Raw genomic sequence first — 72089 nt, 5'->3', positions numbered from 1 at the left:
GTAATGTCGCTTATGGCCAGGCAAAAATCTGAAACAGAACAATCAATTCTTTAGATCTCACTTCTAGACAACAAACAGGACTACTGACTCACCTTCTACAAGACATAAATAAAATAAGCTTCAGCTATCAAGAGAATCACTTACCCCAGCATAAAAGCCCTGAGTTCTTCCACAGCCATAGAATACTGTTCCTGCTTTAGCAACTCAAACACAACTCAAGAGTTGTTGAGTAGAAGCATAAAGGTCAGAACTGAACTAGGCAAATGCAGCAACCTCAACATAAGGGGCCCATTTTGACAGGGTGCCTGCACCTACTTCACAAACCTGGTGTGGGCAGATCTGACATAGGACACACAAAACTCTATGTTAATGGTAGGACAGCTATCTTTGTAGAACAATTCTGTTTCCAAGAAGATCTGTCCATCATTGACAGAAATAACATTCATTGGAATGTAACCAGACACATCAACAGCTTGTGCTTCTGGTAAAGAAGGCAAGAAGCCACCAACAAAAGAATCCTTCATTATGTTTGCTCTCTCCAGGAGGTGGGAGTGTAGATCTAACACCTCACCAGGCTGGGTCTCACGAGTAGTAGAGTGGTCTGCGCATCAGCGGAGGCACCTGACAATAAGCAATAGCCTGTTTATAGGTAATTCATTCATGAACAGTCAAAGTATGTTTGCCATTGTCCCTAAAATACTGGCCTCCACCCCGCCACAGGATGGTAAGAATAAGCAATCAGGTACTGATGTGGGGCTGTTTAGAAGGAGAAGCTGAAACCACATTAGTCTATTCATGTTCTCCATGGCCTCCACATCTGTTAAGTGTCTTTACCAACTGACCAGTGTCAACGATGGATCTCTTTTGACCAACAGTAGTGCAGATATATAATAGTACAGCTTCCTCTTTCCATCGGAAGAAAGTGAAAGTTGCTCAGTCATATCTGACTCTTTAAGACCCATGGACTGTGGCCCAACAGGCTCCCCTATCCGTGGAGTTCACCAGGCAAGAATACTGTAGTGGGTTGCCATTCCCTTCTCCAGGGGGTCTTCCCAACCCAGGGATCAAACCTGGGTCTCCCACACTGCAGGCGGATTCTGTACCATCTGAGCCAAGCTGTCCTCCATTCTTGGAGAGTGTAATCTTAGAGCCAGTCCCTCTGAAATGCCAGTCTTCTGAAGACAAGTGTTAGAGGCATGGAGGTTCCTTTTAGCAATAAAGGATGATCTCAAATTTTGAACATCAGCCTGGCCTGCCGAGGGAGGGTGTGCAAGCCACACAGCCCAAGGATGTGTGCAAACAGCATCTTTGCAGCTCTCCTTGGATGCTTCCTCTGCAGCTGCTATCTCTAGACTGACTCCCAAACAAACATTGACCAGAAGAAATCATACTAATATTTTAAGATAGTATATAAGGATTATGAGATAATTATACAAGACAAAATATATTTGTAAGAAAAATCCTTATTATAAAGTCATAACAAAAATAAATAAAAGTATAATTCAGTATAAACATAAAATAATTCTTATATAATTTTTTAACTTTTTATTATGAAATTTTAAAACATACACAAAAGTAGGAAATGGTATTCTAAGATTCAACCATTGTTCACATTCTGTCATATCAACTTTATGAGCACATATCCCAAAGATAACACTAGCAAAAAAAATTTTAATTGATTTTTTAATTGAGGTAAATTGACATACAGCATTACATGTCAGGTGTACAACATAATGATTTGATATTTGTGTACACTGTGAAATGATCACCACAATAAGTATAGTTAACATGCATCACCAGAGTTATAGAATGTTTTTCTTCTGACGTGAGCTTTGATGTTTCATTACTCTCAGCAATGTTCAAACATGCAATATAGTATCATTAAATATAGTTGCCATACTATACATTACATCCTGACTTATTTATCTTATAAATGGAAATTTGTAGCTTTTAACTCCCTTTATCCATTGTGCCCACCCTGCAATCCCCACCTCTAGCAACCAACAGTCCGTTCTGTCTACAAACTTGGTTTCTGTCTTTTAGATTCCACATGTAAGTGAGATCTTAACAAGCAAATTTGCTTTAAAACATACATACAAAGGTATTTCCTTCAGCACTATTTGTTACAACATTTATTAAAAGAGGATTGGTGGCATGAATAGCCACTATGAAGTTCTGTGCAATATTGGGAAAAAAAACAGAAGACTTCTTGAACACTACTATGACGTGATCTCCAGAAAATATTTTTAAATGTATAAACTATGTCACAGACAATGGGTATAAAATGCCCAGAAATAACTGAAGAGCAAAGCAAAAACTAAATGAAAAGCAACAACATTACAAACCACACTAGATATTATTATTATCAACAACTTTAAGCCAATAAACTTGAAAATTTAAATGGACAAGAAAAAAAAAAAATAGAGAAAAGCCAACTTACTAAAACTCACACAAACAGAAAAAGTAAATCTAAATAACTCTATACCTATTAAAGAAAATAAACCCATAATTAAAGACCTTCCCCCAAAGAAATCTCCAAGCCGTATCACTTCACTGGTGACTTCTAAATTAACAAAGAAATAACATCAATCTTATAATGCTCTTAGAGAGAATACTTTTCAACTTGTCTTATGACACCAGAATAAACTCAGCACCAAAACTGAAGGACTTACAAGGACAGAAAATTACAGATTAATTTTTTCATAAATCTATTGATTTAAAAATCCCTAAAACAAAATAGTAGCAACTGAATCCAATAACTTATAAAAGATATAATACATTACAAACTTGAATGCAATGTTGGCTTAATATTTGAAAATCAATCACTGCATTTCGCCATATTAAAAGAATAAAGAAAAACACAAACTGACAGGAATATAAAATAGAAAATAAACACTGGTACCCGAGTTGTACAGTAAATCTAAAACAAATGTGTATATATAGATATAGATAGATAGATATAGATAGATATATACACACACATATAAAATTTTTCCCAGGGATATAGGTAGCAACTCAGTTCAGAATACTGTCAAAGAGTTACTCTCTCCTCTTGGCTAGGCCTTATTCTGTTTATAAGCAGCAATGAGATAAGTTTGGGGACATCAACAGACAGAAATGGGTCAAAGCGTCCCTTTATTCTCTGTTTTCAAGACAATGCTTTATCATCCCTTTGCTGGTAGAATTTACTTTTTTCCAGTGTATGCATGAGCAGTTCAGGAACCCCACTCACACGATTTTACCAGTTTGCTCCTAATCTATAACTAAGTTCTCTGGGCACAGTGAAGTAAATGTCCTCAAAGGAATGAAGTATTATGACTGTTCTATTACCTACCCTGAGCATGGGGAAGTATGGAGATATCCAATCACACCACTACCAGAGAGAATGCAAAAGGCACAAGCACTTTGAAAAAATATTGCATTTCTTAATATACTTGCTATACGATCCAGTACAACAGAATGGTTCCAAATAGGAAAAGGAGTACGTCAAGGCTGCTTATTTAACTTATATGCAGAGTACATCATGAGAAACGCTGGGCTGGAAGAAGCACAAGCTGGAAGCAAGATTGCCGGGAGAAATATCAATAACCTGAGATATGCAGATGACACCACCCTTATGGCAGAAAGTGAAGAGGAGCTAAAAAGCCTCTTGATGAAAGTGAAAGTGGAGAGTGAAAAAGTTGGCTTAAAGCTCAACATTCAGAAAACAAAGATCATGGCATCTGGTCCAATCACTTCATGGCAAACAGATGGGGAAACAGTGGAAACAGTGTCAGACTTTATTTTTTGGGCTCCAAAATCACTGCAGATGGTGACTGCAGCCATGAAATTAAAAGACGCTTACTCCTTGGAAGAAAAGTTATGACCAACCTAGATAGCATATTCAAAAGCAGAGACATTACTTTGCCAACAAACGTCCTTCTGGTCAAGGCTATGGTTTTTGCTGTGGTCATGTATGGATGTGAGAGTTGGACTGTGAAGAAAGCTGAGCACCGAAGAACTGATGCTTTTGAACTGTGGTGCTGGAGAAAACTCTTGAGAGTCCCTTGGACTGCAAGGAGATCCAACCAGTCCATTCTGAAGGAGATCAGCCCTGGGATTTCTTTGGAGGGAATGACACTGAAGCTGAAGCTCCAGTACTTTGGCCACCTCATGCAAAGAGTTGACTCACTGGAAAAGACTCTGATGCTGGGAGGGATTGGGGGCAGGAGGAGAAGGGGACGACAGAAGATGAGATGGCTGGACGGCATCACCAACTCAATGGACGTGAGTCTGAGTGAACGCCGGGAGTTGGTGATGGACAGGGAGGCCTGGCGTGCTGCGATTCATGGGGCTGCAAAGAGTCGGACACGACTGAGCAACTGAACTGAACTGAACTGAATGCTACTCCTAGGTATTTATCCAAAAGAAATGAAAATTTATGTTCACAAAAAAGAATGTTCACAGCAGTTTTATCATAATAGTCCAAAACTAGAAATAGCCCAAATGTTTACCAACAGAAGAGAATGTAATCTGTGTTATATTCATACAATGAAATACTACTCTACATTAAACAAATTACTGACACATGTAACAACATAAATGAAAATCAAAAACACTTTTCATGACGACTGAAAGCAGCCAAACTGGTTCCACTTATATGAAATTCTAGAACGGGCAAAAGTAATCTATGGTGGAAAAAACTGCATTGGGGTAGGGGGGGTTGGGATTTAACTAGGAACAGTATAAGGGGTCTTTCAGGTGTGATTTTAGTGTCATATATTAACAGTTAACAGGCTAATGCATTTGTCAAAACTCAGCTAAAGTGTGTTAAAATTTGTGCATTTTACTTTATATAAATTTTACATCAAGAGGAAATTTTAAACACTGAGCTCCAGTTAATGACACAAATAGTAAAACATTTAGCAAAAAGTGGGTGAAAACTGTAATTTGCTTCAGTGAACATAAAAAAAGAAAATGACATAATGGGTGGATATAGCAGACTATAACAAAAAAAACCTAACAGTAGAATCTGGATGGTGGACATATTCTTTCAACCTTGCTGTATGCCGAAAAGTTTTGTAATAAAAGACTGAAAATAAATTTAAAGCTCTGTTGCCTTCTCTGAAATAGGTTCACTGAGAAAGCTTTCCTCAGGTAGACACAGAGCAAGTAAGCATAATTTGAAGAAAGAGAGAAACTTGTTACAGGACTTTGAAAAACACAAATCTTCATTCCTTTAAAGCAGTGTATATAATTTGTCTTCACAATACCTTTGAAAGGACAGTCTTTTGTTGTTTTTGGTCACTAAGTTGTGTCTGACTCCTTGCAACCTCCTGGAATATAGAACGCCAGGCTTCCCTGACCTTCACTATCTTCCTGAGTTTGCTCAAATTCATGTCCATTGAGTAGGTGATGCCATCTAACCATCTCATCCTCTACTGCCCCCTTCACCTCCTGCCCTCATTCTTTCCCAGCATCAGGGTCTTTTCTAAAGAGTCAGTTCTTTGAATCAGGTGGCCCAAGTATGGAGCTTCAGCATCAGTCCTTCCAGTGAATATTCACAGTTTACTTCCTTTAGGATCTCCTTGCAGTCTAAGGGACTCTCAGAGTCTTCTCCAGCACTACAATTTGAAAGCATAAAATCTTTGGTGCTCAGCCTTCTCTATGGTCCACCTCTCACATCTATATACACCAGAAAAACCATAGCTTTGACTATATGCGCCATTGTCAGTGAAGTGATGCCTCTGTTTTTTAATAAGGTGTCTAGGTTTGTCATAGCTTTTCTTCCAAGGAGCAAGCATATTTTAATTTCATGGCTGCAGTCACCATCTGCAGTGATTTTGGAACCGAAGAAAATAGAATCTGTCACTGCCTCCACTTTTTCCCCCTTCTATTTGCCATGAAGTGATGGGATCAGATGCCATTATCTTCACTTTTTGAAAGTTAAGTTTCAAGCTAGCTTTTTCACTCTCCTCTTTCACCTTCATCAAGAGCTCTTTCTCTTCACTTTGTGCCATTAGAGTGGTATCATCTGCATATCTGAGGTTGCTGGTATTTCTCTTGGCAATCTTCATTCCAGATTGTGATTATCCAGCCTGGCATTTCGCATGATGTACTTTCCATATAAGTTAAATAAGCAGAGTGACAAAATATAGCCAAGAAGGGTAATGTCAAAGAATGTTCAAACTACTGCACAGTACTTAGTGTGACTTAAAAACATTAGTTGATCCTCATATTTTGACAGTGCCATGTTTCCTATAAAGAATGAGATATGATTAATTGCACAGTAAGGGTTAAGTCTATAAAGAAAAATTTAATCAAGGAGCTCCCAGAACATAACTTAAATTTATTAGTAAAGTAGGTGTATTTTAGTTTCTTCAACCAATCTGAAGGGAGATAAGAGTTCTACCTGGCTTGTCTGGTATAGAATTTTGTTACTCTCCTTGCTGCTGGTTCAGTTCAGTTCAGTTCAGTCGCTCAGTCATGTCCAAATTTTTGCGACCCCAGAGACTGAAGCACTCCAGGCCTCCCTGTCCATAACCAACTCCCGAGTTTACTCGAACTCATGTCCATTGATTCGGTGATGCCATCCAACCATCTCATCCTCTGTTGTCCCCTTCTCCTACCTTCTATCTTTCCCAGCATCAGGTTCTTTTCAAATGAGTCAGTTCTTCACATGAGGTGGCCAATGCATTGGAGTTTCACCTTCAACATCAGTCCTTCCAATGAATATTCAGGACTGATCTCCTTTAGGATGGACTGGTTGCATCTCCTTGCAGTCCAAGGGACTCTCAAGAGTCTTCTCCAACACCACAGTTCAAAAGCATCAATTTCTTGATGCTAAGCTTTTTTATAACCCAACTCTCACATCCATACACGACCACTGGAAAAACCATAGCCTTGACTAGATGGACCTTTGTCGGCAAAGTAATGTCCCTGCTTTTTAATATGCTGCCTAGTTTGCTCATTACTTTTCTTCTGAGGAGTAAGTGTCTTTTCATTTCATGGCTGCAGTCACAATCTGCAGTGATTCTGGAGCCCAAAATAAAAGTCTGTCACTGTTTCCCCATCTATTTGCCATGAAGTGACGGGACCAGAAGGTATGATCTTACTTTTCTGAATGTTGAGTTTTAGGCCAACTTTTTCACTCTCCTCTTTCACTTTCATCAAGAGGCTCTTTAGTTCTTCTTTGCTTTCTGCCATAAGGGTGGTGTCATCTGCATATCTAAGGTTATTGATATTTCTTCCAGCAATCTTGATTCCAGCTTGTGCTTCATCCAGCCCAGTGTTCCTCATGATTTATTCTGCATATAAGCTAAACAAGCAGGGTGACAATATATAGCTTTGACTGACTCCTTTCCCGATTTGGAACCAGTCTGTTGTTCAATGTCCAGTTCCAACTGTTACTTCCTAACCTGTATACAGGTTTCTCAAGAGGCAGGTCAGGTGGTCTGGTATTCCCATCTCTTTCAGAATTTTCCACAGTTTATTGTGATCCACACAGTCAAAGGCTTTGGCATAATCAATAAAGCAGAAATAGATGTTTTTCTGGAACTCTCTTGCTTTTTCGATGATCAAGTGGATGTTGGCAATTTGATCTCTGGTACTTCTGCCTTCTCTAAAACCAGCTTGAACATCTGGAATTTCACAGTTCACATACTGTTGAAATCTGGCTTGGAGAATTTTGAGCTTTACTAGCATGTGAGATGAGTGCAATTGTGCGGTAGTTTGAGCATTCTTTGGCATTGCCTTTCTTTGGAATTGGAATGAAAACTGACCTTTTCCAGTCCTGTGGCCATTGATGAGTTTACCACATTTGCTGGCATATTGAGTGCAGCACTTTCACAGCATCATCTTTCAGGATTTGAAACAGCTCAACTGGAATTCCATCACCTCCACTAGCTTTGTTCGTAGTGATGCTTTCTAAGGCCCACTTGACTTCATATTCCAGGATGTCTGGCTCTAGGTGAGTGATCACACCATTGTGATTATCTGGGTAGTGAAGATCTTTTTTGTATAGTTCTTTTGTGTATTCTTGCCACCTCTTCTTAATATCTTCTTCTTCTGTTAGGTCCCTACCGTTTCTGTCCTTTATTGAGCCTATCTTTGCATGAAATGTTCCCTTGGTATCTCTAATTTTCTTGAAGAGATCTGTAGTCTTTCCCATTCTATTGTTTTCCTCTATCTCTTTGCACTGATCACTTAGGAAGGCTTTCTTATCTATCCTTGCTTTTCTTTGGAACTCTGCATTCTAATGGGTATATCCTTCCTTTTCTCTTTTGCTTTTCGCTTCTCTTCTTCTCACAGCTATTTGTAAGGCCTCCTCAGACAGCCATTTTGCTTTTTTGCATTTCTTTTTCTTGGGGATGGTCTTGGTCCCTCTCCTGTACAATCTCATGAATCTCCATCCATAGTTCATGAGGTACTCTATCAGATCTAATCCCTTGAATCTATTTCTCACTTCCACTGTGCAATCGTAAGGGATTTGATTTAGGTCATACCTGAATGGTCTAGTGGTTTTCCCTACTTTCTTCAATTTAAGTCTGAATTTGGCAATAAGGAGTTCATGATCTGAGCCACAGTCAGCTCCCAGTCTTGTTTTGCTGACTGTATAGAGCTTCTCCATCTTTCGCTGCAAAGAATATAATCAATCTGATTACGGTATTGACCATTTGGTGATGTCCATGTGTAGAGTCTTCTCTTGTGTTGTTGGAAGAGGGTGTTTGCTATGACCAGTGCGTTCTCTTGGCAAAACTCGATTAGCCTTTGCCCTGCTTCATTCTGTACTCCAAGGCCAAATTTGCCTGTTACTCAGGTGTTTCTTGACTTCCTGCTTTTGCATTCCAGTCCCCTATAATGAAAAGGACATCTTTTTGGGGTGTTAGTTCTATAAAGTCTTGTAGGTCCTCATAGAAACGTTCAACTTCAGCTTCTTCAGCATTACAGGTCAGGGTATAGACTCGGATTACCGTGATATTGAATGGTTTGCCTTGGAAACAGAGATCATTCTGTCAGTTTTGATATTGCATCCAAGTACTGCATTTCGGACTCTTTTGTTGACTATGATGGCTACTCCCATTTCTTCTAAGGGATTCTTGCCCACAGTAGTAGATATAATGGTCATCTGAGTTAAATTCACCCATTCCAGTCGACTTTAGTTCGCTGATTCCTAAAATGTCGACATTTACTCTTGCCATCTCCTGTTTGACCACTTCCAATTTGCCTTGATTCATGGACCTAACATTCCAGGTTCCTACACAATATTGCTCTTTACAGCATTGGACTTTGCTTCTATCAACAGGCACGTCCACAACTGGCTGTTGTTTTTGCTTTGGCTCCGTCTCTTCATTCTTTCTGGAGTTATTTCTCCACTGATCTCCAGTAGCATATTGGGCACCTACCAACCTGGGGAGTTCATCTTTCAGTGTCATATCTTTTTGCCCCTTTTCATACTGTTCATGGGGTTCTCAAGGCAAGAATACTGAAGTGGATTGCCATTCCCTTCTCCAGTAGACCACATTTGCTGCTAGTAGCAAATTATTAGAATTCTGTACATTATTTTTCTTCTTAAATAAAGAAAAATGAAAACAGCTCTGCCAAAAGTCATACCATGAATGTAGTAGAAGTTAAGAAACACTTTTTTTCAACTTCAAAAATCTAAAATATTTTTAACAGAATATTTTGAAAAATCAACTTCAAAATAGCATTTATTTTTAATATTAAAATACATAATGCCTTTTAACTGGGATTAAAAGTGTGATCATGTCCTATTTAAGTTATATCCATCTATCATAACATATTCATATGTACATTAAATACCATTTAAAGATAAAAACATTTGTCTTCAAATCCCTAGAAAACAACTGAGAGAAGACCATAGAGAATGAGGAAAACATGAAAAATCATTCCTATTTACTCATATTACTATCCTTGAAACATACACTGGCATCTCACAGGTTTCATCTACTACAAGGAGTTATTTTCCAGAAAACTTCTTAGTTCCTTACACAAATGGACATGGGTCACATCACTTCTGTTTTGTGATATGTCTCAATTCTTGGAGTTAGCAAAGTTTTTGTTCTTTTTATTTTTCTATATATATATAACTAATAAAAATGAAATGTAGAAAGATACAACTCAACAGTATAAAACACACTATACTTAGTAATAAATATAACAAAACACATACAAAACCTCTGCAAGGGAACTTATAAAAGTTTACTGAGAAACATTAAAGAAAATCTTAAGAAATTTTTAAGAGTTACCAAATTATGGAAAGAAAGACTCAATTAAAGATTTCAGTTCCTTCCAAATTAATTTCTAGTTTGATCTTATTCTGAAAGCTTTTGTTTTTAAGCTGCAAATCATTACACATTAAACTGAAATAACAGGACTTCTTCCCTGGTGGCTGAGTGGTAAAGAATTTGCCTGCCAAAGCAGGAGACAGTGAGTTTGATCCCTGGTGAGGGAAGATCTCATATGTAATACAGCAACTAAACCCATGGGCCACAACTACTGGCCTGTGCTCTAGAGCCCAGGAGCGCAACTACTGAAGTCTATGTGCCCGGGAACCCCTGCTCCACAAGAGAAGTCACTACAGTGAGAAGCCCGCGCACTTCAACGAAGAGTAGCCCTGCTCACCACGACAGAAAAGCCAGAACAGCAATTTAGACCCTGTACAGCCAAAAATGATAAAATTTTTAAAAATAATATACAAATTCATTTGTTAATTCATTTAGTAAACATTTACTATGTACCAGCTACTGTGCTGGGAGCTAGGAACCTGACAATCTCTGAATATACAGAAAAGCCTCCTATTTTAGAATGGTAGTGAGAGAAGGTCTCTCTGTAGAAGTGACTTTCAGTTAAGACTTAAAGAAAGAGAAGCCACTCATGACAGCTGGGAGAAGAGAATCCAGAGGGAACAGTGTGAATGAAGGACTAAACGCATGAAGCAGGGACCACAAGTGATAACAGGATTCCAAAGAAAGAGGCAATCTCTTGAGGGTGGGAATGGAAAGCCTGGAATACAAAGTAGGTAAAACCTGACAAGGATATTGGAAAAAAAAAATTGTACTCAAACCAGAGAGAGTAAGGGGAAGGATTTCCAAGAAAGCAAATAGAAAAGAACAAATCAGGACTACATGATATAAAATAGGGTAGTCAAAGCCTGACAGCAGAATTGTTTTGTAGTTGTGACTACTTTAGGACTGGGCTTCATCTGCTTGGAATCCCAATGGGACATTGTAAGATAGCAACGGGTCCCAGCTGTGCCTATTATCATGGGACGTTATTTCACGAAGCCAGCACTCATGCCTTATCATCAGCAAGAAATACTAGTTATCCTGGCTTTGCACAGGCAAACAATACTTTCCATCTGGCCTTCTGGGTTGCGAAGAGATCAGTTCTCTCCACCTTGGCATCAGTATATGTGAAGGGAAGACTCCCTGGAGAAAGGTGTAAAAAGTAGAGCTTATGCCCTCCCCAAGTTCATTATTTCCCTGATAAAGTTAACTGAGTCCTAATCAACAGGAAGAAAAACGTTCTCCTTTTAGAGCTGTGCCCTTGGCTTCCTTTTTAGCCTCAGGAAAAGTTTCTTTCTAGAAACAGAAGGCAGAGTGGCCACTTTTGCAGTCTCTGGGCCCCTCAGCTAACACACTGTGTCAAAAGTCACTTGTTTTAATCAAAGAAAGAGCAACCTTTCTTCTGCTTTAACCATGGTTATCTAGCACTGTATTTAAACTTAGCATTGTTTTTAGCACATGGTATTTAGGGGAAAAGATAAGAATAATTAAGCCACGTAAAGAGAAAGTTATTTTTACTTGAAACTATCAATATTCATAGCAACTTCCTGGAAGAGTTTATTTCCAAACACCATTTAGTTATTTCCCAAGGCAGAAAAAGCAGCGGCCTATAAAGAGAGAATAAACTACATAAATATGTCAATCCTCCAACCCCCAAACTTCTGACTGCCTTTCTCCTCCAAGTGTGTCTTTGCCTGGAAGCTAAAAGAAGGGCATTTTTAGCTAAAATGTACTGTTACAGTTCACAACAAACATTCTTTACATTCATTCTACTTTTAAATACGAGTTCAGGGGAAGGCCAGAGAACCCTTTTATTTATACAGGATGAGTATTAATGAAAATGCTAAAAAGAGGAATTCTATGAAAAATTTTCCTCACTTCTCCATGGAGAGATCAATTCCAGGCTGGTAATCAGTGCAAGGACCATGTACAGTGAGCAGAAATCATCCAGAGACAGAAAACAGGTGGACTCAGAGCTTTTGCAATTTAAAGTACTCTCAATAGCTTCCTACATGGCTCAGTGGTAAAGAATCCACCTGCCAATGCAGGAGGATGCGGTTCAATCTCTGGGTCAAGAAGATCCCCTGGAGAATAAAACGGCAACCCACTCCAGTATTCTTGCCTGGGAAATCCAGGCAAATTCTTCTGTGGAGCCTGGCAGGCTACAGTGCTTGAGGTCGCAGAGTCGGACACGACCGAGCATGCCCACACACACACTAGATACTGATGGAGAACTGCCCTAAATTCCATGCTGGACACACAGAAAATGGCCCTAACAGGAAGACTGAGCAGATTCTATTCACCCTAGAGAATATGCACCAAGTTGATTCCTCCCTTCTCTTTAGCCCAAGATGTGATGTAACAGCCGCTATTGTGACAGGCTTGTTCATAAGCTCCCAAACACTATGGCGTGTGTTCATCTCCCAGTATCCACAAATCCAGCTATTCTGGGCCATCAGCCTTGGTCGGGGCTACCACCAATGCCTGGGAGCCCAGTACCTACTGTGTGACGCCTCTTCAGACTCTATGTGCTTTGTTGACCCAGGCGTCTGGGGACAAAGTGAGGAGATCTCTCCTGGATCACAATAGAAAAGTCCATAGGTCCAGGGGACAAGATAAGGAGAGGAAGGGAGAATGCTTGAGCTTACTGAGGCCAAGATTTGCAGAACACCTGATAAGGCACAGTGACCAAGAGCACAGACCCTATAAACCAACCCTTCTAGGTTTCAATCTCTGCTGAACAGCATAAGAGATCTGCAACCAGAGCCCTCATATCCAGCTTCTCCATACCTTAGTCCATTACCTACAAAACAGGGATTAACAAAACCTATCTCACAAAGCTGTTTTGAAGATTAAAACAGGACATTGTACATGATGGCATACTGCAGGGCTCAGCCCTTAGTAGATGCTCAGTAAGTGTTACTGTAATGATATCATCACATGAGGGAAATTATTAAAAATAAATTATCCAAATCCTTCCTGCTCTAACTCCTTCCTCCCAGAACACACTGTGGTTTTGAATAGTTCTAATACACAAGGTGTAGAACCTCTTTCAGGAGGCAGAGGCCAGTGGCCCTTCTTACCTGGCAGAGACCCCCTTTCTGGGCTCTCCTGCTTCAATTATCCACTCAAGGCTTCTGGTCTGAGACTCCCAATTCCAATCTCAAGAAAACACTCAAAAGGGAATTTTTTTTCCTCCTTTCAAACTCATGAAGATGAAAAAGCAAACAAAAAGCACATTTATCTTAAAATTGAACATAATCTGTTATAGGTAAATTTCCAAACACCAAATGTTTCCTCTCCTCAAACTTTGCTATTATACCTCACATCACCTTCCCGTTTAAAAAGAATCCTCAGAACCAGTTTACTTCTTTGTCTGAAAAAAAATCAGTATTAACTATTAATGTCTAATTGATATGAGATAGTAAAGAAAGAGTGGGTGGATGACTGAATTAAACACTCTGAGAAAACTAAATGAAAAATGATTTATTTAAATGAATGATAATGCTAATCAACACTCAAAAAGAAGCAACATGAAGTAACATTTGACCTAATAAAGACTTACTGGAAGCCCTAATCTCATTCTGGAAAGATGTCTGAAAGATACAGTAATAAAAAAACACATACATATATATATATGAATGTATATACACACGTGGGATAGCTCCTCTAGGCCCTCCTGCGCCTGCTCAGCCACCGCTTCCTGGACGTAGGGCTGCTCCTCCCCGGCCGCCGCCCCTGGCCTGGGATGCCAGGTGGCTCCTCCAGGCCGCCCCTGGCCTCGGACGCGAGGTAGCTTCTCTCAGCCGCTGTCCCTGGCCTCGAACGCGGGGTAGCTCCTCTCGGCCGTTCCTGCGCCATTGCAGCCTGGCACTCTCGGCCGCTGCCCCTGACCTCAGAAGTGGGATAACTCCTCTTGGCCGCTGCCCTTCGGGCATGGGGTCCTCCCAGCTTCTGTCCCTGACCTCGGATTTGAGCTATTTCAAATCCTGAAAGATGATGCTGTCAAAGTGCTGCACTCGATATACCAGCAAATGTGGAAAACTCAGCAGTGGCCACAGGACTGGAAAAGCTCAGTTTTCATTCCAATCCCAAAGAAAGGCAATACCAAAGAATGCTCAAACTACTGCACAATTGCACTCATCTCACATGCTAGTAAAGTAACGCTCAAAATTCTCGAAGCCAGGCTTCAGCAATATGTGAACCGTGAACTTCCAGATGTTCAAGCTGGTTTTAGAAAAGGCAGAGGAACCAGAGATCAAATTGCCAACATCCGCTGGATCATGGAAAAAGCAAGAGTTCCAGAAAAACATCTATTTCTGCTTTATTGACTATGCCAAAGTCTTTGACTGTGTGGATCACAATAAACTGTGGAAATTCTGAAAGAGATGGGAATACCAGACCACCTGACCTGCCTCTTGAGAAATCTGTATGCAGGTCAGGAAGCAACAGTTAGAACTAGACATGGAAAAACAGACTGGTTCCAAATAGGAAAAGGAGTACATCAAGGCTGTATATGGTCACCCTGCTTATTTAACTTATATGCAGAGTACATCATGAGAAATGCTGGACTGGAAGAAGCACAAGCTGGAATCAAGACTGCCGGGAGAAATATCAATAACCTCAGATATGCAGATGATACTACCCTTATGGCCGAAAGTGAAGAGGAACTAAAAAGCCTCTTGATGAAGGGGAAAGAGGAGAGTGAAAAAGTTGGCTTAAAGCTCAACATTCAGAAAACGAAGATCATGGCATCTGGTCCCATCACTTCATGGAAATAGATGGGGAAACAGTGGAAACCGTGTCAGACTTTATTTTGGGGGGCTCCAAAATCACTGCAGATGGTGATTGCAGCCATGAAATTAAAAGACGCTTACTCCTTGGAAGAAAAGTTATGATCAACCTAGATAGCATATTCAAAGCAGAGACATTACTTTGTCAAAAAAGCTCCGTCTAGTCAAGGCTATGGTTTTTGCTGTGGTCATGTATGGATGTGAGAGTTGGACTGTGAAGAAGGCTGAGCACTGAAGAATTGATGCTTTTGAACTGTGGTGTTGGAGAAGACTCTTGAGAGTCCCTTGGACTGCAAGGAGATCCAACCAGTCCATTCTGAAGGAGATCAGCCCTGGGATTTCTTTGGAAGGAATGATGCTAAAGCTGAAACTCCAGTGCTTTGGCTACCTCATGCAAAGAGTTGACTCACTGGAAAAGTCTCTGATGCTGGGAGGGATTGGGGGCAGGAGGAGAAGGGGATGACAGAGGATGAGATGGCTGGATGGCATCACAGACTCGATGGACGTGAGTCTGAATGAACTCCGGGAGTTGGTGATGGACAGGGAGGCCTGGCATGCTGCAATTCATGGGGTCGCAAAGAGTCGGACATGACTGAGTGACTGAAGTGAACTGAACACACACACGCGTGCTCACACACACACACACGTGCGCTGGAATATTACTCAGACATTAAAAAGAAAGACATAATGCCATTTGCATTATGGCAACATGGATGGACCTGAAGATTATCATACAAACTGAAGTAAGTCAGACAAAGGCAAAGATCGTATGATATTGCTTATATACAGAATCTAAAAAAATGATACAAATGAACTTATTTACAAAACAGAAATATACTCACAGACTTACAGCATAAGCTTATGGTTAACAGGAGGGAGGGGTAGAGGGGGAGGAATATATTGGGAGTTTGGGATTGACATGTACACACTGCTATGTTTAAAATAGATAATCAACAAGGACCTACTGTACAACACAGGGAACTCTGCTTGGTATTCTGTAATAACATAATGAAGAAAGAATTTTAAAAAGAACAGACACATATATAACTGAAACCCTTTGCTGGATACCTGAAACTAACACAACACTGTTAATCAACTATGCTCCAGAATAAAATTAAAATTAAAAAAAAGACTCAACAGTAAACTTCAACTTGAGGGAACAAATCTAGGAACCACGTCCAATCACAAACCTCAGAATTCGTTCCCATCAATCCCCAACTTCAGACTCTTCTAATCTGAACGAGGCAATCTTTCATTTTTTTCTTTTGAATTGATGGAACAAAACCCAAAATTATCTAAAATTCCTTTTAGTCACTTACCATTTATTAAAAGAACAATCACCATTAAAGAAGAAAACTTATAACACTTTAAAGTACAAATAATACATTTTATTTCATCCCTGTAAACAAAAACAAAAAATGTACACATCTAATGAGAGACTGAACAACTATTCCAAACTTCACCTGGAAATGGTATGTAAATACTTTCTTCACATAAGGCAGGGTACAGGGAAGAGTTTGCAAAGATACCTTCAAGAAGTATTTTCTCATACTTACTTTAATAAACCAGTATAATTATTGCTACCACATCTGGTAGCACATTGTAATAATGAACAATACAATTTCCAAAACTAAATGCAATACTGTCTAAATCTAGAAGCTAGCTCCACTTAGAGAATAAATACTATGAAACATAGGGCACCATATGGCAATTAAATTTGCAACAAGGAAAATTTAAATAAAGGTGTACTTTGCTCTATACTAGAATTTACCCAAGATTGAGCTCTCTTGTGCTATATATAGAATAGCTGTTTTCCTGAAACGATAGTCCATCTTCATAATTTAAATTACATTTTAAATGCTCTTATTTTTAAGTGGTCACTATATAAAATGAATATCTACTGTGTATCATACAAATCCAACATTTCATAAAGAGTATATATTCTATATACTATAATGTTAACATTTTCCAAACAATTTAATGCAACACAAATACTTTTATTATATACATCTTGCTAAAGTCCTTAAGAGTTCCAGTCTCACAAATATCTCAGTATCCCCCTCCCTTGTCAATACAATAAAAGCAAAAATTACCCAAATATGGAAATAATGTGCTTTCTTGACAGCATAATCACTCGAAGTGTTATATTTTTAAATTAACGTTCATCTATATGAAAAATCATGAATATTTAATCTCATCATAAAAATATCTTTTATTCTTCAGAATACAAGTATATAAGAAAATGTTACATACGAGATTGGAGATTACTATTTTAATGTTATTTAATTGCCCCAATGTTTAGAATATTTTACAAACAGTGGCTACTACCCATTTCAAGATTATACTCTTACAAATGTAATTTTTTTTAATATACAATAACCTTCAGTTATTCTGAAGGGATAGTGCAAATGAAGACATTCTTTGGGTCATCATTTCAAAACACTATTTTCAACATTATACTTCCTTTCTCTCTGTTCATAATCTGAATAACAAAATATAGTAAGTACTGGAAGTAACCACATTTTCTAATAGTATTAGTCCAACAGTTACATCTATCCATAACAAATGACAAAACGACTCAATAACAATATTCCTCATTTGTCTAAAAAATATGTTATATATTTAAATAAATATTTTGTAGAAATGAATCCGTCTTTCAGTGTTTTTGTTTCAACTTGGTCTCAAACACAAAGGTTTATACAAAGATCACCTACCTGCTTACTACATCAACCATGTTACCAAATTCCCTTTAAGGCTATAGTACAGCATTGAAGAGATGTGCCTGAAAGCAAACTAATAACTTTTTAAATTATATACAGAATTAAAGTTCCATGAATCCAGCATATTCCTTGAAAATGCGTAGAGCTTTTATTGTAAAGTATTACTCTATGCTAGCCAGTGATTTTCTGCCATAGGAGATAATCCATGGTGAATGTAGCAGCACCAGGTGATCTTCAACTGCTATCTAATGCTGCCTGATGCTTTTATCCTTTTATTTGTGGTCAGTGGCACTGGATTCCCACTAGTACCACTGGTAGTGCTAGCTGCTGAGCCATTCACAACAATATAGTCGACTTTGTTCTCCAGCTTTACCAAACGTTGTAAAATGTCATCCAAAAGGACAGCAATTGTTCTTCTTAGATCCGCTAGGGGGAAGAAAAATGAGAATAAATCATAATAAACAGTGATAGAGCACTTAATATTTGTGCTTTCATAGTTTGACAGGAAACATGAACAATTATTGAATCATCTGAAATATACTAGAGAGAAAGCACTCAAACCGCAAACAGGAAAAGCCCCAGTATTTTAATCTATAGTATCACATACAGAGTTTCTTATAGGAATAATGTCAGTTATAAATGTGGGGAAACTCACTTTTCTAATGCAATAAAACAGATTTAAGTACTGGCTTAAAATGTTAGTCCCTCTGTAAGAAATTCATTTACTTTGAGACTCTTAAGCAGACTAAAGATGACTGTGGGCTAGGCAGGTAAGGTTAAAAAGCTACCCAAGTAAGAAACTCAATGAAATGCAGAAACAAAAAAACCTAGAACCTCCACAGGCTGAAATGTGGGGGGAACCCAGGAACCAGAGCAGAGCCAGGAACCTGGTTAGTGCAGTACAGATAGTAGTTTTGACTAGCAAATGATAGGGGGAACTATCTTCTAATCTCTCTGGGAGGTTACATGATGTCAGCAGAATTTAACTGGCAAGAATGAAATTATGCGAAGTAAATCAGAAAGAAAAACACCAATAGAGTATATTAATGCATATATATGGAATTTAGAAAGATGGTAATGATGACCCTATATGTGAGACAGCAAAAGAGACACAGATGTAAAGAACAGTCTTTTGGACTCTGTTGGCGAAGGCGAGGCTGGGATGATTTAAGAGAATAGCATTGAAACATGTATATTACCATATGTAAAATAGATTGTCAGTCCAGGCTCGATGCATGAGACAGGGTGCTCAGGGCTGGTGCACTGGGATGACCCTGAGAGATGGGATGGGGAGGGAGGTGGGAGGGAGGGTCAGGATGGGGAACACATGTACACCCATGGCGGATTCATGTCAATGTATGGCAAAACCACCACAATACTGTAAAGTAATTAGCCTCCAATTAAAATAAAAAGAAAAAAAAATGAAATTATGACCCTCTGCTTCATTTTAAGTCTCTTTACTCAGGATTTCCAATGGCACCTAGCACATATTAGGTATTCAGTCAGTGACAACTAATACAGTTATTTTTTGTTGATCCTGGACCCACCTCAACTCCAATCTGTGATCAGAGAAAAAAATCATTTTAACAACAGCTAATAAAATTGTTAATGGTTCTGCTACTAAGTCATCAGAAAAAAAAAATAGAAGAAAAATAAAACAGGTAAATTGGACTTTTTCAAATTTAAAACTTTTGGACATCAAAAGATACTATCCAGAAAGGGAGATGACAATCTACAAAATGGAAGAAAATATTTGCAAATCATGTATCTGACAAGGGCTTAATATCAAGAGCATATAAAGAACTCCTAAACCCAACAATAAAAAGATAAACCACTCAATTTTTAAAATCAGCAAAGGACTTGAAAAAACATTTCTCCAAAGACGATATGCAACTGATCAACAAGCATGTGAAACAATACCAAACATCACATGATACATCACTTTACACCTGCTAGGATGACTATAATCAAAGAAAGAGAAAATAATAAACACTGGCAAGAACATGAGGAAGTTAGAATCCGCATATACTGCTAGTGGGACTATAAAATGGCATAGCCAACATGCAAAACAGCCAAGCAGTTTCTAAAAAAGCTACACATACCATGAAAAAAGTGAAAGTGAAAGCCACTCAGTCATGCCTGACTCTTTGTGACCCCATGGACTATATAGTCCATGGAATTCTCTAGGCCAGAATACTGGAGTGGCTAGCCTTTCCCTTCTCCAGGGGATCTTCCCAACCCAGGGATCAAACCATACGACCCAGAAATTCCACTCCTAGGTATATACCTTTAAAAAGTGAAAGAAGAGACTCATAGAGGTACCTGTACACCAATGTTTATTTCAGAATTATTCACAATAGCCAAAGGTGGAAATAACCTAAGTGTCCGTCAGTAGGTGACAAGATCAACAAAATTTGGTATTCACATACAAGAGAATATTATTTAGCCATAAAAAGGAACAGTGATCTCTAATACATGATACAAAATGGATGAACCTTAAAGATATTACACAAAGTAAAATAAACTTCCATACCTATATGTCTCTATCTTGATTTATCTCTTACTTATATCTCAATAGGTTTTACTATTTGTATAAATGTGAAGAGAGGCAGATACAAATAAAATTAACCATGTGTACACAAAAAAGAAACACAATTATAGTAAAATGCAAAAATGACTAATGAAAATAAAATATATTAAGTGTTTAAAGTGTAAGTCAAAAACTTTTCCTTATTAATATTTTTCAAATTCAAATGAATATTTTACTACCACTAACATCTGCTTAATTGTACAAGGGAGAAAAGTTAGAAGTCACTTCTTGATCAAAACAAATTACTCACTGTAAAGTTTTATTGTGAAGCCAGCAACAAAACAAGAATGCCTCCTCAGAACTAAAAGCTAATTTAAGTATCAGAGCAAATAGCTAGGTAAAAATCGTTTCAAAAGCCTCATAAACTCTGTAATTAAGTGGACATTAATTGTTCAGTCTTTTACATTTTTAATACAGCTACCCTCTCCCATTGAGTGCTGAATAAATTATATCATTCAACAAATATTTTATTACTTCCCTACTTAAGAGTGCAAGGCACACTGTTTAGATCTCACGAGTAGATCAAGAGATGTTCCCATCAACTTCCCATGCAAATTCAATGCCTAGTTACATTAAAAAAGCCTAGTTCTTAAGCAAGAAAAGAAAAGCTACATAATGATCTGACTAAGTGCAAGAAGTAACAAATACAAGTTTTCAGTACCCTTTTCCCAGTCTCCCCCAATAGTGACATCTTGCAAAATCACATAAAACATCACTACTAGAGTACTGAGTCTGGTACAGTCAAGATGCAGAGTATTTCCTTCACCACAAGGATTCCTGGGTTGCTCTCTTACAGTAACCCTTTCTTTTCATTAACCTTCTAGTATGATGGATTAAGCTGATTGCTTTTTGAAAATTAAAACAGACTCGCATCCCTGGAATAAATTCCACTTGGTAACAGTAATTAATTCTCTGTATATGTTGTTGAATTCCACTTGCTAAGTTTTTCCTAAGGACCTGCACATCTATACTCATGAGGGATACTGGTCTTTAGTTTTCATTACCAATACAGTCTTTGGTTTTGATGTAAAGTTAATACTAGCCTTATAACTGAACTGGGAAGTGTTCTCTCCTCTTCTATTTTCTGGAAATGACTGTGTAAGATTGATACTCAGTTCAGTTCAGTCGCTCAGTCGTGTCCAACTCTTTGAGACCCCATGAATCGCAGCACGCCAGGCCTTCCTGTCCATCACCATCTCCCGGAGTTCACCCAGACTCATGTTCATCGTGTCCGTGATGCCATCCAGCCATCTCATCCTTGGTCGTCCCCTTCTCCTCCTGCCCCCAATCCCTCCCAGCATCAGAGTTTTTTCCAATGAGTCAACTCTTCGCATGAGGTGGCCAAAGTACTGGAGTTTCAGCTTTAGCATCATTCCCTCCAAAGAAATCCCAGGGTTGATCTTCAGAATGGACTGGTTGGATCTCCTTGCAGTCCAAGGGACTCTCAAGAGTCTCCAACACCACAGTTCAAAAGCATCAATTCTTCGGTGCTCAGCCTTCTTCACAGTCCAACTCTCACATCCATACATGACCACAGGAAAAACCATAGCCTTGACTAGACGGACCTTAGTCGGCAAAGTAATGTCTCTGCTTTTGAATATGCTATCTAGGTTGATCATAACTTTTCTTCCAAGGAGTAAGCGTCTTCTAATTTCATGGCTGCAATCACCATCTGCAGTGATTCTGGAGCCCAAAAAAATAAAGTCTGACACTGTTTCCACTGTTTCCCCATCTATTTCCCATGAAGTGATGGGACTGGATTCCATGATCTTTGTTTTCTGAATGTTGAGCTTTAGGCCAACTTTTTTGCTCTCCTCTTTCACTTTCATCAAGAGGCTTTTTAGTTCCTCTTCACTTTCTGCCATAAGGGTAGTGTCATCTGCATATCTGAGGTTATTGAAATTTCTCCTGGCAATCTTGATGCCAGCTTGTGTTTCTTCCAGTCCAGCGTTTCTCATGATGTACTCTGCATATAAGTTAAATAAGCAGGGTGACAATATACAGCCTTGAAGTACTCCTTTTCCTATTTGGAACCAGTCTGTTGTTCAATGTCCAGTTCTAACTGTTGCTTCCTGACCTGCATACAGATTTCTCAAGAGGCAGGTCAGGTGGTCTGGTATTCCCATCTCTTTCAGAATTTTCCACAGTTTATTGTGATCCACACAGTCAAAGGCTTTGGCATAGTCAATAAAGCAGAAATAGATGTTTTTCTGGAACTTTCTTGCTTTTTCCATGATCCAGCGGATATTGACAATTTGATCTCTGGTTCCTCTGCCTTTTCTTTCTTTTTTTTTTTTTTTTGCTTTGGACGAAGGAAGCATAGGATCCCACATCAGACAAGGAGAGACAAATACTCCTGAAAAAAGACCTAAAGACTCAGGTCAGGAGAACTAGAACCCCACGAGAGAACCCTCTGCAGGGTCATAGTTCAAGGCAATTGCACACGAAAGGCCTGGGCTCTCCGCTCGCCCGCCTTCGGGTGGCTCCTGCGGTGTTGGGCCCATCCCGTCGGTGCAGGGGGCAGACTGGCAGAAGCAGCCGATCCTGGGGTGGCCGGGTCACTTGCTAGAGCTCTTCAAAGAAGGCCACTCGGGACTTGGCGCTCTGCAGGGTGAGCTTTTTGATGGTGTTGTGCTTGCTGCCGCCGCCACCACGGTCAGAGTTCTCGTTATGCAGCATGTCCAAGGCCGTCTCCCGCTCTTTGAGTGTCAAGGCCTCGATCTCGGTCTTGAGCTCGTTGAGCTGCTCCTGCAGGTGCTTGCTCTTCTCCATGTACTCCACTTTCTCTTTCTGAATCTCCATGGAAAGCCGCTTCATGTCGGTGTCCTTGAAGTTGAAAGACAGGCTGTCGCCGATGAGGTTGAAGCTTGCCCTGTCGGGAGGCAGTGGTGCTGGGAGTGGGTTCATGGGCGGGTACGTGGGCTTGGGGGTGATTTCCAGCAGCTTCTTGGCTCTTCGCTCTGCCTCACGGGCTTCCTGCAGGTCCTGCTTCAGCTGATCGGCCTCCTTGGCCCTCCTCTCTGACTCCTCGGCCATCTTCAGCACCAGCACCTTGGCCTCCAGCACCTTCTGCTCCATCAGGCGCTTCTCCTCCTCCATCCGGATAGCCGTGGCCTTGATGCGCTGCATCTCCTGCTCGGTCTCTGCCGCCTTCTGGGCCAGGAGCTTTGCCTCCTCCTCTGTGATCTGGGCCTTTTCGGCCAACAGGTCAGCTGTCTCCTCGGACCGCATCAGGGCTTCATTGGCCATCGTTGCCTCTTCCTTCATCTGTAGCAGCCGCCTCTCCAGCTCGTCCCGCGTGTGCTCAGCCTCCTCTCGCATCTGCTTCTCCCGAGCGAGGCACTGCCGTTCCATCTGCTTTCTAGCCTTCTCCTCCCTGGCCTGGGCTTTCATCTGCTGGACTTCCAAAGAATCGGCCTTCCTTCTCCTCATAAACAGGTCGTGATTCCCAATACACAGCTGGAGAATCAGCTTATTGACACGAAGCTTTGAGGAGTTAAATTTGAAGACATCGATTTTCTTATCCAAAGGCTTAATGGTAAACTTGTCGCTATAGGAGATGTTCCGGATTTCGTTCCACGGGAAGATCTTGGGGATCAGCCTGTTCTCAGGGTCATAAATGTGAAGCCCCAAAGCATCCACTCCGAGCAGCAGCTCTGTGCCCTTTTTATTCCTGATTGTGAAGCAGTTCACACCATTACATCTCCAGGTCCTGAGCTATCTTTAAATATTCCATCTCCGCTTCGTCCCTGGCTCGGCCTCGGTGCTCCGTGCACCAGGCTGTGATCCTCTCCTCCCACATTTCCGGAGTCATCTGATACAGATTTATTACCCTTTTTGGAACCAATTCCTCTTGGGCCAGAAACCCCCGCTTGTGAACAGAGGGGTCGTAGTCGCCGTACTTGGCCTGGACGGCGTAAGAAGCCAGGAGCACAGACGCCTCGGGAGGGCAGTAGATTTTTTCATCCAAGATCTGCTTCTTCACCTGCAGGAAGAATAAGTGTTGCGTGATCTCCTGAACCAGCTCTTCCTCGGCATTCTCGGGATAAAATTTGGCCAGGAAGTGAAAGGTGACTGGCTCTTCCTTTGAGACATCGTGATCCAGCACCTTCTTGTCCATCTTGAGCCAGGCCATGGTGTCCTTGATCGTGTACTGCAGGCCGAAGAACCAGGTTTCGCGAAGCCCCAGGGTCCGTCACACCAAGTCAAACAGGTCCCTCCCCTTCCACTTCACCTCGCAATTGAACTCCATCTCCGCGTCCATGGTGACGATCCGCACGGTGAATGTCTTAGGCTGCTTCCTCTTGAGCAAGCTGAAGCTCATTCGGGAAGCGATGGCCCCGGCCATGGCGCGGGGCTCAGGCGTGGGACCCTCGCGCCCCAAGGCCTGTGCTCGGGACCTTTTAGCCTCCCTGGAGGAGGCGCACAGGCTTCAGGGCCACCATGGTGGCCGGCTGGCCGGCCCGAGAGCTGTCTGAGTGGCGCGGGCCCCCAGCGGCCAGCATGGGCCGTGAGGACCCTGCCCAGGAACGGAAAGGGGAGTCCCAGGGGTGGACCCTGACGGCCCTGGGCAAGGATCGCGATCGGGGACCGACGGGGAGGGCAGGCCCCGCTCTCCGGGACTCGGGCCGGGGACGCTGGGAACGCCCACGGACGGGGCCCTTAGACGGCGGCCGCCCAGAGGCCACGGGCCTCTCAGCGGCCGACGGAGGTCTCAGGGCCGCGCTGCAACTGGGCGCGCACGTGCGCGCATGGCTGTCACCGTCCTCGCTCCGCGCCGGCGGGAAGCGTACCCTCCCCGCATCCTGCTCCCCTCTGCCTTTTCTAAAACCAGGTTGAACGTCAGGGAGTTCACGGTTCACATATTGCTGAAGCCTGGCTTCGAGAATTTTGAGCATTACTTTACTAGCGTGTGAGACGAGAGCAACTGTGCGGTAGTTTGAGCATTCTTTGGCATTGCTTTTCTTTGGAATTGAAATGAAAACTGACCTTTTCCAGTCCTGTGGCCACTGCTGAGTTTTCCAAATTTGCTGGCCTATTGAGTGCAGCACTTTCACAGCATCATCTTTCAGGATTTGAAACAGCTCAGTTGGAATTCCATCACCTCCACTAGCTTTGTTCCTAGTGATGCTTTCTAAGGCCCACTTGACTTCACATTCCAAGATGTCGGTTCTAGATTGCTATTAAAATTTCTGATAGAATTCTCCAGTGCAACCACCTGGGCCTGAAGATTTCTTTTTGGAAGTTCTTAAAACTATAGTCAATTTCCCTAACATTTAAAAAAATTATCTCACTTTGTAAATACTGTGATTTTTTTTTATATACAAAAATTTTTTTTATACAAATTGACAGGTTGTGGCAACCCTGTGCCAAGGAAGTGTATCGGTGCCATTTTTCCAACAGCGCTTGCTCTCTTTATGTCTCTGTGTCACATTTTGGTAATTATTGCAATATTTAAAACTTTTTCATTATGGTATTTGTTATGGTGATCTGTGATCAGATGTGCAGATATGTGAAAACAGTATGGGGACTGGAATTCGAAGTGAAGCCTGATGACTGTCACTGAGTTGATGCAATCTCATGACAGAAAAAAAAATTAGCAAACAAAAAAAACCCTTTAACAAATGAGAAGTTGCCTCTTTAAGGAATGAGTAATGGTTTACTGAGATGGACTCTACTAGTGAAGTTGCTATGAAGACTTGAAATGACAAAAAAAGAAAAAAAAGACATTAAGAATATTACATAAACTTAGTTTGCAAAGCAGCAGCAGAGTTTGAGGACTTATTTCAATTCTGAAAGTTCTACTGTGGGTAAAACACTATCAAACAGCATGGCGTACTATAGAGAAATCATTTGTGAATCAGTCAACTGATGCAGCAAACTTCACTGTTGTTTTATGTGAAGATATTGTCAGCCCGCCAACCCTCAGCAACACCACCCTGACCAGTCATCAGCCATTGACATCAAGGCAAGATCAGTTAAAAAAAAAAGAGATTATGACTTGCTGAAGGCTCAGATAATGGTTAGCACTTTTTAGCAATAAAGTATTTTTAATTATGGTGTGTACATTTATTTGGTTTCTTAGATAATGCTATTACTATTGTACACCTAATAAACTACAGTGTAAATGTAACTTTTACATGCACTGTGAAACCAAAAACTTGGAATGACTTGCTTTATTGCAGTGGTCTAGAACCAAGTATCTCTGAGCTATGCCTATACAGAGCCATTCAAATTACTTATTCCATACTGGATGACTGTGCTAGTTCATGGTTTTAGAGGTACTGCTGCTGCTGCTGCTATGTCGCTTCAGTCGTGTCTGACTCTGTGCGACTCCACAGATGGCAGCCCACCAGGCTCCCCCGTCTCTGGGATTCTACAGACAAGAACACTGCAGTGGGTTGCCATTTCCTTCTCCAATGCATCAAAGTGAAAAGTGAAAGTGAAGTTGCTCAGTCGTACCCGACTCTTAGCGACCCCATGGATTGCAGCCCACCAGGCTCCTCCATCCATGGGATTTTCCAGGCAAGAGTACTGGAGTGGGGTGCCACTGCCTTCTCCATTAGAGGTACTAACCCCTTTCATATAAGTTACTATGTTTATGTGTAGAGCTGTTCATAGTAGTCTCTTATTATGCTTTTGATGTTTGCAGGGTCTATAGTGACAGTGCAATTTTTGTCAGTCTTATTAGAAGTTTGCCAGTTTATTCCCCACTCTTTCAAAGGAAAAGCTCTTTGGTGCATTGATTTTCTCTACTGATTTTCTTTCATTTATTTCTGTTCTTACTTTAATCATTTCCTTCTTTCTGCTCTGCTCTGGGTTTCTTTAGCTCTTTTTTTTCTAGGTTCTTGAGGTAGGAGCTCAGATTACCCATTTAAGACTTCTCTTTTCTAAAGTATGTACTTTTCTAAAGTAAACTTCTCTCTCAGCATGGCTGTAGCTGTGTCCCACAATTTTTTATGTTGCACTTTCATTTGGGGATTGTCCTATTACCATGCTTTTATTTCTAATTTGAGCTCACTGCAGTCACAGAATACACTTTACGATCTCAATTCTTATAAATTTGTTGAGGTTTGTTTTATGTCTTAGGATAACTATTTTGGTAAATGTCCTATGGACTGTTAAAACCCATGTATATCCCCTGTGTTGACTTCAATTTTGGAGTGTAATAGCTATGTTAAAGATTAACTATTTGGTCTCATTGAAGCCAACACAATGCTCCTGTGTTTCTTCTTCAATGATAAGTAAAATGCTTACAGAATTTGAAAAAAAAAATGTATATCTTGCTGTTATTGATGGAGCTTCCATATATGTAGGAGTCCACTGCTTAGACTGGGTTCTTCAGGTCTTTTATATTTTTGTAGATTTTCTGCCTAGTTCTATCAGTTTCTGAGAGAGCAGTGTTTAAATTCTCAACTATAATTGTGGATTTATCCATTTTTACTTTCAGTTCTATCATTTTTGTAGATACATTTAGGACTGTTATTTTTTCTGGGTGGATTGACCCCTTTATGATTATATAATGTCCTTCTCTAACACTGGTAGTTTTCTTGCCTCTGAAGTCTACTTGATCTGTTATTAATGTAGACATTCCTGCTTTCCTTTGACAAATATTTGCATGAAATATCTTTTCCAATCCTTCTACTTACAGCCAGCCAGTATCATTAAGTTTGAAGTGAGTTTCTTGTAGACAGCACATACTTTGTCATGTTTTTTAACCCAACCTGCCAGTGTCCTCCAACTAGTGCATTTATAACACTAATAATTAATGCAATTCTGGTACATTAGAACTTAAGTCTGAAATTTCATCTTTTGTTTGTTCTGTTTTTTCACTTCCCTGTTTTCCTTTTCCTACCTTCCTATGGGGTACTTGAGCATTTTTTAGAATTTTTTTCATATTTCTGAAGGGTTTTTAAATTATCTCTCTGCAAGTTTTAGTTGTTCTGGATATTACATCATATACGTAATGTACGATAGTCGTTTTACCAATCACAGTGATATACAGAAGCTTTACCTCTCTTAACCATCTGTGATCCAGCAGATCCAGCAGGTCCAGCAAAGGGACTGAGAATCCCGAGTGAATTTGACTTTGAAGGTCAGTGGGATTTGATTACAGAATTTCCACTGGACTGGGGAAACAGACTTTTGGAGGGCACAACAAAACCTTGTATGCACCAGGAAGCAGGAGAAAGGAGCAGTGACCCCACAAGAGACTGAGCCAGATTTGCCTGTGAGTGTCCCGGAGCCTCCAGCACAGGTGTGGGTTGACAGCGGCCTACTATGGAAGCAGGGGCACTGACTACAACAGTCATGGGAGCCAGAGCATCCTGGCTTAAGTCCTTTTGCAAGAGGCCACCATTACCCCTAACACAGTTTGGCCTAAGGCCAAGATACAGGGAGGGAACACAGCCTCACCCATCAGCAGAAAATTGGATTAAAGATTAACTGAGCAAGCCTCCCCAACCAGAGCAAGACCCAGTTTCCCCACAGCCAGTCCCTCCCATCAGGAAGCTTCCACAAGCCTCTTATCTTTATCAGAGGGAAGACAGAATGAAAACCACAATCACAGAAAACTAACCAAACTTATCACATGGACCACAGCCTTGTCTAACTCAATGATACTATAAGCCATGCTGTGTAGGGCCACCCAAGATGGATGGGTCATGGTGGAGAGTTCTGACAAAACGTGGTCCACTGCAGAAGGGAATGGTAAACCACTTCAGTATTCTTGCCTTGAGAACCCTATGAACAGTATGAAAAATGCAAAAAGATACGACACTGAAAGATGAACTCCCCAGGTTGGTAGGTGCTCAAAAGGCTACTGGAGTAGAGCGGAGATATAGCTCCAAAGGAATGAAGAGCCGGAGCCAAAGCATAAAGAACCCAAAGCTGTGGATATGTCTGGTGGTGGAAGTAAAGTCTGATGCTGTAAAGAACAATACTGTATAGGAACATGAAATGTTAGGTCCATGAATCAAGCTAAACTGAAAGTGGTCAAACAGGAGATGGCACGAGTATACATCAACATTTTAGGAATCAGTGAACTAAATGGACCAGAATGGATGAATTTAATTCAGATGACCATTATATCTATTACTGTGGGCAAAAATCCCTTAGAAGAAATGGAGTAGCCCCCATAATCAGCAAGAGTCCAAAATGCAGTACTTGGATGTAACCTCAAAAACTACAAATGATCTCTGTTCATTTCCAGTGCAAGCCATTCAATATCACAGTAATCCAAGTCAATGCCCCAACCACTAACGTGGAAGAAGCTGAAGTTGAACGGTTCTATAAAGACCTATAAGAGGTTCTAGAACTAACACCAAAAAAAAAAAAAAAAAAATGTCCTTTTCATCACAGGGGACTGGAATGCAAAAGTAGGAAGTCAAGAGATACCTGGAGTAACAGGCAAATTTGGCCTTGGAGTATAAAATGAAGCAGTGCAAAGGCTAACAGAGTTAAGCCAAGAGAATCCACTGGTCATAACACACACTGTCTTCTAACAACACAAGAGACGACTCTACACATGGACATCACCAGATGGTCAATACCGAAAACAGACTAATTATATCCTTTGCAGCGAAAGATGAAGAAGTCCTCACAGTCAACAAAAGAATCCAAAATGCAGTACCTGGGTGCAATCTCAAAAATGACAGAATGATCTTGGTTAGTTTCCAAGGCAAATCATTCAGTATCACAGAATCCAAGTCTATGCTCCAACCACTAATGCAAAAGAAGCTGAAGTTGAACGGTTCTATGAAGGCCTACAAGACCTTCTAGAACTAACACCCAAAATAGATGTCCTTTTCATTATAGGGGACTGGAATGCAAACGGAAGAAGTCAAGAGATACCTGGAGTAACAGGCAAGTGTGGCACTGGAGTACAAAATAAAGCAAAGCAAAAGCGAACAGAGTTTTGCCAAGAGAATGCACTGGTCATAGCAAACAGCCTTTTCCAACAACCCAATATACATATACACACTACTAAATATAAAATAGATAATAAGGACCTATTGCATAGCACAGGGAACTCTATTCAGTAATCTCTAATGACCCATATGGGAAAAGAATATAAAAAAGAGTGGATATATGTATCACTGACTCACTTTCCTATGCACCTGAAATACAATATTATAAATCAACTATACTCCAATAGAAAATTTTTAAAAGATTAAAAAAAAAACCATCCCAAAGAAAAAGAAATGCCAAAAGACAAAATGGTGTCTGAGGAGGTCTTACAAATAGCTGAGAAAAGAAGAGAAGCGAAAGGCAAAGGAGAAAAGGAAAGATATATCCATCTGAATGCAGAGTTCCAAAGAATAGCAAGGAGAGATAACAGAGCCATTCTAAATGAACAAAGCAAAGAAACAGAGGAAAACAACAAAACAGGAAAGCCTAGAGATCTCTTCAAGAAAATGAGTGATGCCAAAGAGGCATTCCATGCAAAGATGGGCACAATAAAGGAGAGCAAGAGTATGGACCTAACAGAAGCAGAAAAGATTACAAACTGGTGGCAAGAGTACACAGAAGAAATATACAAAAAAAGATCTTAATGACCCAGATAACCATGATGGTGTGATCACTCACCTAGAACCAGATATCTTGGAGTGCTAAGTTAAGTGGGCCTTAGGAAGCATCACTATCAACAAAGCTAGTGGAGGTGATGGAATTCCAGTTGAGCTGTTTCTAATCCTAAAAGATGATGCTGTGAAAGTACTGCACTCAATATGCCAGCAAATTTGGAAAACTCAGCAGTGGCCACAGGACTGGAAAAGGTCAGTTTTCATTTCAATCCCAAAGAAAGGCAATGCCAAAGAATGTTCAAACTACCATACAATTGCACTCATTTAACATGCTAACAAAGTAATGCTCAAAATTCTCCAAGTGAGGCTTTAACAGTACATGAACCAAGAAGTTACAGATGTTTAAGCTGGATTCAGAAAAGGCAGAGGAACCAGAGATCAAATTGCCAACATCCATTGGATCATAGAAAAAGCAAGAGAATTCCAGAAAAACATCTACTTCTGCTTCACTGACTACACTAAAGCCTTTGACTATGTGGATCACAACAAACTGGAAAATTCTTCAAGAGATGGCAATATCAGACCACCTTACCCGCCTCTTAAGAAACCTGTATGCAAGTCAAGAAGCAACAACAGTTAGAACCAGACAGAATAACAGACTGATCCAAAATTGGGAAAGGACTACATCAAGGCTGTATACTGTCATCCTGCTTATTTAACTTATATACAGAGTACATCATGTGAATGCCTGGCTAGATAAAGCACAAGCTGGAATCAAGATTGCAGGGAAAAATATCAATAACCTCAGATATGTAGATAATACTACCTTTACAGCAGAAAGTGAAGAGGAACTAAAAAGTCTCTTGATTAAGGTGAAAGAGGAGAGAGAAAAAGTTGGCTTCAAAGTCAACATTCAAAAAACTATGATCATGATATCTGGTCCCATCATTTCATGGCAAATAGATACGGAAACAATGGAAACAGTGACAAATTTTATTTTCTTGGGCTACAAAATCACTGCAAATGGTGACTGCAGCCATGAAATTAAAAGATGCTTACTCCTTGGAAGGAAAGCTATTACCAACCTAGACAGCATATTAAAAAGCAGACACATTACTTTGCTAACAAAGGTCCATAGAGTCCAAGATACCGTTTTTCCAGTAGTCATGTATGAATGTGAGAGCTGGACCACAAAGAAGGCTGAGCGCTGAAGAATTGATGCTTTCAAACTATGGTATTGGAGAAGACTCTCGAGAGTTCTTTGGACTACAAGATCAAACCAGTCAATCCTAAAGGAAATCAATCCTGAATATTCACTGGAAGGACTGATGCTGAAGCTGGAACTCCAGTACTTTGGCCACCTGATGGGAAGAGCTGACTCATTGGAAAAGATCCTGATGCTGGGAAAGATTGAAGGCAGAAGGAGAAGGAAGCAATAAAGGATGAGATAGTTGGATGGCATCACCAACTCAATGGACATGAGTTTGAGCAAGCTCCAGGAGATGGTGAACAACAGGGAAGCCTGGCGTACTGCAGTCCATGGGGTTGCAAAGAGTAGGACACGACTGAGCGACTGAACAACAACCATCATCTGTGACGGTTCATCCTGTGTCAATTTGGCTAGGCCAAGGTATGGAGACAAATCTACCTGTCTGGATATTGCTGCGAAAGTACTTTTTAGATGGGATTAGCAAGTCCCAGTGGTATAGAATCCACCTGCAATGCAGAAGCCACAGGATACTCAGGTTTGATCCCTGGGTCAGGAAGATCCCCTGGAGGAGGTCATGGCAACCCACTCTAGTATTATTTCCTGAGAATCCCATGGACAAAGGAGGCTGGCAAGCTACAGTCCATAGGGTTGCAAAGAGTCAGACATGACTGAAGCAACTTAACACAGCATTTAAACCAGTAGACTTTCAGTAATGTAATTACTCACCATAATGTGGGTATACTTCATCTAGTAAGCTAAAGATCTTAAGAAAAGACTAAGGTTTCTGGAACAGGAAGAATTTTGTCCCCAGACTGACTGCCTTCAGACTCAGGACCTAAACATCAGTTCTTGTCAGAATTTTCAGCCTGCCCTGAAGATTTTGGACTTTCCAGGCTCCACAACTGCATGAGCAGCGAATTTCTTAAAGTCCATCTCTCCCTCCCCTTGATTTGTTTTATTCAGATTTAAAAATCTGAATATGCCATCCTTTTACCAACTACTTCATTTATAAGATACTGCCTTAAATATTTCCTCTACATAAATTTAGAATCACATCAGCAGTGTTATAATTTTTCCTTCAACAATTTTTGCTTCAGTTTAGAAAAATCAAGAAGAAAAACAATCTGGTGACCTACCTTTATTTTTATGCATTGTGTTTTTCTTTCCTTCCTGATTGCTCCAAGTTTCCTCTATTTTTATCATTTCTTTTCCATTGAAAGAACTTCTTTAGCTGTTTCTTAGTGTAGGTCTGCTAGTAACAAACTCTTTTCCTTCATCTAAGAAATAACTTTGATTTCCCTTAATTTCTAAAGGATATTTTCACTGGGTACAGAATTTTGGATTAAGAGTTCTTTTCTTTAAGCATTTAAAACAAAATATGCCAGAAACCAACACAACATTGTAAAGCAATTATCCTCCAATTAAATACACACACACACACACACACACACACACACATACATATACCACTTATTTCTAGTCTTGATGGTTTCTGATGAGAAATCCACTATCATTTGAATTGTCTTCTCACTGTTAAGTGTTGTTTTTCTCTAGGTGCTTTTGAAAAGATTTTTTTTTTTGCCATATCACACAGTTTGTGGGATCGTCCTTGACCAGGCATTGAAGCCAGGCCACCACAGTGACAGCCCAGAACCCTAAGGTCACCAGGTAAGTCCAAGTGGTTTTTTTCCTAAGTTGCTCTTTTAAGTTTTCAGAAGCTTACTTATGATGTATCAGGGCATGGACTTTTTTCACTAATCATACTTGGGGTTCACTCAGCTTCCTGAATCTGAGGTCTGTGTCTCTTGAAAATTTCAGAAAGTTTTTGGTCATAATTTTTTTGAACTACTTTTCCAGCTCTGCCCTCATTCTCTTCCACAGAAGTTATGTCTTTTGTTATAATCCTACAGGTCCCTAATGCACTAGAATTTTTTTTTAAGTCTATTTTCTCTCTGTTGCTCAGGTTGGGTAATTACATCATTCTATAGTTCAGTTCACTGATTCTATCCTCTGTTCTCTCCTTTCTACTTTTGAGTCAATCTGCTAACTCATACTTTTCATTTCAGTCATTGTATCTTTCAGTCCAAAAATTTCCATTTAGTTTTTCTTTATATGCTCTATTTATCTCCTAAGACTTTCTGTTTCCCTGTTGAGCCTTTCTGTTCTTTCATTCTGTTCTTTGTGCTCATTAATTCCTCACTGAAGCATTTAATTCCGACTGCTTTAAAATCTTTTTCAGATAATTCTAACATCAGTCATTGGTTATCTTTCTTCATTCAGTTTAAGATTTCCCTGGTTCTTGGTATGACAACTGATTTATATTTGTAACCAGGACATTTACGTATTTTATTATGAAAGTCTGGATCTTATTTAAACCTCCTATGTTACCGCTACTATTCAACATAGTTCTGGAAGTTTTGGCCACAGCAATCAGAGCAGAAAAAGAAATAAAAGGAATCCAAATTGGAAAAGAAGAAGTAAAACTCTCACTGTTTGCAGATGACATGATCCTCTACATGGAAAACCCTAAAGACTCCACCAGAAAATTACTAGAGCTCATCAATGAATATAGTAAAGTTGCAGGATATAAAATCAACACACAGAAATCCCTTGCATTCCTATACACTAATAATGAGAAAGTAGAAAAAGAAATTAAGGAAACAATTCCATTCACCATTGCAACAAAAAGAATAAAATACTTAGGAATATGTCTACCCAAAGAAACTAAAGACCTATATATAGAAAACTATAAAACACTGATGAAAGAAATCAAAGAGGACACTAATAGATGGAGAAATATACCATGTTCATGGATTGGAAGAATCAATATAGTGAAAATGAGTATACTACCCAAAGCAATTTACAAATTCAACGCAATCCCTATCAAGCTACCAGCCATATTTTTCACAGAACTAGAACAAATAATTTCAAGATTTGTATGGAAATACAAAAAACCTCGAATAGCCAAAGCAATCTTGAGAAAGAAGAATGGAACTGGAGGAATCAACTTGCCTGACTTCAGGCTCTACTACAAAGCCACAGTCATCAAAACAGTATGGTACTGGCACAAAGACAGACATATAGATCAATGGAACAAAATAGAAAGCCCAGAGATAAATCCACACACATATGGACAACTTATCTTTGACAAAGGAGGCAAGAATATACAATGGAGTAAAGACAATCTCTTTAACAAGTGGTGCTGGGAAAACTGGTCAACCACTTGTAAAAGAATGAAACTAGATCACTTTCTAACACCGCACACAAAAATAAACTCAAAATGGGTTAAAGATCTAAATGTAAGACCAGAAACTATAAAACTCCTAGAGGAGAATATAGGCAAAACACTCTCAGACATAAATCACAGCAGGATCCTCTATGATCCACCTCCCAGAATTCTGGAAATAAAAGCAAAAATAAACAAATGGGATCTAATTAAAATTAAAAGCTTCTGCACAACAAAGGAAAATATACGCAAGGTGAAAAGACAGCCTTCTGAATGGGAGAAAATAATAGCAAATGAAGCAACTGACAAACAACTAATCTCAAAAATATACAAGCAACTTATGCAGCTCAATTCCAGAAAAATAAACGACCCAATCAAAAAATGGGCCAAAGAACTAAATAGACATTTCTCCAAAGAAGACATACGGATGGCTAACAAACACATGAAAAGATGCTCAACATCACTCATTATCAGAGAAATGCAAATCAAAACCACAATGAGGTACCACTTCACACCAGTCAGAATGGCTGCGATCCAAAAATCTGCAAGCAATAAATGCTGGAGAGGGTGTGGAGAAAAGGGAACCCTCCTACACTGTTGGTGGGAATGCAAACTAGTACAGCCACTATGGAGAACAGTGTGGAGATTCCTTAAAAAATTGCAAATAGAACTACCTTATGACCCAGCAATCCCACTGCTGGGTATACACACCGAGGAAACCAGAATTGAAAGAGACACATGTACCCCAATGTTCATCGCAGCACTGTTTATAATAGCCAGGACATGGAAACAACCTAGATGTCCATCAGCAGATGAATGGATAAGAAAGCTTTGGTACATGTACACAATGGAGTATTACTCAGCCGTTAAAAAGAATTCATTTGAATCAGTTCTGATGAGATGGATGAAACTGGAGCCGATTATGCAGAGTGAAGTAAGCCAGAAAGAAAAACACCAATACAGTATACTAACACATATATATGGAATTTAGAAAGATGGCAATGATGACCCTGTATGCAAGACAGGAAAAAAGACACAGCTGTGTATAACGGACTTTTGGACTCAGAGAGAGAGGGAGAGGGCGGGATGATTTGGGAGAATGGCATTCTATCATGTATACTATCATGTAAGAATTGAATCGCCAGTCTATGTCTGACGCAGGATACAGCATGCTTGGGGCTGGTGCATGGGGATCACCCACAGAGATGTTATGGGGAGGGAGGTGGGAGGGGGTTTCATGTTTGGGAACACATGTAAGAATTAAAGATTTTAAAATTTAATAAAAAAAAAAAAAAAAAAAAACCTCCTATGTTAAATAGTATTCTCTGATACCACTGTGGCAGGGCAGAGGGGTGTCACTTTGTTACTGCCAGGTGGAGGCAAAAATCTAGGTTCCTGCTTAGCTTCCACTGCCACCTGAAGGTGGTGAGCTCTTTGTCACTGCTGGATGGAGGGAGGAGTTCCAGGCTCCCCTTCCCCACATACTCTTCACTGATATTGTGATGGGGACTGCTGCTTACCACTGGGCAATGGTGGAAGTCCTCACTCTCCACTCCTCTGACATCACCCCTGAGGGAGGGAGCTGAGCACCTCATTACTGTGTAAGGGTAGAAGTCCTGGCTCCCCATGTGGTCTCCACGTGGTATAGGGGGAGTCTGGATGCTCTGTTATAGCCTCACAAGGGTGGGAGTCTGTGCTCCTCACTTGGCCTTTGATAACGTGGGTGGTATAATGGTAACTTTCTTCTGTGTTGTCTGGCTAGAGGAGAATGGTTTATGTCTAAAAGTTTTTATCTTGCTAGGCTGCCCCTCTTTGGCTACAGAGAACAGACTTCTGTTGGAGTTTCGCTTGTTTTGTCTCTGTCTACGCCTGGTTGACAGTTCTTAATTCTCAGAATAGCATTTAAATATTAACACTAAACTGTTCTCCAATTCTCTGAAAATATTTGGTGGAGTCCATTTTTCAGCAACAACAACAGATGGTAAAACCAAAACTCTTAAAAGAAAGTAAGGTCAGACTTTGGGTGGAAAAGCCTGAGGTGAAAAAAGATGCGTTGCTGTACATTCAGGTGTAGGAAACCACAGGTCAACTGCAAATGTTCTCTAACAGTCACTGGGCATCAGAACAATAACCCCAAATTCACTGCTCTGCACAAATCACAGAATCCAAAAAATGTTACATGGGAAGAAACATTTTTTTCCTTAGAGAAAACTAAGAATGTTAAGCAATATTCTTAGATACCTTTTTAAGATATCTTAAAAAGAAATGATGGTATCTTAAAAAGAAAGTACAAGTTACTCCTCAAAATTTACAGACAGTAATCTTAAAGCTGAACTGATCTGTCCATGGCTCTTGCAATAGTAACAATTCACTGTAGACCAACATTTAAAAAAATATATTAGCTTGTGTTTTGTTTGCCAACTGGGAAAATCACATTATATAGCTCAAGGGAAAACCATTCAATAAATATTATTTTGACTGACTAGCCTTTTTATATGGTAACAACTAGAGGCTAAATGGTTTCTATCAATGGCTGAAAGTTCAAGTTCACCAGAACTCACGAAATTCTCAACTTACTGTAATTTATATTGCCATTCCAGATTACTGGCACAAGGATAGAATTCAAATAATGAAACTGAAATAACTGGCTACCTAGTCTGCAAAAAAGAACCAGCATCTCTTATTGTTTGCACCAGAAATCTCAACTGTATTACAGACATGCTTGGTTGCTCAGTTTTGTCTGACTCTGCGACCTCATAGACTGTAGCCTGCCAGGCTCTTCTGTCCATGAATTTTCCAGGCAAAAATACTGGAGTGGGTTGCCATTTCCTCTTCCAGGGGATCTTCTTGACCCTTGACTGAACCTGAGTCTCCTACATCTCCCACTCTGGCAGGCAGATTCTTTACCACTAGCACAACCTGGGAAGACCATATTACAGACAAAAATGTCAAAAAAAAAAAAAAACCTGCAATATATTACAATGTGTTTTCAAAAAACTTTTAAGCATATAACTAAACCATAAAAGATGATAGACATGTTTTACCATACAAATTTTTTAAAACAATATACCAAGTTATTAGACAACTGATGAATGAGAGCAAAACCATATGCTACATATACTGACAGCGTGAATGTCTTTATTAAAAAATCAGTCAAAAAGTAATTTCCCTGCAGAAAAACTGACAAAGGATACAAAATATTCCCTCTTGTATGTATAAGAAATACAAAGCCAACAAACTAGAAAATCTTTCAACCTCTCCTGTAAACAAAGAAATGCAAAAGCAAACAATTAGCTGCCATTTAAAAGTAGACAGAACTGGTATAGTGTGGAGAAACTGGCACTTCCACAGTGGTGGAAGAATGGAAATAGGAGTGCACACTGGCAGCACAACCCTGGAGGGCAACTTGACAAGTGTCTATTAAATTTAACATGCATACCCTTAGCCAAATATTTCATTTTGAGGAAATCCATCCTGCTGAAACAGTCATACAAACATAAAATACCCACACGTGTATTATTCACATGTATATTTCATACACACACACATATCACAGCACTAAATCCAACATACAAGGTTAGCAACAAATTATCCATTATTACAGAATAACCAGGGAGAAAAGGAACCTTTTAAAATGAAACAATATTAAGTCACTAAAAAGAATGAAACAGACTATAATAACATGGAAAGGCATCTATAATCAAGTGAAAACAAGAAAGTTGCAAACTAGCATATACATAGTACAATCCCATTTTTGTTCAAAATGTGCTAGATGATAGAGCTGGTTGGTTATCTGTATTTGTAAAAAAGTTTTACTGGAACATAGCCATGCTCCCTGGTGGATCCCTGGTGGCTCAGACAGTAAAGCATCTGCCTGCAATGCAGGAGACCCGGGTTCAATTCCTGGGTAGGGATCCCCTGGAGAAGGAAATGGCAATCCACTCCAGCACTCTTGCCTGGAAAATCCCATGGACAGAGAAGCCATTCTCCGTCACAAAGAGTCGGACACGACTGAGTGACTTTACAAGCAAGCAAGCAAGCCATGCTCATTTACTGAAAAAAAGACCAAATGACCCACAAAGCTGAAAATACTTACCATTTAGCCCTATATGAAAAAGTCTGTAGCTCCCAATATATACCAAATTAACTGACATTCTCTCTCTCTGCTCTTTTACTTATCTATGGTGCATATTTCTGTAATATTTGAATGCTTTTATTTTTTTATAACCAGAAATAAGTAAAAAAAATTTCAGATAACTGGTTAAATACCATGTGGCCATTAAATGATGCAGGTATATATTCACTGACATTGAACTAGCTCCACCATATATTTTAAATATAGTTTAAAAGATACCATGTGTATATGAGTCTCATTTTGCTCTTATAACTGAGTTGTTATATACAGCTACCCAGCATAGCACAGAACAGCTACCTTTAAAAATATCAGTTATTCTGCTCAAGCAGAGAAATTTTTTTCTTTTTCCAAAAGAATTGCTTCTTCACATTTCTATCAGTGTCCTTGGACTAAACAGAATGCAAAACAATGTAACATTTAATCTGCATCTGCCACTAATACCGCCATCTCAGTTTATACCAACTCCATCTCTGCTGCTGCTGCTAAGTCGCTTCAGTCGTGTCCGACTCTGTGTGACCCCACAGACGGCAGCCCACCAGGCTCCCCCATTCCTGGGATTCTCCAGGCAAGAACACTGGAGTGGGTTGCCATTTCCTTCTCCAATGCATGAAAGTGAAAAGTGAAAGTGAAGTCGCTCAATCATGTCCGACTCTTCGCGACCCCATGGACTGCCCGCTACCAGGCTCCTCCATCCATGGGAGTTTCCAGGCAAGAGTACTGGAGTGGGGTGCCGTTGCCTTCTCTGAACTCCATGTCTAGTCAACAATATTTGGTTCTCAAGAGCCAATGCAGACTAACCCTCATCACTTCATAAAAATCATCATAAAGACAATAAAAAAGTGTCCAGGGCATTCCCAGATAAAAATAGTTAACTCAATAAAGGCACTTAAACCTTTGCTGACTCGAGATACTCCATCAAAACAGTAAAGGTGATTCTTTTTCACGCTCTCTTTTTTTCATGCATACATGGATGAGGCCAAAGATAACAAGAAAGGAGACAACAGCAACAAAATTCCAGAAGCTAGAAAGCAGATGGATGAGACCTGGGGCTTCCCCGGTGGTGTCAGTGGTAAAGAATCTGCCTGCCAATCCAGGAGACACAAGAGATGCAGGTTCGATCCCTGGCATGAAGATCCCCTTGAGAAGGGCATGGCAAACCACTCCAGTATTCTTGCCTGGAGAATTTCATGGACGGAGGAGCCTGGTGGGCTACAGTCCACGGAGTCACAAAAAGTTGGACACAACAGAGCATGCACCCACAGGAGAGGAATGGCTACTTTGTGTCCTAGATAACTGATTTAGCATACCTGGAAAAGTAGGATCTTGAAACAGAAACCAAAAAAAAATTGAAAAAAATAAGAGAAAACAAAAAGCAATTCATTTTTCTCCAAAGAAACACAGCCCAAATGGCCCAGAAATTGCTGTATCAGATACTAATGAAAATAGGAGTAAAAAAGGAACCAAAAACCAAAGGACTGGATAAAAACTGATTTATAAAGAAATCTGATTGCTAAATTTTCTCTGCTACTCCAAACTGGGCAATGGCCCCTCCACCACTGCAGAACATCTGAGAGGCATTTTTGGAAGCCAGTAAAACAGCTGAAGGCCTGGGCACCACACTGAAAACTGGAGCAGGAAGTGAGAGTTCACATAGTGAGTACTGAGGCCACTCCTCCCACCGCACCCTTTTCCCTGGCTCAGAGAAAAAGTGTTCGCTCCCAGAACACTTGGAGGCATAGATGTCCTGCAAGTGTTGGAAGAGACTGGAAGCCCTTCTCTAAGGAGTCTGACCTGCTTAAGAGAAAAGACCTAAACATACTGATATTCAGTTCACTTCAGTCGCTCAGTCGTGTCCAACTCTTTACAACCCCATGGACTGCAGCATGCCAGGATTCCCTGTCCATCACCAACTCCTGGAGCTTGCTCAAACTCATGTCCGTAGAGTTGGTGGTGCCATCCAACCATCTCATCCTCGGTCATCCCCTTTTCCTCCCACCTTCAGTCTTTCCCAACATCAGGGTCTTTTTAAATGAGTCAGTTCTTCGAATCAGGTGGCCAGAGTATTGGAGTTTCAGCTTCAGCATCAGTCCTTCCAATGAATATTCAGGATTGATTTCCTTTAGGATGGACTAGTTTGATCTCCTTGCTGTCCAAAGTACTCTCAAGAGTCTTCTCCAACACCACACTTCAAAAGCATCAATTCTTCGGCACTCAGCTTTCTTTATAGTCCAACTCTCACAGTCACACATGACTACTAGAAAAACCATGCTGCTGCTGCTGCTAAGTCGCTTCAGTCGTGTCCAACTCTGTGCGACCCTATAGACGGCAGCCCACCAGGCTCCTCTGTCCCTGGGATTCTCCAGGCAAGAATACTGGAGTGGGCTGCCATTTCCTTCTCCAATGCATGAAAGTGAAAAGTGAACGTGAAGTCACTCAATCGTGTCCAACTCTTCGTGACCCCATGGACTGTAGCCTACCAGGCTCCTCCATCCATGGGATTTTCCAGGCAAGAGTACTGGAGTGGGTTGCCATCTCCTTCTCCAAGAAAAACCATAGCTTTGACTAAATGGACCTCTGTTGGCAAAGCAATGTCTCTTTTCAATATGTTTTCTAGGTTGGTCATAACTTTTCTTCCAAGGAGTAAGCGTCTTTTAATTTCATGGCTGCAGTCCCCATCTGCAGTGATTTTGGAGCCCCCCCAAAATAAAGTCTCTCACTGTTTCCATTGTTTCCCCATCTATTTGCCATGAACAGACACTGATACTATAATTTAAAAACTGGGGCACTTCCCAGGTGGTCCAGTAGTTAGGAGCCCACCTCCCAGCACAGGGGATACAGGTTCTATTCCTGGTCCGGGAGAATTCCACATGCAGCAGCAAGGCAGTTAAGCCTGTGCACCAGAACTACTAAGCCCACGTGACGCAACCACTGAAGCCCACGCACAGCAACAAAAGACCCAGCACAGCCAAAAATCAATTCGTTAATTATTTTTTTAAAAGGGAAAGAAAAGTTTAGCTGGCCTTTGTCCCAGGATCCTGGAAGGCAGACTCTGAATGCCAGGAAGTTCCTGACTGACTGTCTTTGTTACTCATGGTGGGCCCAAGGAACTGCACTTGATATTAACATATTATTGACCAGAGATTAGCACCAGAGGCATTAGTTTCTGCAAAAACCACCCCGGGTCAATAATGTGTTAAACTGGGACTCTTGGTGAGCCCCTAGATAGTGTGTATGGAGGTGACTCAGAATGGGGGCAAGCCATACAGAGAGACCCATCTTGTGATTAGAGGGTTAGGGCTTTCCAGTAGGGGAGAGGTGAGGGAGACTGGGAAATTGAGCTCAACCACGTGGCTAATGACTCAATCAATCATACCTCCAAATGAAACATCAATAAAAACTGTAGACACTGAAGTTTCGGTGGGCTCACCTCACTGGCAATGCTCTTAATACTGACACACGCTGACATGCCAGGAGGGCAATGTGTTCTGATTTCATAGGGAGAAAACAACAGAAACTTCGCACCTAGAATCCTCACAGACCTGCCTTGTTTGTCTCTCCCTTTGACTGATTCTGATTTCCATTCGGTAGTAATAAAACTATAACAGTTAGTATAGTACTTTCAGTGAGTTCCATGAGCTGATCTCATGCATTATAAATCTGAGAGGATAGTGTGAACCCTGGAACTTGTAGAGAGCTGGAAAAAAAGTGGAGATGACCTGGGGACACCCAAACTTACGGCTGGTGTCTGAAGTAAACGCAGTATTGTGAAGGATTACGCCCTTAACCTGTGAAATTTGGCTGAATTACAGGTAGTTAGTAATCAGAAGTCACTGTAAATATTAAGGATATGCCCAAACAAATGACCCAGTCAGATCATCTGAGTGAACACCACTCAGCAACTCAGCATTTCCCATCAAGGTTTTAGTGTCTCACTCTTTAAGAACACTTCAGAAAAGTCATCACTAATTAACCTTAGGGAAATAACAAAAACGGAGCCCTTAGCAGTTAAAAATGAAAGAGACAAAATTCCATAAAATTCCATATAGAACTGAAAATACAGCTAAGGAAAAACTTTAACAAATAAAGCAAAAAGACTAAAGGGTGGAAACTAGGAAAGCAAATAAAGAGGAGTTAGTGGAAAATTCTGAAAAAGATGGGAATAGCAGGCCACCTGACCTGCCTCTTGAGAAATCTGTATGCAGGTCAGGAAGCAACAGTTAGACTGGACAGGGAACAACAGACTGGTTCCAAACAGGAAAAGGAGTACGTCAAAGTTGTATATTGTCACCCTGCTTATTTAACTTAGATGCAGAGTACATCATGAGAAACGCTGGGCTGGAGGAAGTACAAGCTGGAATCAAGATTGCCAGGAGAAATATCAATAACCTCAGATATGCAGATGACACCACCTTTAAGGCAGAAAGTGAAGAGGAACTAAAGAGCCTCTTGATGAAAGTGAAAGAGGAGAGTGAAAAAGTTGGCTTAAAGCTCAACACTCAGAAAAGTAAGATCATGCCATCCAGTCCCATCACTTCATGGCAAATAGATGGGAAAAAATGGAAACAGTGGCTGACTTTATTTTTCTAGGCTCCAAAATCACTGCAGATGGTGACTGCAGCCATGAAATTATAAGACGCTTACTCCTTGGAAGGAAAGTTATGACCAACCTAGACAGCATATTAAAAAGCAGAGACATTACTTTGTTAACAAAGGTCTGTCTAGTCAAGGCTATGCTTTTCCAGTGGTCATGTATGGATGTGAGAGTTGGACTATAAAGAAAGCTAAGCACCAAAGATTTGATGCTTTTGAACTGTGGTGTTGGAGAAGACTGTTGAGAGTCCCTTGGACTGCAAGGAGATCCAACCAGTACTTCCTAAAGGAGATCAGTCCTGGGTGTTCATTGGAAGCACTGATGTTGAAGCTGAAACTCCAATACTTTGGCCACCTGATGGGAAGAGCTGACTCATTTGAAAAAACCCTGATGTTGGGAAAGATTGAGGGCAGGAGGAGAAGGGGACAACAGAGAATGAGATGGTTGGATGGCATCACCAACTCAGTGGATATGGGTTTGGGTGGACTCTGGGAGTTGGTGATGGACAGAGAGGCCTGGTGTGCTATGGTTCATGGGTCACAGAGTCGGACCCGACTGAGCAACTGAACTGAACTGAGAGGACTAGTTCAGAGGGCCCAAATGCTGAATAACAATTCTAAAAAGAAAGAATGAAAACAATGTGCAGGAAAAAATCAAATAAACAATTTTGGAAAAATATTCCAGAATAAATGATGTAAGTTTCAGGATTTAAAGGGCCCACTGAGGTTCCAGCACATGAATCCATACCCAGGCACATCATCAAGAAATCTCAAGACAACAAGGTTCTACTGCATAGCACAGGGAACTATATTCAACATCCAGTGATAAATCATAATGGCAAAAAAATGAAAAGGAACATGTACATATATGTATATAGTTATAACAGAATCACTTTATAGAAGAAATTATCACAACATTGTAAATCAACTATACTTCAATAAATTTTTTAAAAGAAATTTCAGAACAACAAAAATCTTATAAGCATCCAAAAATAAGTCACATATAAAGATTGAAGAACCAGAACAGCATTAGATTCCCAAAAGGACAATGGAAGCTAAGAAGGAAAAAAAAGAACAAAGCCTTTAAAATCAGATGAAAACTATTTCCAAACTAGTACCAAAACTGTCAGTTAAGCATGAAGATAGAAGGTAGCAATTAAAAAAAAAAAAAGCTTTTCAGATATTCAGATATGCAAGGACTTTCTCCTTTTCTACCTTTCTGAGAAAATTCCCAGTGGGTCTGTTCCCCTAATAAAGGGGAAGTCCCAGGATTCTAGGATACAGGAGATCCAACATGACAGAGGAAAAGGGCAGCCACGGGATGGTGGTGGAGTGGGATCCTAGAACAATTCAGTACTGAAGCCTAGAGAGGACACAGACCAGTCCAGAACAAATCCAAAGGCTCTGGGAAAGATTTTACTCAAGAAAAAAGTGGTGAAATACCTAATGTGTCTGAATATACGGAAGGAGATTTATATGGCTGTGGGGATAGAAAACTAGGCAAAGAAATAAGAATTGATCCTTATAGATTTTATTTCCAGGAGAAAATATAGTTGTACAGAAAAGGAAAAGTAACCATTATGTATTATATGGCTCAGTAATATTAACAAATGCCACCAATACAGTCATAATAATAAAATACTAATTACTGTTCCAACCAAAATTATGATGGGCCAGGAAGCACGTGTGTGTGTGTGTGTGTGTGTGTGTGTGTGTGTGTGTGTGTGAAAGTAGCCTAGGGTGGCTGGGATTTGGAGTAAGACATTTGGAGTAAGAAAGAAAGCTGAACTCTCACCTTGTAATGAGAGGTAAACAGATAATTCCTGTAAGTGAAAAAGTCAAGAAGTAGCTCATAGAACATGCTATTTAGAGGCACGGATGTAATCACCAAATACAGCAGATTAAATAATTTTAAATGGCTGACTCTAAGGAATGGGAAATTTGAGGGCTGTTGGAGGTGGTAAAAACTGCCCTTTTACAATCATAACATGTTTGCTTGTTTAAATACATACATGTACAATTTTAATTCAAAAGATACTGAAATAGTCCCCACATTCATATACACGCACCATGATCTAGCTCTTCTCTTTAAGTCTTAAAGGCAAGAGAGAACACAACACACAAGGAACTTCAAACACAGCAGCAAGTGGGATGTGAAAAGGAGAATGGCGACAAGCAACCGTGGAGACGCGGGCGAAGGCTGCTTCTCAGGAATTCACAGATGTTATGCGATTGATGCTCTACAGTAATGTGAAACCCCTGGAGCAGGGCATGGTAACCCACTCCAGTGCTCTTGCCTGGAGAATCCCATGGACAGAGGAGCCTGCCGGGCTACAGTCCATGGGGTTTGCACAGAGCTGGACACAACTGAAGTGACAAAGCAGCAGCAGTAAAGCAACAATCAGGAAAAACACAAATATGAACTAGGGATGACAACAGTACTGATTATGCAGGAAAAGTCATTCTATTAGGGACACATACAGAATTATCTAGCAGTAAAATGCCACATTTTTTAAAATCTAAATATTTTCCAAAAATTGGACAAAGCAAGTATTGCAATATGTTAGAATTGTTAAGACCTCAGTGATGGATTATTTGGGTATTTATCAGGTTTCTATTTTTCAGTACATTTGAAATTTTTCATAATAAAAAGTCAAGACAAAATTACTTTGTGAACACCTGTGCATGAAGTAGTGAGTTGGATCTCCATGATTATCATTAAATGGGGACGAGATGAAGAGGAGAAAACCAGGAATATTCTATGGTTATCTTACCATATCCTGCCATAGAAGCGCCGTTCTCGACATCCATTGTGTTCTTATTTTCCTCTGCTAGGGCTTTAACATATTTTTTGCTTAAATCTAGTATCTGCTCACGTAACTTGACACTGCTTTGATGTCTTGGTCGTTGAAAAATATAGTGCAGTAACATCAATCCCCAAAGGAGTCCAAATACAAGCAAGAGTAAACTCAATTTCTGGGACATGGATTTTCTTGAGATTGTAAAAACCATTTCTGAGGAACCAAACAGACTCAACTGAAAAATGGTACCTAGAGGCAAGTCACCAAGCAATCAAGACGTGAAAGAAAAATATCTCTTCCTCTAATGTATATTCTTCATGTTCAGCAAGGTTGCCGCCAACTCACAATAACTCTGTAAAATTGAGAAGAAAAAAGGCGATTAGTCTTAACTGTATCAGTAATAGAATAGACAATGATAGATTAAAGAAGAGATTCTACAGTTTTCATTTGGAATTGTACTGTCTTCTTTTTGATAATTTTCTCTATCACTAAATAAGCCTCCAGGTCTTTTATCAGCTCTGTTTACACAGCTCTTCAAAAATTTAGACTAGAAATAAATGTCAGTTCATTAGAACTACCTGAAAGAAATGCCACCATGGTCATGAAACTCTTTGAATAACTTCTCATCATCTGTAACTAAAACGATGAATATATAAGATTTATAGAGATATCAGACTCTTCCAATACAAGTCACCAACCTAAATGTGTGAAAGCAATTCCTCCTTCTCCTTTAAAAAAAAAAAAAGTTGATTCCAAAATGAAAGTCAGAATGGGAAAGGTAAAACAGACGGGAAGATCAAAACGGCTGTCTGAAAAACAAAACCAAGCCCACAATAAGTATGCCAACGTCACTAGAAAATACTACTAATGACAGTGGATCATCTTAAAAAATAACCAACCTAAGATGAAAAATAAGTCATAATTTCTAAGTTTATACTTTTAAGTTTATGCCAGACATGACAAGCACTTTCTTTTTTTTACATTTCCAAATTTACAATTCTAAACAGGTATGTATTTTTATAATTTGAGGAAAAACTGAAAAGTTATACTTCAGTTTTTTAAAAGAGATAAAGTAATAACAATCAAGGAATCATAAACATCTTAACAGTAATAATGTGCCCAAACCACCAAAGGATCCAGTGAAGAAAACTCTTCAATTATGTCTAATGGGATAAAATTCTTCAGGGAGAAATATACCTAGAGTCCAAAAAATTCATTGCACAGCTTAATGAAAACAATCACTAAGAGCTTTTTAACTTCCTAAAGTAGTATGGGCAAATAAAACACACTAATTCCAACCTACTTAACTGAAGTAATAAAATCTAGTTTGAGGCTAGTATGACTAGAAATGAATATAGTATCAATGAAGGTAAAGCATTCAATCACTCTCAACACATATTTATAAGCCAGCATATATGATAAGCAGCAGGAAAATCCTGTTTTGCCCTAGGAATTTGATTTCTAGCATAGGTGCTTTCAAACCTTTTTGAAAATAAATTAAGAAAGTATTTACTCAATGATCTTATGCAAAATATCAAAATACAAAACACATATAATCAAAGTTTTTTAGCAAACGCATGTGTGTTGAGCTATGCTTAAGGGGGAGATCTACTGCCCTGCCAATTTTGGTTCAGAAAATTCCCATTCTTACTTTACTCCACCCTGCCACCCAGTCCCTGACACACATCCGATAAATTCTGGAGCTTCAAGGTTTGAAGGTCTACCCATCTACTCTAACTGAAGTATATTTATCTTTCCAAACCTCACTACAACCAAGACTACACCACCAACTAGGTATGTTAATTACTATGTAAAGCAATTAAAAATTAAGGAATTAACTCATTTTCTAATTTTCTTCTGCTTTTTTCTTCAGTTACCGTGCACCCAACAAACTCCTTCAGAGTTCACTGAAACAGTATCATTAATATCAATATTGGATTACTAAATTTTGTTTAACAAAGTAAGGTAAACATCACCTAATATTTTTTTCTACAAGTATTTTTACATTTAAGTTCAGAAAAAATAGAAATTATGGGCTCCCAAGCAAAATTTAAAAACATTCTTTCACATGTATAAACCTTCCTTCACACATTTTTACAGGTGCTTATGTCTTTTCAAGTTTGACCTGAGTGCTAGATTATCCAACCCAGTACCCAGTGGAAAAATCAACTGGGAATCTGTCCTGAAGCAGTCACAGCAGGGTTCTAAAGGTGGCATGCCCACAAAGCCAGAAAAGTGACATCACCAGAGAATTGAGAACACAGACCTGAAGGTATTTTGGCAGACGAAGGTTAAAATGAGGGCCTAAAAAGCTCTAGGCTACTGTTATCTGTCCAAGGCCACAAAGGAAGAGACTTAAAACCAGAAGCAAGAGGATACTTCAGTTAAATAACAGCAACAATCATCACTACACTTACTTACTTCATACCAGATTCTACTCTAATCTCCTTACATAAATTAGCTTATTTAATCTTCACAATATCCCATACTAATAATATTCTAACTTAAACAGTTGAAAAAAACTGAAGCAAACAGACATTAAATAAGTTGCCCAGTTCAAGAGGGTGGGGACATATGTATACTTATGGCTGATTCATGTTGATGTATGGCAGAAACCAACACAATATTATAAAGCAATTATCCTTCAATTAAAAATAAATAATTTTTTTTAAAAATAGAGATATATATATCCTACATTTAAAAAAAAAGTTACCCAAGATCAAACAACTAGATAGTGGGAGAGAGAGGATTCAAAGCTCAGGCTCTTAACCACTGCCCTCTTTTACAGCAACGGCATTAAAAGAGCAGCAGCAGCAACCACTGTGGTGAAAGTACTGAATCCTTATCACCTGTCCAGACTGAAATAAACACTTCACAAAGGTTATTTCATTCACTATTTACATAACCTCAAAAAAAAACGTTGTTGTTCCCACTCCAAAGATGACTAAAGTAAGGCTTTACGAGGTTAGCCTGCTTAAGATTTTTTAATACCCAGGACCACTCACTTCACTTGCCTGAACTTTGACAAGGATCACCAAATCCACAAATTCAGAATCTATATCTCCATTCAGGGTCTCTTCTTTCCTTTAAAAAGGTCCTTGCTGCTGCTGCTGCTGCTGCTAAATCGCTTCAGTCGTGTCCGACTCTGTGCGACCCCAGAGACAACAGCCCACCAGGCTCCCCCATCCCTGGGATTCTCCAGGCAAGAACACTGGAGTGGGTTGCCATTTCCTTCTCCAAAAGGGTCCTTAAACCCAGCCATATTAGAACTCCTAGGTCATATGAAACTCCACAAAAGTGGCAAAACTTCACAAAAGTGACAAATCCCCAAAGTGTAAATGGCATTAGGAAGAGAACAGGAGGTTCATGGGTAAGGAAGCCGGAATGCCTAGTGAAAGAGAATAGTTAAACCCAGGGAGCCTAACCCATAAGAGGTAAAATCCCTCCAAGGAGGTACAAGCTTAAGGATGAGAGGCTGGGGAGTTCTCTGGTGGCCTAGTGGTTAGGATTCTTGGGTTTTCATTGCCATGGCCCAGGTTCAATCCCTGGTCAGCGAACTGAGATCCCACAAGATGCACAGTGCAGTCAAATAAATTAATTAATTTTTACAAAAAGGAATGACAGACTGCTCACCATCATGAACACAAACTCTGCTTAAAGGCAGTACCAACACCAGACACAGAGAGAAAACCCTGGGAGGAGACAAGGCACAAGCACGGCTGAGGAGGGCATATCCCTGGAGTAACAAATCCCAGGGAACAGGGAAGCCGAGTTTCTCAGTTTAGGGGACCCAAAGAAGCTGCAAACATTAAATAAAGAACCCCCCTTTTGGTTCTATACTGTGTATGACCCAACTGTACCACAGATTCAGAAAAGGGGCTTTCATGAAAGATCTCTGTAGCCTTGATTCTACATGGAATGTGTCTACTCACCACTGCCTACAACAAAATTAAAGCAGACCATCTCAGAAGGAAGTCAGGGAAATTTCAAAGGGACTCTGCAGTGTGAAATTTATACCCTGCGTAACTTGCTTGTGTTTCTTACATGGTTTTCTATAGAGATAAGAAGTTTTACTATTAAAAGGGTTTGTCTCTGGGAATAGCAAAGAGGTCAGAAGTTGGGAGCTGTTAATCCCTCAAGATATGAGGGAACTACAGAAGGACACCAAGGAATAAATGAGTGTGGAAGACACCCTAGAGCCTTCTCTAAGCTGAAATGATGGCCCAGAGCCAGCTTCTGCCTGACAAAGAGCTGAACAACTCAACAGTCCATGAGGATTCTCCACAGTGACCCAAGAAGACCTGAAAACTGTTATCTCAGGGTTCATTTCCACAAGCTACTCCAGGCAAGCCCAGCAGAGGTGACTAAAATACCAAAAAGGATACACTTCTGCTTTTGGTCTCTTCTGAGGGAATACTTCACATTAAAACCACCTGGAAATTTTTCTTTTTTTTTAATCCCAGTGCTGACGAGCCTGGAGGAAAACCAGAATCAGCAATGGCTAGAGGCCAGAAGCTATTTCTCCCTGGAACTTTGCTCCCAGTAAAAAATACATTTATCACAGAGGCAGAAACTATAAATGCAGGTACTACAGACATAGCACAACAAGCGGGAGAGCACACAGAGAAGCAGTTTGTTAAGACAGAAGCAAGGCAGAGACGTACACCCGGAGCGGAGAGGGTACAGGCACCCCCCTAGTGAGGAGGAGCCCCACAAGGAGGCGGTCAAGTCATTTATATACCTCAGTTCTTATCGATCTTTGTCTTCCTTCAGGCCAATTATTTGGTTTTTTTCTCCACACTTGACCTACTCTGGGACCTCCCCTTGGTGCCCACACACCCCCCAGTCAATATGGATCTCAAAGTGAAGGCTTCTGGGAGGAGCAATACTCTTTATCCCCTGACTTTTGACCCACCCACAAAGAGCCTTTCTGTGAATGTGTAGCATCTCCCTTGTCCCAAAAGAAGGGGGAGTAGAGATTCCTTAACCCTTTACTCAAATAGGGTTTTGCCCCTCTTTGTCCTTGCCATGACTATTACCTTAAGGTGTTTACAAGAGACAAAGACTGGCTATTTACCTTGTTTCTGCTGTTACTTCCATTTTGGAGAGCAAACAGGAAGCGGATTGTAAATTCCTCAACTGCAGCCCATCTAACTCTTGTCTCAGGAAATGCTAACAGTTCTAGGTATCAGGCCTGAAATCCACTTTTTCGTGCCCCATGAAATGCAAACAGGAGGACAGTTGTAAATGTCTAACCTGGAGCCCTTCTATCCCCTGACTCATTTCTGTGCAACGTTCTGTTGCAAATGGCAGAGAACTTGAACACTGAACTCCCCAATTTTTCTTTGTCCTTCAAGTACCAGTTCAGCTCCTGAAAGGCCACCTAGATCAAGATAGAGACAATAAGAAACCTGAAAGGCCTACACTGTCACTGGGGACTTATGGCTACAATCCAGCGTAGCAGTCGTCCTCCACCCAAACAGTCTAAAATATAAAAACTTTTCAATCTTAACTTCTAGGCCCCCATATTAATTTCTTACTAATTACTTTAAAAAATAAAACTTCAAATATGTCCCAAGTAACAGCTGGAGTTTTTAAAGGCAAAAGTAAAATCATTATTGAAACCGAGCAGGACCCAGTGGGAATCTCCTGGATACAAGTCCTTTCGGTGTCCCCTGTTTCTTGTTCTTAGGAAACAGACTTCATTCAGCCTCCTAGACGTTTCCTGAGTTCCAAAGGATAGAGTCAAATAATTGCTAATCAGCAAAGTAAGGGAATGCAGAAACAAAAGAGGAAGAGTCAAGAAACAACAGTGCAGTGACAGGGACACTTCCCCAGTGGCCCAAGGGGCTGAGACACCCCGCTTCTCCAGGCGGCATGGGCTCAGTCCCTGGTCAGGGAGCTAAGATTCCCACACGCCACATGGGGCGGCCAAAAAGAAAAACACGATAGTGCAGTGATGAGGCACAGTCCTGGTTCCTCCGCAAAGAATATACATAACACACCTCTGAGTTCTTCTGCAGGGAAAGTCCCCACACAGGTAGGAGATGGTAACTTCACGCTGAGCACAAGCTGTTACCTCACCACCAACCAGTCAGAAGAAAGTCACACACCATACAGCCCTCACCCCAAATTTTGTCTATAAAAACTTCCTCCAGAAAAGGGACTTTTTGAGCATTATCTGTCCCAGACAACTGATTCCGTTCAGGGCCCCACAGGCCTCTGTGTCCCCCATTTCTTTGATTATAAGAAACCACCTTCATTCAGACTCCATGCCCTTCCCTGAGTTCCAATGGGGCAGATACAAGCAGATGTTAATTAGGGAAGGGAAAGCATGTGAGACCAGGGAGAAACAGCCAGGACCAGCTTTAGGGCAAGGTCCTGTTTCCCATCTAAGGATACACACAACAATGTCTTTAAGCTAAGGTATGATTCCCACAAGTAAGCAGACCCAAGACCAGTTGGACCTAAAGTTTGATGATGGTGACTCCAACCTACCTCACCACCAACCCTTCAGAAGAGTAGCCGCAGAATGACCATACCCTCCTTAAACATTTACTATAAAACCTATTATCTTCCCCAAGTGAGGATACATTGTTTCGAGGGCAGGAGCCTACTGTCTCCCTGCCTCTCCCTGGCAAAGCACTAAAGCTATCCTTTTCTACTTCACCGAAAACTCTGTCTCTGAGATTTGATTTGGCACCAGTGTACAAAGAAGCTGAGCTATCAGCATCACAACTTGTATGGCACCTTACAATAAACTCTGTACTTTCCTTCCCAACAACCCAGTGTCAGCAGATTAGGTTGGCTTTACTGCAGGTGGGCGGATCACAGTTTTGGTTCAGTAACATATTAGCTTCATCATCATTATTTTGACCTAAGACCGACTTCTGAATATTTTTAGGATTCCCAGGGGAAAGTTCTCACACAACTGCAGAAATTACAAAAGGAATTACACACCATATGGCCCAAAAGTAGAAAAATTAAGGAGAGGAGACAGGCTTAAAATGAACCTGAAGAAGGGCAACAGAGTACCATCCAGAGTATGCTCCAAGTACCATCATCTCCAACTAAATTACTGCCGCTACTTCTCAAGTGATTTCCTAGATTCCTCTCCAACCCCACTTCAAGCCATTGTCCTCAGAGCAAAACAAGCCATGATCTGAATAGTCACAATTTTAATTTCTTCCTCCAAAGGAAATATGCAAACTGTCAATAAGCACATGAAAAGGTACTCAAACTACTAGTCTTTAGGGAAAAGCAAATTCAAACCACAATGAAATACCACATGACACCATCAGGATGGCTATGAAGGGCATCAGAACATGTCACCCCAAAATATCCACTTTGGTATTTTGAGCTGAAGATAACTGAGAAACAGCAGATGCAGTAAGGCCTCCCTGACCTCCCCCTTTCTACCTGAAAGGAAAACATGAATTACTTATGAGAAAGGTGAGAACACTCTTTATCACAGGAGACAGGGCACTGATGCTGAAACAAATCTGTACAAACACATCTTAGTAAAACAAATCTTATCTTTCATTAGTTTCCCCCATTTATTTACCTTCCCACAATTTACTGACTCCAGAAGCTCAAACTCCTTTTCCTTTGTCTTATCACACTTCCATAATTTATGGCTCTTTGTTTAAATGGTATACACACTCTCAGTACTAACTGCTTCTTTTATTTTTTAAGTTCATTTCTGTGATGTGAACCATTTGTAAATGAAACAACCTTTCTCTCCTGTTAATTGATCTTTTGTCAGTTTAGTTTGCAGAGTCCTGGGCACTGAACCTAAGAAGGTAGATGAAAACGTTTTTTTCGTCTACAGCAATTATTAAAAACAAAACCAAAACTGTTGGTACAGTTGCAAAGAAATTGAAACCCAATACAAAATGATGCAGGTGCCATGCAAAGCAGTATTGGCAGTTCCTAAAAAAATTAAACAATTTGACCCAGCTATTCCACTTCTGGGTGTAATTACAAAAGAACTGAAAGTGTTATGAAACACAAGTTCATGTGACTGATGCATAGTAAGGCCAAACCAAAACGTGGGAGTTTGGAGCAGAGAAAGGTTTATTACAAGGCCAACCAAGGAGAACAGGTGGCTCATGCTCAAAAACCTTGAAGTCCTTGATGGTTTTCAGGGAGAAAGTTTCATCGGCAAAATCTGGAATGAGGGCTGTATGGTATGTTACTCCCTTCTGATTGGTTGGTGATAAGGTTAACAGGGCGGTATTCCAGGAATCTTGTGCTCAGCTGAAGTTAACCATCCTTATCTGTATGGGAATCTTAGTTCCTTCAGAAAAACTGAAAGATATTTTATATATATTCCTTGAGGAGGAACCAGAATACTACTTTAATTGCTGCAATATAGTTTCTTGATGTCTCTCCTTTGTTTCTGCATACCCTTACTTGCCTGATTAGCAACTATTTGAATCTGCCTTTTGAAATTCAGGGAGGTCTAGGAGGCCGAAGCCTTCATTCTGCAAGAAAGAAATGGGGGTGGGGGGGCTTGGAAGGGCTTCTGTTCCCAGGTGGTCCCCGCTGGGTCCTGCTTGGTTTCAAAAGCAGGGACTCAAAGAGGAACTTGTACAGCCATGTTCACTGCAGCACTGTGAGGTGGGAACAACAGGTGAACAGCTGAACATTTTGTTTAATGTGGTATATTCATACAATGAAATATTATTCAGTAATAAAGGAGAATAACATTCTGATACATGCTACAATATGGATGAACCTTAAAGGCATTATGCTAAGTTAAAGAAGCTAACACAAAGAGACACATAGTATATGATGTCACTTGTACAGGTACCTAGACGAGTTAGTCAGAGATAGAATGTAGAATGGTAGTTACCAGAGGCTAGTGGGAGGAGAGAATGGAGAGTTATGGTTTAGAGTACAGAGTTTTATAAATACTCTGGGATGAAGAAAAACTTCTGGAGATGTAAGGCAGTGATAGTAAGGAAGGAGGTAGATGGACTCCTGGGCTAACACAGAGCTAACATATGATCCTGCAATCCCACTCTGGGGCATATATCCAGAGAAAACTATAATTCAAAAAGATACATGCACCCAAATGTACACTGCCACAGTATTTACAACAGCCAGGACATGGAAGCAACCTAAATGTCCACTGACGGATGAATGGATAAAGAACATATGGTACATACATAGAATGAAATATTACTGCTGCTGCTGCTGCTAAGTCACTTCAGTCGTATCCAACTCTGTGCGACCCCATAGACGACAGCCCACCAGGCTCCCCCGTCCCTGGGATTCTCCAGGCAAGAACACTGGAGTAGGTTGCCATGTCCTTCTCCAATGCTTGAAAGTGAAAAGTGAAAGTGAAGTCGCTCAGTCGTGTCCGACTCTTAGCGACCCCATGGACTGCAGCCTACCAGACTCCTCCATCCATGGGAGTTTTCAGGCAAGAGTACTGGAGTGGGTTGCCATATATTACTCAGCCACAAAAAAAGAATGAAATAAAGTCATTTGCAGCGACATGGATGGACCCAGAGATTGTCATACTGAGTGAAGTCAGACAAAGACAAATATCATGTGACATCACTTACATGCTTCATCTTAAAAAATGGTACAAATGAACTTATTTACAACACAAGAAAGAGTCACAGATGTAGGAAACAAACTTACAGTTACCAAAAAAAAAAACCTCTTCAATGGTTTCCCACTGTACTTGAAATAAAATTAAAACTATTTACTGAAACCAAGTGGGACCCAGTGGAGCCCTCCTAGGTACAAATGCTTTTCTGTGCCCCCTATTTCTTGTTTGTAAAGAGAAGGCTTCACCAGGTTCAAACAGATACTGATCACAGAAGGGAGAGAATGCAGAAACAAAGGAGAAGCCGTCAAGATACAACAGTGATGAGCACACGATTCCTGGAGTTCAAGGTTTCTGAGCAGGAGCTGCCCATTCTCCTTTCATGCTTGTTGCAATAAACCTTTCCTTGCTCCAAACTCCCATTTTGGCCTCTTTGGCCTCACTGTGCATGAGGCACACAAACTTATGTTTGGCAACATGGCCACAGTCGAAAAGGTTCTGCATTGCTGACTTCACCATTATCTCTGTCTGTCCTAATCTCACACCACTTTCCCCTTGCTCACTGTACTACAGGTCAAGCTAGGCAAAACACACCAAATTCCTTCTGAACTCAGGGTCAATACAACTGCTTATTCCCTTGCTTGAAATGCTCTCCCCATGGCTTATTCCTTTTCCTCCTTTAGTATTCCTCCTTAACTCAAATGTCACCTCTTCAAAAAGTAGCACTCCCACTCCTACCCCGCCTCCAGCCTCAAGGTACTCTCTATCAATCTCCATATGAAATTACATACAGTATGATCCTGCCTCAGTATCTGCAGGGGTTGGTTCCAGGGCCCTCAGTGGATACCAAAATCCACAGATGCTCAAGTCCTTCATAAAAAGTGGTATATTATTTGCATATTACCTATGCACATCCTCCTGTATACTTTAAATCATTTCTAGATTACTAATAATATCTAATACTATTTACTAATGTAAATGCTATATGTTAGTCACGTCCGATTCTTTGTGACCCCATGGACTGCAGCCTGCCAGGCTCCTCTGTCCATGGAATTCTCCAGGCAAGAATACTGGAGTGGGTTGCCATGCCCTCCTCCAGAGGATCTTCCCAACCCAGGGATCAAAACTGGGCCCCTTCCATTGCAGGCAGATTCTTTACAGTCTGAGCCACCAGGAAGTAAATGTGATATAAATAGTAGCAAATTCAAGTTTTACTTTTTGGAACTTTCTGGAATTTTTTTTCAGTATTTTCAATCCACAGTTGATTCCACAGATGCAGAATTCACAGATACAAAGGGCTGACTATATTCTATCTTTAAAACCTTAACCAAGTTATTTTATCTTCCTAAACCCTAAAGTCTCACATCATGGAGACAACAGTACCTACCTAACACTGGTGAGGATAAAGACACCTTATACTACTAACGTCAATAAATATTAACATTTATTAGTACATTTATCAGGTACTTACACACCAATATCAGTTAGCAATTTGAGTAACTTGAGTTAATACAGGGGATGTTTTCCTAGACGACTTCCCAGGTGACACTAGTGGTAAAGAAACTGCCTGCCAATGTAGGGCACATAAGAGATGCGGGTTCGACCGCTGGGTCAAGAATATCCGCTAGAGGAGAAAATGGCAACCCACTCCAGTGTTCTTGCCTGGAAAATCTATGAACAGGGAAGTCTGGCGGGCTACAGTCCATGGGGTCGCAGAAGAGTTGGACACGACTGAGTGATAAAACAATGATTAAGACGACTTAACAGCATGTCATGGATGAGAACAGTTCCTCTTCCATATGGCCTAAAATGAGACTAGAGTAGCTGTTTAAATGCTACCTGTATGAGAAAGGTCTTAAAACCTCATAACCTTATTCTAGTCAACTTTCAACTCCTCTCACATTTCAAAGCACATTACTTTATACCAACTGAGCCTTGTCTCTTTAAGTCCCACATCCCTTAAGGGCAAGAGTAACGTGCCCTACACCGCAGCCATAACTTCCACAGAGCCTGGAGAACAATCAGCAGAAATGCTATTTACTTTAAGCACACCCTCAGCCTAACCCACCAACTCCCCTGAGCACCAATGTAACCTCCCTGCAATGTTTCTGAGGGGCAAAGGTGCAGAGGAGAAGAGAATTTCAAGATAAAATTACAGTCGAGTTCTACATCCACAGATCCAACCAACTGCAGATAGAAAATATTTAATGAAAAGGAAAAATATATATATATATATTTAATGAAAAGAAATTCCAGAAAGTTCCAAAAAGCAAAGCCTGAATTTGCCATGCACTGGCAACAATTTACACAGCATTTGCATTGTATTAGATATTATAAACAATTGAGAGATGGTTTAAAGTATACAGGACAATGTGCATAGGTTATCTGCATATAACATGCCATCTTATTAATATATAAGGGATTTAAGCATCCCAAAGATTTTGGCATCCATGGTCACAGGGCAGTAAAGGTACAGTGGACCTGGAATCAATGCCCTGCAGATACTGAGGGACGACTGTATTTTCAATTACCTGAGCAGAAATCTGATTTAATCTTCTCACATTTCAGATGTAGGAACTAAAGCTCAGAGGTGTTAAGTGTCTTGCCTAAAATGGAGGCAATCAGTTAGTAGCAGAAACTGTACTGGCCCTGAACACAGGTCCTGACTCACTATTCAGGTTTTTGTCTGTACCACACTACCTCCCCTACCTCCAGGAGAAAAGACTGTAAGTACTGAACGAACTATAATATCAAGTGAATCTTGTTCTTTTTTGTTTTAAAGGAATGTAACAAGAAAAGAGTAATGGCAGTTTAGGTCAATGATACTAAAAATTCTGAAGATATATAGTTTGGACTATTCTTTAAACTATCAGGTTGGTATATTAAAGTTTCAAATATGTTGATTCACAGAAATCAAAGTATTACAAAGTTGCTATAGGAAGAACTTAAGAAATCGTAGATCTTTATTTTTTTAACATAAGCAAAAGAACTAGAAAAAATATACAAGGTCTTCTGGATATAGGTATCTTCACCATGATTAGCAAATACAATAAGAACACATTTCCAGAAAAAATAAAGGGAGGGCGGGGGGAGGGATGACACAGAAAGAACCGTATTCAAACACAACCTTTACTACATACAGTTTCATTTAAGCCTGAAAGACCTTGGTTTATTCATTCATTTGCTCACTTATTCATTCACAATATTTATTAAAGCACCTACTATGTGCCAGGAACAGGAGATGTGAATGGAAACAAGCCAGGATTCCTGCTCTTCTAAAGATTATGCTTTAGTATAAGTCAGATGGTAACAAGCAAACACAGAAACAAGCTAATTTCAGCTGGCAATAAATTGCTACAAAGAAAATAAACAGAGATTGAGAAAAAATGAAAATTTGGAGGAGCCAAATGAGCTATGAGGTCAAGGAAGGAGGTCTGACCTGAGGAAAGAAACGGAAGCATGAAGTCTGGCTCCAATTTCCTTCTAACCAAAACCTTGAGAATTCTAACCAGAATCTTGGGAGCAGACAGTAAATTTCTTATTTCTATTCTCCTCAGTACAAACATATGAGAATGAAAGGAATCCCAATCCCCACATGGAATGGCCTGGTTTGGAGAAACTCTCCAAAATGAACAAAAGGAAACCCACAAGCAAAGAAAGCTCTGTATTCCCTTTTCTTATGAGAATGGCAGTTTCGCTGTTTGGTAACATACGAGCAGTAATGATCTGACGTGGTGGTCTTTACACAGGAAAACATTCTTTTTGACCTTTTCTAATATGAAAAGGGCAGTGGTAAGAAGGAGGAGAAATAAAGTCTATCTGGCAATGTGATGGCATATTAATTTGTAATTGCTGTTAAGCATTTTAAATACAATTTTTCAAACTCCAAAATATTGCTCGTTACAAAACACTAAAGTAGAAAAATAAAGAACAAGGGGAAATTTTTTCTAAATTTATATATTTACTGTATTACAGACCTTAATGTATTCACTCCAACTCACAAGATTTACACATGAACAAAGATTTTTCAAAGCTCTTGCCAAACAGCAAACATTCAAGTAACTACATAGCTAAGCTATTTTTCAGTGGTTTCTCCCTAGCCAAAGACCTAAGGACGAATACATTGCTCCAACATTATTGCTAGGGAAAAGTAAAGATAGAGAATCAGTGAATATTTAAACTAGAGGATCCTCATTTTAAAGACAAGGAGGGACTTGTGGTCCAGTGGCTAACACTCTGTGCTCCCCATGCAGGGAACCTGGGTTCGATCCCTGGTCAGGGAACTAGAGCCCACAAGCTGCAATTAAGAGACTACATGCTGCAACTAAAGATCCCATGTGCCACAGCTAAGAGATGGTGCACGCAAATAAAGAAAGAAATATCTTTTAATAAATAAAGAGAAGGAAAGGGAAGCATCAGGAGGATTAATGACCACCCAGTGTCAAACAAATGGGGAAATTAAGCATCTAAACTCTCAGCCCAGGACTCCAGCGTTTTTTCAAAACCAAGGAACAAGAATCTACTTTTCAACTAGCCCTTTTTAAACAAGATGAAACAGAACACTTCCCTGGTGGTCCAGTGGCTAAGAATCTGCCAAATCAATGCAGGGGACATGAGTTTGATCCCTAGTCCAGAAAGATCCCACAAGCCAAGGAGCAACTAATGCCATGCGCCACAACTACTGAAGCCCAGCGCCCCCTAGAGCCTGCTCTCCACAAGAGGAGCCAGCGCACCACAGCTAGAGAGGAGCCCCTCCCACAACTAGAGGAAGCCCGTACACAACCAAGATCTAACATAGCCAAAAATACAGAAATGAAAGAGAAATTATCAGAGTAGACTGTACAGAATATAGATTTTATTTTGTAAAACTTTTTTCAGCTTTATATATACATGTAGTTTTTTCATACACACGCACACAGAGTTATATATCCATAGAGTCTGTCGGTTAAAAGGCCCCTTTCTATGGGCTGCAGTCAAAAATGTTATAAACACTGCATTTCACACTGCCGATCTTTAAATACTTCCTTGTATTTTTATGCAAACGTTGCAATAGCAAGCCTAAAAACTTCAATGGATGACCAATCCTACCTTGGAACTCTCTCCTTCAAGTCCCATTTTTGCATTCATTCAGGGCTCTACTTTTGTGCCGTTATGAATATATAACTGAAGTAACTATTAGCAGCAACTAGCAAGCACAGAAGCTCTCTTTCAGCCAAAGGTGCTACAAGAATCACTGCCTGTTGGTCTCCTACGGAATTTACAGCTGGAAAAGCAGATCTTTATTACAAAAAGACACAGTATGTTCTCACTAGAGCTCAGAGGTTCAGATAGTTCTCTCCAAAAAAAGAAATAAGTATGCCACAGACTTGCCTTTGAATGTAATTTCAGGAGAAAAGCTCATTCCTAAAATATTTTCTAGTTTCTCTACATAAATTGCCTGAGGCTAACAACTAGGGAAAAAATTTAACATAGGACACAGCCATCCACTACTAATTAGGTCTAAGACTTAAAATGTGAACTGCCTTGGAAGAAGCTACACTGTAATTCCAGCTAAGACACAGAAATATCACATCTCAAGATCTAAGATCATTTTTAGATGGAATATTGGGGAGAGGCAAAAGACAACGAAAGCACTGCAGAGGACAAAGACAGATAAAAGACAACGGATAAAATAAGTGAGGGTGACGAGGAGAATGTTAGAGCAAAAGGGAAACTACTCAAGCACTACACACAGTAAAAGTGTAATCCAAAATACATCATGCCCTACTAGATATTTCAGCCACTGACTCAGCCAACCATGGTTTGTGCCACATGACCCCACCTCCCTTTCCACAGCTGACCAGACCAGGACTGGGCACCTTTGCCTGAGACTTCGCACAAAAAAAGCCTCTAAAAAAAAACAAGCTGTTGGGAGTAAAAATAATAAATAAATAAATAATACCTATAAATAATAAATAAATAAATATCACAAAAAGAAACAATGAGGTTGAATTAGGGGGACTAACAAACCCAAGTTATACTGTTATTTAGTTGCTAAATCCTGTCCCCACTCTTTCGGGCCTCCATAGACTGTAGCTTGCCAGGCTACTCTGTCCATGGGATCCCAAGTTATATAAAAGCAGGGATAACAGATAAAGAGACTGTGACTAAAGAAAAGAGATGCAGAGTACGGAGGAAGAAAACTAACCATGTCAAAAATGCAGAGAAAACATGTGCAGCTCCTGAAAGAAGGATGAAAAAAGATTCTTGTTCATGGCAGCTTTCTACTTTTTCATGTGCACCCGTTCCCCAAGGTGGGGGAAAAATACCCTAAGACACAAATAAATTATTAAAAGGGTTTACATCATTTTTTCCCCACATTAAAAAAGAACTTATCACTGAAAAGTCTGAGTTAGAAGAATCCCTGGAATCAGACCAATTCTCTGTTTGAAAGATGAGGAAGTTGACAACCACAAAGGAAACTAAGGTCATACAGAGTGACAGACCCAGGACAAGAATCAAGGTCTCCTATCTCCACAGTCATTATTCTGTCCTATACACAGCACTAAATGACAACACCAACAGAGAAATATTTTTTCCTAAAAACGAGTATTTCTGCCACACATTTCTAAATGAATAAGAAATCTTTATGTGCACTATGCCATCTCCCACAGTTTAAATACGTTTTTCACGTATTTACTCTCTGGTTCTCTGATATCCTGATGAAATACATTCAGCAGATTTCTCCTTAAGTAATTTTTTTTCATGCATGTGTCTCTCAAGACATTACACAAAATTCACCTTGCTCCACTGGCTTTTCCCCCACCACAACCATACATTCAAAAATAGCTTAATGTAGAGAACTTATTTCAGACTGCACAGTATTTGAACTCAAAGTAGTACTGAACACACATTTTAAATGAAAACAATTTCAACAAAGGATCATAAAGATTTCCATGAGGAAAAACTCAACACCTATGTCGGTAAAATTCAGGAGAAAACAGTGCAAGAACAATCATAACTAAAGAAGGACTAATGTGAAATGCTTCCAATCATTTCTTATAAAATGTATTGCTAACATTGGATTTATCCTGAGAACAAACACTACAACTTGGAAACAAAAAGCCCAAAAGTGAAAATTACTAAACAGTAGAAAAGTACGGGGGGACGGGGGGGGGGCGGAGCTGGCATAAAGTAAAGATGGTGAAGCCCCAGGTTAAGGACTGCAGAACACCTAGATGCTTATTCTGCCAAAACACTTAAGCTCCTCCAAGAATCCCCTACAGAACACAGTGGGGGATGGGGGTGGGGTAAGTCCTCATATCTAAAGCGAACCCACAAAAAGCAGAGTCATCAATTTTCCAAGAATGTTCTCAGCCATCTTAAATCGGTGGAAATTGAAAACACAGCACATTTTAAAGAATCCTTTACTTAGGTTTAAGGTGAACAAGATATATAAAGTGAAGAATATACAACCCAGAGTGCCAGTGATTAAACAAGGAGAACACAAAATTCACCAATCTAGGGGCCACTTCAGAATAGCTAATGTAATTATCACACTCAAAGAATTTTTCCAAGTGAAGAATTTGTGGCGTTGTAAGCGTATTATTTCTTATTCTAGCAACTTAGAGATGTGTACTGTTACGGCCATTTGATTGGTGAGAAAATGCAGGCTTAGAGCCTTAATTAACCAAGGTCACTAAAGCCAGGCAGTGAGTCCGATCAGGCCAGGCTGTTTTAATAGGGCTTGCGAGATTATAAGCCACAGTCGACATAGCCGTTTAAATTCATCCTTACCAGTCACCCAGCAGCTGAGTTTTGGAGACGGAATTTAAAAAGGGCATCTGACTTTCTCTCTCAAAGTAGAACAGAACTGAGCTGTCAGAAACAGAAAAAGAAGTGAGTGCGGCTGCCGCGCGGGCGCTCCAACCCCGCAGCTCAGGTCCGTCGCTCCCCGGCGCCAGCGGCCACGGGACCCAGCCCGCCCCACTCGGATCACGCAGCCCGAGCCACGCTCGGTTGTCTGCCCGGGGCCCTGGGGCCGCGGTTGTCAGACCTGGAGCGGCAGGGACAAAGACCCTCCTCGGCCGTGGCCGGGAGCTGCGGGTCAGCGCTGGAGCGGGGTCTTCGCGGACGCCCCGCGGCAGCGGCCCCGATGGGGCGGGGGACGGGGCACGGCGGAGGAGAGGCGGCCCCCGGCCCGAGGGGCTCCGGCAGAGACGCGAGCCAGATGGACAGAGACGCCTCCAACCGCGGCTTCCCTCTCGCCCCCTCCTCATTACCTTGCCTTGTGGGCTTCACGTCTCTGTCGCCGACGCCGACTGGCTTCCGAGCTGGGGCGGTGCAAAGAAAGCCGATTAGCGGGCGTCAGCTGCGTCCTGCGCTCACGAAGCAGCCTCCAGGTGGGGATGAAGAAAGGCCTGAGCTGGGAATCAGCAACAAGGTTGGCTCCCGGCTTGTGGGGATTTTACTCCTCTTGTCCCTCACACTCCGCTTCCGCTCCGCCTCCTTGCCCGGCCCTTCCCCCGCTTGGAGACCTGCGGCCCGTAGCGCGACGCATTGTGGGGGATGTAGTCCAGGAATGCGGAAGAGGCGGCACGTGCCTCAAAACGGCTCGCACCTACTCTGGGTCAGGAGACGCCGTTGCGTGGCAACCAGAGGGGGCTGCCAGCTCCTTCTTGAGAATTGGAAGGCGAGCTTAGGGGAGGCTTACTCTCTGGTTTAATTCGCTGCGAGCGCTGAAGAGAGAGCGTGGGCGTCTCACACTCTCCAGCTGGGAACCAACAATTACAAGCCGTTGGCTTGAGGCAGAGGGCTTAGTAGTGATTAAAAGTGTACTACTGGCAAGAATGCCCGTTATTGCCCCGAATGTCCTTAGCCAATGGAGTAAGGGGAAAAAAAGACTAAGAACAGGAACAAACAAAGTCGTTATTTTTCATAGATATGTATGTGGCAAATCCAAAAGAATCTGCAGATAAATTATTACAATGAATTTAACAAGATTAATAGAAAGAAAAATAGTATCTTTCAAAAATAATACTTTTTTCTATAGTCTAGGGGAAAAGGCTAAGGAGATCAATCAAATCAGCCAATCCTAAGGAAATCAGTCCTGAATATTCATTGGAAGGACTGATGTTGAAGCTGAAACTCAAATACTTTGGCCACCTGATGCGAAGAACTGACTCATTTGAAAAGTCCCTGATGCTGGGAAAGATTGAAGGCAGGAGGAGAAGGGGACAGAGGATGAGATGGTTGGATGGCATCACCGACTTGATGGACATGAGTTTGAGCAAGCTCCGGGAGTTGGTGATGGACAGGAAAGCCTGGCATGCTGCAGATCGTGGGGTCGCAAAGAGTCGGACACGACTGAGCGACTGAACTGAACTGAGGGAAAAAGTTAGAAATTTTAAGTTAGAGTATTTGAAGCTTACAGTACCTTCAAATAAATATCAAATATCTAGAAATAAAAAGTGCAAGACCTATATGAAGAAAACATTTTTAAAACACTGAAGATGACCTAAACCAGTAAGAGATAATAGTGTTCACAGACTGCAAGATTCAGTATTGGAAGATGTCAAATCTCCCCATATTTATCTATGGATCCAGTGGAATTTCAGATAAACTTCAGTAGGTTGGGGGGGGGAGGGTGTGTGAGAGAAACTTAACGAGCTAATCTAAAATTTTATGGAAAAGCAAAGACAAGTATATATGAGATATGAGAAAGAGGAAGAAGTAAAAGAAAGACCAGGAGGAGGAAGACGTGCAACTAGATATCGAGCTTTCTTATAAAGCCATAGTCATTAAGGCAGTGTGATATTGGATCAGGAGTGCACCAATAGACCAATCAGACTGAGTAAAGAGCCCACAGATGCCCTACTGTCCCCGCATGAGTCTGAGTCTGCTAGCACCTCCCCTAGGAGACAGTTGCTGTTGGCCAGCCCCTGCTATTAAAAAAATAAAGAGTGCAGAAAGTCTCATCTGTACATGGAAATTTGACTTATGTTGTCATGAGTCAAGGCTATGGTTTTTCCTGTGGTCATGTATGGATGTGAGAGTTGGACTGTGAAGAAAGCTGAGCGCCGAAGAATTGATGCTTTTGAACTGTGGTGTTAGGAAGACTCTTGAGAGTCCCTTGGACTGCAAGGAGATCCAACCAGTCCATTCTGAAGGAGATCAACCCTGGGATTTCTTTGGAAGGAATGATGCTAAAGATGAAACTCCAGTACTTTGGCCACCTCATGCGAACAGTTGACTCACTGGAAAAGACTCTGATGCTGGGAGGGATTGGGGGCAGGAGGAGAAGGGGACGACCGAGGATGAGATGGCTGGATGGCATCACGGACTCGATGGACGTGAGTCTGAGTGAACTCCGGGAGTTGGTGATGGACAGGGAGGCCTGGCGTGCTGTGATTCATGGGGTTGCAAAGAGTCGGACACGACTGAGCGACTGAACTGAACTGAACTGAGGTGATGCAGAGCAATGCCTAAAGAATAGTTTCCCATGATTGGTGTTGGGACAAATAGATTTCCATTTGGAAGGGAACAGATGAAATTGGCTTCTTTACACACAAAAATGAGTTTCAGGTAGATACTAGACATAAATTTGAAAGGCAAAACAATAAAGCTTTTAGAAAATAAAGCAAGAAAATATATCCAGGATCACAAGTGTAGGGGACAGACTTTTAAAATTAATCCAAAAGCACTAAATATAATTGAAAAACTAATAAATTAACTACATTAATATTTAAGACTTGATTTCATCAAATGACACCATTAAAAGAGCTAAAAAGCAAGCCTCAGAGTCAAATAAATTACAGGATTATGCTGTACAGCTTAAATTTATACAGAGCCATATGTCAATTATATTTCAATAAGCAAATCTCAGAGTCAAATAAGAAATTACAATATTGCATTGTATATCTCAACAGTTATCTCTCAATGAAGCTGAAAAGACATTTGCAGCATGTAGAAACAAGAGAAATCTTATACCCGGGACATATAAAGAACTACAATCATAAGAAAAAGATTTGAACAGGCACATTACTAAGGAAGAAATCCAAATAGCCAGTAAACATGTGAAAAGTGTCAATCTCATAAGGGAAAAGGAAATTGGAACCACAGCAAAATAATACTACACCACCCACCAGAATGGCTAAAATGAAAGAGATTGACAATTACAAGTTGACTAGAAGTGGAGAAACAGGAATTTTCATTTACTACAGGGAGAGTAAATTAAAAGAGCAGTTTGGAAAAGTTGTTTGACCTTATCAACTGAAGTTGAACACAGGCCCACACGTGACCAAGCATATCACTTCCTGGTATATACCCTGAGAAAGGGTCATCTGCACCAAGATACATGTGCCAGAATGTTAACAGCAGTGCTGCTGTTACAGCTAAAAACTGTCAGCAACCCCATGTCCTCTAACAACATAAAAATGGACAAATTGTCATATGATAATAGAATATGATAGAGAAATGAATAAACTACATGCAATAATATAGCTGATCTTAAAAATATGTTAAGAAACCGCTCACAAAATAATATATACTATGTTATTCCATTTTTATAAAGTTCAAAACATGAGTAAAGAATGCATAGGGACTCCTCTGGTAGCACAGTGAATAAGAATCTGCCTGCCAATGCAGGGAACTCGGATTTGATCCCTTGCCAGGTAGATTCCACCTGCTTCGGAGCAACTAAGCCTGTATGCCACAGTTACTGAGCCCTCACTCTAGAACCTGTAAACCACAACTACTAAAGCCCACGCGCCCTAGAACCCCGTGCTCTGCAACAAGAGAAGCCAATGCAGTGAGCAGGCTGCTCGCCACAGCCAAGTGTAGCCCCTGCTCCCTGCAACTGGAGAAAGCCCAAGCAAAGCAATGAAAATAAAGCAGAGCAAAAAAATAAATAAACAAAATTATAAAATTTTAAAGACTGTCTAAACAAAATTTTTAGTGAAAGAATGCATACTTAGGTGCTGAAACAGTAAAGAAGAACTAGGCAATAGTTACCATAAAAAAGGAGGTTGGAGATTTCTCTGGTGGTCCAGTAATTAAAGACTGCATGCCTCCACTGCAGGGGCATCTAGAAAAAAAAAAGGAGGTTAATGGCTACCTCTAGGACAGAAGGTACTTTGTGGGGAAGGGGTTAAGACTGGGAATTCTCTTATGGTAGGGGGAAGGGAGAGAAGGTAAATAAACAAAAAGGCACAGCAGAACATGATACCTGTTATGATGGTTTAGCCACTAAGTCGTGTCTGACTCTTGCAACCCCATGGACAGTAGCCCACCAGGCTCCTCTGAGCATGAGATTTCCCAGGCAAGAATACTAAAGTGTGTTGCCATTTCCTTCTCCAAGTGATCTTCCCCACCCCGGAATCTAACCGGGGTCTCCTGCATTGCTATCTGTAGAGAAAAAAAACATATTTTGTTTGAGGAAAAAATACTTCCATCTGAGTGCGAAAAGTCTGTTCAGTAACCAGATACAAATGAGAAGGAGCAATGCAGGTCATGTATACAAAACACAAGATACCTGGATACAGATTACCTGAACTGTCCAGTACAATAGCCATTAGATCCATTTCCTATATTAGGTTGTGAACACATTACTATTCACTGTTTCCCAATACTGGTAGAAGGCACTTGGTTAATATATGATGAATAAATAACTCTTCCCACTGGCCTCATACACAACTCTCTGGACACCTGGATGCCTCATACACAAATCACTGTACATATATATTTAATAACGGCTATTTGATAGAGGTTTCCCTGGCCAAAAAGATTCATCTACTATTATTTTCAAGATTTCTCATCACCTCCATTGTATCCCACATCTTGGTAGACAAAGAGTAAATTAATTTGGAAGGTTGAAGATAATAATTATTATTATATTTTATAGCCCTTTACAACTTAGAAATACTTTTCTTAGAGGTACTGGGATGTATTGCCAAATTCTGCCCACTCTTCTGTCAAAGAGAAACCTAGAGTCAAAAGAATGTAATCAGTTGCTCAAATAAATTTGATCAGAATTGAAACCATTCCTTCTTGAAATCAAAGGAAAACCATAGCCAACTAGTTCTTGACCTCAGTTTGGAAAGTGCCTCATTAGCAATATAATAGATGGTGGTATTTAGTAACTAAGTCGACTCTTGTAACCTCATGGACCATAGCCCACCAGGCTCCTCTGTCCACGGGATTTCCCAGGCAAGAATACTGGAGTGCGTTACCATTTCCTTCTCCAGGGGATCTTCCCAATCCAGGGACCAAACCCACATCTCCTGCATTGGCAGGCAGGCTCTTTACCTCTGCTGCCACCAGGGAAGTCCATGTAACAGGTAAGAAGGTAGTTTATTCCTAAAATACGCTGCTCGTCATATCATGTTAACAACAAAAGTAGACTTTTCCGAGGTTAATTGTGTTGTCTCTGAGGAAAGGAGCGAGAAACTAAACTAGGAGAAGGAGTTGGAATTGGAGTACCTAATTCCACTCTCATATATGAGGCAGAGCATGACACAGCTTGGGCCTGAAGTATTGCTCAGCTCTGCTGAAACCATGAAAAGGACTCTGGGCTGAACCTGTGGGGAAATGGTGGCTCTCTGCTGAGTTTAAAATGCGCACAGCAAGATGAGGGAGAGACAGGTCAGAAATGAAGGAAGCCTCCCTGAAGGACACCATTGTTGGGAAGGCCTAAACCTGGAAGCACCTTCCACTGGGCTTTGAGGGGGTACATTCAAGGTAACAGAATCTTCGTTCCTTCTACGTTGTGGTAAGTTTCTGTGGTGTGCCTAACCCTTTATGGATGATTCTACTTTTCCACACAGTGGTCCAAAGGGTTTGGTCTGGGGGAGTCTGACAGGCTAGGGAAGGGAGCCCTGAAGCTGCCCCTCTTCTTTGGGGTCTGGGAATGCAGGAGGAGCCTGCTAACCGCAGGAAGAGCTCCTAATCAAAAATGTAATAAACAGTTTGGGCCAACAAAGGGGATTTTTTTTAATATACAATATGGTATGGTTTTTATTTAAGAATGTGTCTTTGTATATGTATATATCATTTAACATTGTATAAAAAATATCAAAATAAAAACAACGTTTTGGCTTTTTAAATTTTATGTGGGAGTACAGTTAATTAACAATGTTGTGTTAGTTTCAGGTGTGCAGTTATACATAGTGATTCAGTTATACATATAATGTGTCTATTCTTTATCAAATTCTTTTCCCATATACGTTATTACAGAGTATTGACCAGAGTTCCCTGTATACAATAGATCCTCATTTGTTATCTATTTTAAAGATATCAGTGTGAACATGCAAGACAGGTATTTTAATTGTCTACCCCTAAGCGACAGAGGATGAGATGGCTGGATGGCATCACTGACTCGATGGATATGAGTCTGAGCGAACTCCGGGATTTGCTGCGCTTCATGGGGTCACAAAGAGTCGGATACGACTGAGCGACTAAACTGAACTGAACTGAAGCTACGTGGCAAATAGATGGAGAAACAGTGGAAACAGTGACAGACTTTATTTTGGGGGGCTCCAAAATCACTGCAGATGGTGACGGCAGCCATGAAATTAAAAGACACTTAATCCTTGGAAGAAAAGTTATGACCAGTTTGAAAAGTGAGAGTGAAGGTGCTCAGTCATGTCCGACTCTTTGCGACCCCGTGGACTGTAGCCTACCAGGATTCTCCATCCATGGGATTTTCCAGGCAAGAATACTGGAGTGGATTGCCATTTCCTTCTCCAGGAGATCTTTCCAACCCAGGGATTGAACTCAGGTCTCCCACATTGTAGGCAGATACTTTACCATCTGAGCCACCTAGACAGCATATTAAAAAGCTGTCTTACTCTGCCAACAAAGGTCCATCTAGTCAAGTCTATGGTTTTTACAGTAGTCATGTATGGATCTGAGAGTTGGACTATAAAGAAAGCTAAGCACCAAAGAACTGATGCTTTTGAACTGTGGTGTTGGAGAAGACTCTTGAGAGTCCTTTGGACTGCAAGGAGATGCAACCAGTCCATCCTAAAGGAAGTCAGTCCTGAATATTCATTGGAAAGACTGATGTTGAAGCTGAAACTCCAGTCCTTTGGCCACCTGATGCAAAGAGCTGACTCATTGGAAAAGACCCTGATGCTGGGAAAGATTGTAGGCGAGAGGAGAAGGGAACAACAGAGGATGAGATGGTTGGATGGCATCACCGACTCAATGGACATGAATTTGAGTAAACTCCGGGAGTTGGTAATGGACAGGGAGGCCTGGCATGCTGCAGTCCATGGGGTCAAAAAGAGTCGGACACGACTGAGCGACTGAACTGAACTGAAGCTGAAAACCCATCATATCTTGCCTAATTCAAATTTAGGCCTTCCTTTATAGAAAGCACATCTTATTTCTTTAAACTCCCATATGTAAACTGCAAAAATGTGAAGATGAACATTCAAAATACCAAGATCATAATGACGATTATATCTCCCAGCAGGTGCTCATACACACTCAGGAAGATGGATTTTAACCTTTCACACCAAAAGGTACAAATATGTATCTTTTTTTGGGGGGGGAGGGGTGCTAACTTGCCTAACCACAAAATTACCTATATTTTGTCCATTATTATAAAATTCAAAATAATGACCTCCTTAAAGTAAATCAATTGATGAATGCTATTGCATTCAAGGCTCATT

At 40.6% G+C, this 72089-nt stretch overlaps 1 protein-coding gene and 1 pseudogene across 1 annotated transcript; both read right to left on the bottom strand.

Moving 5' to 3' along the window:
- Nucleotides 1-16558: 16558 nt before the first annotated feature.
- CCDC126 (coiled-coil domain containing 126) lies at nt 16559-64728 on the bottom strand. Its single transcript, XM_068973160.1, has 3 exons — nt 64698-64728; nt 46848-47226; nt 16559-18225 (listed from the first exon to the last, which is right to left on the bottom strand). The coding sequence occupies exons 2-3, from the start codon at nt 47083-47085 to the stop codon at nt 18041-18043; spliced, it is 423 nt and encodes a 140-aa protein (XP_068829261.1). The 5' UTR covers nt 47086-47226; nt 64698-64728; the 3' UTR covers nt 16559-18040.
- LOC138079963 (merlin pseudogene) lies at nt 22955-24737 on the bottom strand (annotated as a pseudogene).
- Nucleotides 64729-72089: the final 7361 nt, after the last annotated feature.

Source organism: Capricornis sumatraensis, chromosome 5 (genome assembly GCF_032405125.1).
Source record: "Capricornis sumatraensis isolate serow.1 chromosome 5, serow.2, whole genome shotgun sequence".
Taxonomy (NCBI): domain Eukaryota; kingdom Metazoa; phylum Chordata; class Mammalia; order Artiodactyla; family Bovidae; genus Capricornis; species Capricornis sumatraensis.
The sequence above is the reverse complement of the archived record's forward strand: the minus strand, read 5'-3'. Positions and strand labels throughout refer to the sequence as shown.

Coding starts and splice junctions, on each gene's coding strand:
- CCDC126 (XM_068973160.1), bottom strand. CDS start 47,085: ATGGTTTTTACAATCTCAAGAAAATCCATGTCCCAGAAATTGAGTTTA. Junction 18,226..46,847: donor CGCTTCTATGGCAGGATATG/GTAAGATAACCA, acceptor TCTTCCCCCTAG/CGGATCTAAGAAGAACAATT.